The 72089-nt window shown below is 42.0% G+C and overlaps 1 protein-coding gene across 1 annotated transcript; it reads left to right on the top strand.

Annotated features, from left to right (window-relative positions):
• The first annotated feature begins 2575 nt into the window (after nt 1-2575).
• Nucleotides 2576-60101, top strand: LOC126214436 (ATPase inhibitor mai-1, mitochondrial-like). Its single transcript, XM_049941467.1, has 3 exons — nt 2576-2631; nt 24273-24420; nt 59955-60101. The coding sequence occupies exons 1-3, from the start codon at nt 2576-2578 to the stop codon at nt 60099-60101; spliced, it is 351 nt and encodes a 116-aa protein (XP_049797424.1).
• The last annotated feature ends 11988 nt before the right edge of the window (nt 60102-72089 follow it).

The raw sequence follows: 72089 nt of genomic DNA on the forward strand, positions 1-72089 counted from the left end.
ACTCAAATACCTACAACAGTATCGCTCGGAAAAACACTTTGTAATAAATAAATAAAGAATAAGTGAAATGTGCACTACCGTCACATACCATAGTCTTTTGAATATTCACATCGTTATGATGCGTCCATTACACTTGGAAAGATACACGACATTCTTCCCCAACCATTCCTCCTCTTCTGGATCTGTCATTAATACCATTTACAGTGCTCTTCTTCTTGCCACACTCCTCGAAGTTATTTATTTACTTATTTAGTTTTCTTTCTCTGTAACTTCTTTTAAGTTTCCCCTCATTACCTTTTCTTCCTTGCTGTTGAAGCCATAGCCAAAAGACATGAAGATCATATAGAAAAACCTATCAAACCTTGTTGTGGAGCTGAAGCGTCTAAACTGCCCTATACGAACTGTTTATGCAATTTCATCGTATTTCATACTGTTTGGGTTGCAACAACTTCGTTCAGAATTTAGCCGCTACTTTCAGTTACGCTAAATGAGACTACTTTCGGAACTGCTTGTTTTGACCCATAAATCGTGGTCGTCTTCACGATGCCCGACCATAGTTATTTTTCCTTTATCCGCTACAGAGACACTAAATCGGCAATGGCGATTTATAATTTTTTTCAACAAATAAAGCACTTATGTGTGAGAGACCCGCTGTCCCATGACCTTTCACATTGTACAGCAGAAAATCCGACGATACCGTCGACAGTACAGTTCTCACCTGTACTGGTTGCTGCAGGCCGCGGACCTTACGCTCCCCTTTGCTTTGGGGCAAGAGAAAGTGACCAGATTTTACTTATATACTGGACGAGTGACATATCTTAATTTTGATTGACAAAATTAATTTTGGAGTTGTAACTTAAAATGTATTACGCTATAGATGTTTCACTTCTCTCTGATTAGTAAGTGTGATTTGTTAAAATAAGATATCATGGATGAATGACTTTGTGAGGAAGGTTGACTGTGTGAGAAAATAGAGGGCGGGACGGGGGGGGGGGGGGGGGGGAGGGAGTCGTTTAAAATATTCGCCCGGGGCGGCAAAATCCCTGGAACCGGCCTTGCACCTGGTTTCATCCTCTCTTTTCTCTCAGTATCATAAAACACAAACATGGCATCAAACGTAAACATTACAGTCACGTAGACTCAACAGATACACTTAAAATACAGCTGTCACACATAGCGATGAAAGAGGACATTGGACACGGGAGAAATAAAACCCTTTCCGATTAGACAGCTGAACCTATCTCTTGTGGTCTCCGGGGTCGGGGATTTTCCCTGCCTCGAGATGAATGGGTGTTTGTGTTGTCCTCATCATTTCATCATCATTCATGAAAGTCGCGAGACTGGACTGAGCAAAGGTTGAGACTTTGTTCGGGCGCTAATAACCGTGCAGTTGAGCGCCCCACAAACCAAATGTCATCATCATCATCATCATCATCATCTTGTGGTCTCCACGTCAATAGTGCTTTTTTTGTAGTGCATCTGGTACACGTGTTCAGTTGTTTCATGAGATCCGCAAGATTTCATAAAAAAAGGACGTTTTCCGCACAGAAACAGGTCGTGAACTACTTGCCATTACAAGCAGTTTTCTCAAAGCAACGTACACTACAGATAAAAAAAATTCGTTAAATTCTAGTAAGAGACAGCATTTCTTATCATCAGTGCCGGCATTTACATTTTATTCGGATTCATCTTGCACTCGTCCACTTGAGGGACAACGTGCCAATTTCCACCTGCAAAATGGAACTTGCGAAAATGAAAGTTGTCCTGCAGGTCTCGTTTATTATAAAACTAATTAGTTTTCCGTCTCGTGAAACAGCAATCTATTGCGCTCCTCATCCGCCAGTGTTCTGTACTCTTGGCTGCGCTGAGATGCGATAATTTTAACTCCTATCTCTCTGACAATTGTACAAGATGAAGTGCCTTAATAACGGCGTCGCTTCTTAGACTAAATTTCATTTTATATAAAATTACTGGTATACTTCCTGACATTTGCTGATAAAGTGAGTTCACAGTTTATGTCTTCAGATCTTCGCTTACATCTTATTTGTTGCAACGTCGACTAGTACTAGGCGTATGTTATTTATTATCAGCGTAACAGACTAATTTTAATCAATTTGTGACAGTTTTCGGAATTTTAATTCTGAGAAGCTAAATAACAAAATTTTCCGGTACCGACGTATATAAAAAATAACTCTTATCAGCAAATGTTGAAAGTAATTTTGATCATGAACGTGTTACGATTGTCACAAGCGCACTACCTTGCGTGAAAAATGGAACCAGCGCTTTTTTTCTGTGCAGTAAGGGGGTTTCGCAGTTGTATAGAAATATTTCAGTTCCAGTATTTGTTCTAATGGCAGGCAACGCTGTACTTATCATCTTTAACCTAAGGTGGCTGCTAAATTAATCTCTGGTATCGATAGCTACTAATTTTTGGCGACTGCCAGTTTCCAGTACATATTAAAACAACTGACTGACACAAGACGCTATGGCGCGATCAAACGTCATAGCCCGCTGTAGGTAACCATTTCAAACAAATTTCTGGTCAAAATTTTAAGTTGATGTGAATATCAAGACTATGCGGTGTCTTCGGCTCTTCGGTGACGCCCGCCATGCGGGTGCTTCTCTTACAAAGTAAGTTGTGTGTAGAAGTATATTTATGATACTTAAAGTAGTCAACGGAATAACGGAATTTCCAGAGCCCGCTCTAAGCGCCATATGAAACTTTTACTCTATATGGGCCTCATTACAAAAACGAAGTGCTTTGTAATGCTGTAATATAGCGTGGCACAGCGAACTGCAACCAGCTGCTTCTTCAGTGCTTATCTGATTCATCTTAAGCAGTTCGATCTAGATTCCATTACAGTTGCATGTACCAATTGTAAAGTCACAGAGTGTTCAGAGGGGTCCGTCACACCATTGTATGGACTGGGAAAGACTTATAAAATTCTCCTCCTGCAACTTCCCTTGCGTTCAAAAATTGTAGTAGTGAAGCTATAAGTGTTACCTCAGATCGTTTGGTGATAACTGAGCTTCTTATATTACTAGAATAAAATTTCATTGTGTTCTTTCTTCTCGTCCATGTGTGCCCCCAAGTAGTCAGCTTTATGACTCACTGGTGCATGGCCGGCCGGGCTGGCCGAGCGGTTCTAGGCGCTTCAGTCTGGAACCGAGCGACCGCTACGGTCGCAGGTTCGAATCCTGCCTCGGGCATGGATGTGTGTGATGTCTTTAGGTTAGTTAGTTTTAAGTAGTTCTAAGTTCTAGGGGACTGATGACCTCCGAAGTTAAGTCCCATACTGCTCAGAGCTATTTTTTTTTTTTTTTCACTGGTGCATGAATTTTGCATTGTTACAGCCTTCTTCTATTTGCTCTGAGAACATGTATTGTTCATCCTGGGTGTTAATGATGCATTCTGTGGTTCCAAAATATGTTTCTATAATCTATTATACTGCGTGTATTCTTATTTTTCCCTCCCTTTTTAATACCAATTGTCCTTTTTCAATACAGGCAACTCGTTACAACCATTCTTTTATAGAATTTTCCAATTTTGTTCTGAGGTTCCCACTTGAAAAATTGAAATTTTCAGCTTGCAGTCAATATCCCGTAGCTTAAATTTTTTAATTGATGAACTTTTTCAACAGCATTTATTATTACAGTTTCCTTACATAGTATCTCAGAATCTTATGATTAACATGGCTTTGGTTTTTAGATAACCTATAGAAATTTAGAATTTATGTGTTAGAATAAAGTTATGCAACTCTTAACACCCTCGTTGTAAAATTACTTCCTTGTATGAGGTAGCAAACTGATCATCGATAAACATATAAACCCCCACCAAGTGAACAATAATTCAAGTTATTGTGTCAGGTCCATGAGACCGGAGACATACACTCAGGCATTCGGAAGATTGTCATACTATCCCTATGTTAGAAAGAGAATATAACTACGACCAGCTTGACAGGTCATGTATTCAAGTTACAGACCGGAATTATACAGGGTGGAGAAAAACAAGCTGATAGTAAGATTAGAGCAGTGTAGCCTGCATTGAACCGAGCAAATTTTTCCGCAGAACTATAAGTCGCAAATAGAACCTTATGGAACTGTCAGCTAAACAGCGATGAGCACATGGAAGTGTGTGCATTTAAACTAACTTCCCGCAAATAACATTTGCTATAGTAAAGAACACTTTTCAAATTAAAGTAACTAAAGACAAATGGTTCAGCTGAACAGTCTAAGCCAGGCAAACATTAAATCCTCTCCATAGCTGATTGTGTTGGATGCTAGTTCCCTGTGACGATTACTAGGTAAAGCTTTACTGTTACATCAGCTGTGGTACAATCACCATAATGCCATTAATTAATTAAGCTGCAGCCGTACTGCAGAAACACCTCTGTAACAAGGTAGTCGACACGTGGTACTGTAAGGTGCAAAATCTTGTATCTGTCTCTCTGTCTGTCTATATCTTATTCTGTCTGTACATAATACATTAAAGTGTCGTATTACACTTTCTTTCTTTATGTTCGGGCTAATTTCAGGAACTACTGTAGGGATTTCGATCCGGTTTTGACTGACAAATCGACTGATTCACATGGAAGGTTTGTGCGTACAGTTCATAAAGATTTCGTGCAAATTGGTTGAACTATGATGAATTAAGTCCTCCACTGCTGTGAAAACTGTGCCATTGTCACCTACCAGTACGCTGCTACAACTCCAGGGAGCAGAGAAGCTTGACCGGATCTTCATCTCGGGTCTGGAGGTCTATCGGTAAAGTGTGTGCCTGGAAGCCGACATGTCTTGGGATCGAAATCCAGGCTAGCCACGGATTTTTCAATAATCCTTTTACCTAGCATTCACCTCTCAGTGACGTGGATGTTTGCCAGAAACGAAACGTGGTTCAGATTCCACGTTAAACTGTACGTCTCCTTTGGCCACTTGGATAGCTGATTAGGGATACACAAGTCGCCGACGTGGCGTCCAATACAAATACTTGCTCCAAGTCATGGAGTCACACGAAATTATCATTATCACAATCTATACATATATTCTCCTTCCATACAAGTTATAATTTAATGTCTCCCGTCGCCTTTTCGTGCCTGTATGTTAAGGCTAATCTCAGGAGCTACTGTAGGTATTTTGATATCATGTTGGACTGGCAAGTTCTAAGGAGGCAAAATGTCAGCTGTTCCGTGCTTAATTGGCTTTGGAGCGACATATGGCGCCAGTGACGGAGCTGCGAGCTACCGCACGTCCTAGCGGTGACTGGCATCTAATGGCCGGCGCTCACAGCCTGTACACGAATGCCCCGAAAAAATGACTCTTATCACAAAGTGGGGAACCAGCTGCCTCACTCTTCATCCCGCCTTCTTCACCAAACATATTCGCGCTTATTTCACACAGATATTTTTAAATCCTTTTACCCCGTCTCTGTCTATAATTAAGCCTTCATACTCAGCACCGTCCTCTCACTGCCACTGTCTATTACGTCTCTCTCTCACTGTCTGCTTTTCTGCCATTGATTTACAGTACATGCCACGGGCACTGCCTCCTCTCTCATTTACACTGTCGTCTTTTGCCGTTCTTTCTTACTGCCACTGTCTCACCATGGCAGCTAAAAAATGCTGGGTAGTCCAAATTATTTTTTTCCCTATACCCACCTGTTTCAAATTTCCGTCCAAAATGTACTTTTCCCTATACCTACGTATTAAAGTTCGCCGGTCTGGGTCCAGACCCCCCCCCCCCCCAAGCTTATGTGTGGTCTCCATTCATCTCTCTTTTTCGTTTCCATTGTCTCCTCTCTCTTTTCTCCCACTGCTTCTATATCCATCCATTACTCTTTCTCTTTTACTGCCACTGTCTCTCACTGAGCATCAACATCTCCTCTCTTTGGCTCTCCATACCACTGTCTTTATCCATCTCTTTCTCTTACAATGTCACTTTCTCTCTCCCACCATCACTGTTTCCTCTCTCTTTCGCTTGCACTGGCGCCCTCTCTCTTCCACCAAAAAGCGCGAATACGTTCGCATGCCAAAAATTTTGGTGAGGAAGGCGGAATGAAGACTGAGACAGCTGGTTCCCCATCTATCTGTCAGAGTATTTAAGGTGGAACGACAGGGTCACGGACGAAAAAATTGCTCAAATTCAGGATTTTTTTCTCCGTACTGGTAAGTAGTGGACAAATGGGGTTTGCTGCAATGAATAAAGCATACAATGAAGTTTTTATTGGTATTTGATATTGAAAAATATTAATATCTTCACTGTGTAATTGGGATTTTCCCGAGGCAGCTCTGAAAGGAGGTAGACCGACGGTTGTGGTTATCTGAAACATGAAATTAACATATCACTCTGATCCTTACAGATGTAATTTTGTAATTTTAGTTCATCGCAGGGATTTGCAAAAAAAAAAAAAAAAAAAAAAAAAAGTGGCGAAATTATAAATATTTGAAAAACGGTCGTTTTTGGACCCCTCTTTCTGGCCGAAAAAGTACTAAGTATCAAATAAAAATATCGGCTACGATGAACTGAAGAGAATTCAGTTTGCTTTAAGGGAGACCAAACATCATTCAATGGGATGAAAATCGTAGCGTGGGCGACGACAACCATGCCGGAAAACATGTTTTTGAGAAAAACGCGTTTAATGTTTGACGAGTATTCATCGTATAAATTAAAGGGACATAGCTTGAAACTTACGGGATATCATGGATGCCTGGTCCATAATAACTATCTCCCCCGCTAGTGGATGGCAGCTTTCTCCTACTTTGATCTGATAAGCCCTCATTTTCGTCCTCAAAGCTCTTTTTGTCGCTGGGAGCATCGCCGCTGGCGTCTCTGTCTTCACGGAATCGGCGCATTTCATCGCCGATTTCGATTTCAAATGTATTTGCCACGTGCGTTAATACAGTGTGGCCTACACTGCATTAACGCACACACATACGGCCAAATTTGAAGCAATGTTGATAATTTAGTTTTGGCTGGTTGTTGTTTTTGGAGCGTATTTCCAAATGAGACTATTGAAATTTACGTTGACATTTTGAGTAAAACCGCCCAAACAGCGTCCAGCAAATCAGGTTTACTCAAATCGGTATAAATAGGAGTGATAGCATCGATAACGATTTGCGTTAATGGCGTTTTGTGTTTATGACTTTCCAATTCACCGTTTGCTTTAGCGCGCTTCTAAGTGCACCAGGGTTGCTCACCAGCAGGACAGAAGTGATGCTGAAGATTATCATCCGATGAACTTTTCTTAAATAATGTGGCCCAAACGTATTATACATATTCTCAGCAGAGTCGATGTTACCACGAATAGCTTAGTCATAATACACTGACTGAGCGTCTACCAGCGGTCCAATATGAGAAAAGTGAAAGTCTGGTGTGTGTTCGAGACATTGGTAAACATTTGCACCATTAGGACTAGCCCTAAACATCTCACGGACGCAATAAAGGGAGCGTGGGCGCGGAACAAATTCTCTAACGGCGAGGCGTGCTGTGCTCGCTCGGCTTCAATCTCTCACGGAATTGTTACTTTTTGGAGTTCGCGCGTAATATTTTGGGGAACAATTCTTCAATGTATATACATTCGAATTACGTAATAAAAAAAATTTCGCGTTTTTTCGACCGTCACCCTGTTATTCCCCCTTAAGGAGGACGTACAGTAGAGTGTGCTGCTTATATAAAACGAATTCTATAGGTCAGTAAAGTTTTGGCAGTTTATTTATATACTTCGACAGATTTATATACTTTGACTCACGTAAACAGCAAATAAGTACGCTTATTTCAAGGTTAACACAGAATCGTTTGCATTACATTTTTCTGGATACTTTTCTCATCGAACGCAATTCAACGAAAACGCCCGGATTGTGACTTTTATCTTAAAAGAGTAAAAATGTCATTAGAAGTGTTTTACTGCATTTGCAGTCTTCCCAGTTTTATGTACGTTTTGGCAGTAATTTTAAGTTCTTTTAAGCGTGTTAATACGTTTTGAGCCCATTTTTTTGTGACTGCAGTATCGTTTTGGACATATTTGTATAGACGTGAAGTGTCCATTATACAGAGAAAGTGCATCATAAAGTTTTATTGGTAAAAAAATGTTGACTAAAAACATCGTTTGGTGACTTCAAAATCCTTGCTACGACCGTAGATCTCTCGCCATGTGTTCACTACACCAGTTAAAACTACATACATCAGACCGGACATTACATGTATATTCTACGTGAACAAGTACGGTAACTTTGGACCTGTGGATCTCGGCAACGGATAATAGTATCGAATATAGTTTCGAAATTCTCCGAGAACATTATCTTAAGAACGTAAGGTAAAAATCTCGACGATCTGCCATGAGTAGAAATTATAGAAGTGGCCATCCCTACAACTCGTACTTCTCATAACCAAAAATCGAAGTTTTTCGGGATTTTATAAGGAACTGCCAATGAACAAATGGTGCTTTTATAAGCCGCCTAAGGTCCACACTTAATGCAAAAGAACTAATCGATTTGCTCAATTTACCTGGGCTGGAGAATGTGTGTATTGTTAAAATTTCGTCCCTGTACTGTAGGACGGCTACGGTAGGCTCGTTCTTCCGATGGGTATCCAAATGGTCACCAGTCCAAGCGTTATCAAAAACAATTGACCCAGTATCTCTATGATGAATAGAAGACGCGATATGACCCCGTGGAAAGTCACATTTTCGCGCGCGGCTTTTTGGAACATACTCGTAACCTGCAGTGTCGTGCAAAAGCTACAGATGGCAGTGTCTTTGATGCCCGGCTCGCACTTTTAGATGGATAAGTCGCATGAAAATGGTGATATTCAGTTATCTAAGGTTTCTTCTCTGAATTTTAGCCATAACTACACAGTGGGCCGTAAAAGAAATTACCGCTACGCCAGACGAATTGTCCGGCCATAGATAAGTATAAATCCGTGCGAAGCCAGAGCGGATGGCTAGTTATTAATAATGAAAGCTAAACGCCACATATTGTAGTTGTTGCTAACGTCCAGAGAGCATGAGTGAGAATTATTCTGCGAAGTCCAGTAGATCAGTAATTGTTAACGAAGATAATGGTAAAAAAAGAGAACAGAAATTAATTTTAAAGGGTATTTTCCATTAGAATTACATTTTGTTATAGCAAATGTTCGAAAGTCCTGCCTTCAACGTCACTACGAAGTTGGCAACATCTGAGAAATGAAAATTGAAAATTCCTGGCATTTTGTGGATGAGTGTCACGGTCAGCGATACTAATCCGAACTACGGTTATTTGGAACATTTTACTCAATTCTATCTCCTGTACCCCACTCTATCATTACTACGAGAGAAACAGATTTTATTTTGTTTATCGTATGATGAAAAAAAATACATTTGTACAACATTTGAGGGCAAATGTGTACAATCACAAGCTCGTAAAATGTTACATCTCCAGATCTAGTTCCCTGTGCATTTGATCACTTCATCCGACGCGTGGTGAACATTCATTATCTTTCCTGTGTACGCTGTAAGGAAGCACCACAGTTACAATTTGCAGAACTAGCCTATTCCCACATCTGCATTGTCCGGTTCGAATCCGGTTCATGATCCTCCAGTGACGTCTGCTGATATTCAACTCCGCATCGTTGACTACAGATGACTGCTCGCACTGGATCTTCTATGAATGATTGTCGCCGAAAGAGGATCCACCAAGATTGTTTGCTATGCGCCACGGCGGTTTTCGTGTTTCTGCTGGTGCAATATCTCGGTGAATAGGTTGCTGAAGATTCTTATGTATGTTTTTCCTGACCTGCAGGGGAGCTTCTGATTTTCTTAGAGCTGGAAGTGGGATATTGCTGACAACGGGAAGCCACTGGGGTTTTGTACTCCGAATTCCACGTCTGTCTTCTTAGTGCGACCGCTATTGGTCCAGGTCGACTAGCAGTATTCAGCAACAGAATATATTAGGGCTAAAGCTATGATTGTTCTTAAAACATGAGCATTAGCAGCCCATGAGTAACCAGAGAGAGAGAGAGAGAGCGAGAGATAGAGAGAAGGCCCTCAAATGAAGTTACAGCATGGCTAAACAAGAAAAAGTATTCTGTTCGTATATTCGTATATGCTCATTAGCCACTCGTGCAATGTATTTGATTATCCAGACTCAAGGAATGAATATTAATGTGAGCTGTATAGCAAATGTGGCCGAGCGGTCCTAGGCACGCTTCAGCCTGGAACCGCGCGACCACTACGACCGCAGGTTCGAATCCTGCCTCGGGCATGGATGTGTGTGATGTCCTTAGGTTAGTTAGGTTTAAGCAGTTTAAGTCTAGGGGACTGATGACCTCAGATGTTAAGTCCCATAGTGCTCAGAGCCATTTGAACCATTTGTATAGCAAATAACAATGTTCTTTGTAAAGCAACATGATAAGTGTTAGTCTCTTGTAAAAGAAGCCTCTGTTGTTAGAGATCGAGTAACTACTTTATTTGAAAACTACCACTGTATTCTTGTTAATATTTAGTTACTAGTAGGAAATAAACGCTATCATTTCATATAACTGACGGAGCAGCAGTTTTTTCCCGGTAATTTACTGAGTACATTTATCTGGCGTTAAGTACAGTAACAGTTTATTGCTAATACGGATTACAGCTTCGCTTTTGACTCGTTCTACTTCTGTAGAAGTTGTTCTTGATGCGATCCACTGAACATAATGAATGATTGAATGACGGGTAGGAAAATAAAATCACTGTTCTTTTCAAGGAGCCATCTGCAGTTAACGACATCATGACCATTAATCAGAAGTACATTCCTCAATCGGCTTAATTCGAAAGACTTCGGAATACGTCATGTAACCGTCGTCCTGCGTCACAAACAACCTGCCGTTGCAGTCGGCCATTGCAGTACATTAGGAACCACAGCGCCTTCCATAATCGTTACTATTATTGATTTCGGATTTTTGTGGAATCTGGTGACGCTGTATAATGAAGGTGGAATTGCACCGCTCATTCCCCGCTACAATGTGTATGCTGCATGGAGCTTCCTTTTTCTGCTTTCCACAGCCTCTGTAGAATCAACCAAGAAGACTTGGCCGAATTAAATGACGAAAGCGATATCGTAGTGACGTTACTGCAACTCAAATTACATCGTCAGTTCCCTTGGTTTCAAAAACGACTTGATAGATGTGTCTATTGTCAATGTGAAATAGAGTCGTTCTGAATCGGATTATCAGCAGTTGAAGACATATGATTACTATCGAATTTCCAGCACACACGAATCCAGATGGCCGACTAATCGTGCAACTCCTCAGCTCGATCATGCAGCAACTACAGTATCTCAGGAATAGATACAATAACGGAGTAAAACTTTAAAAGAGCAAGGTGTGTCGCTAATACTAAATACACGTGATCACACCTTCATTCTGCCACCGTTCTGGAACACTCTACGGAAAGAAAATCACCACAACCGTCTACTGCATCAATAGACAGAGAAATACAGCTTCTCGTGGGGCCCTCAATACGTACATGTCCTGGTCTCCACAAGAACTGCTCTTGGCCGTTTAAAGATTTCCTTTCTAGAGGTCGTCTGCAGCGTTTGGCCTTGACGTCCCGGCACGCGACAGACTTACGAACGTCGCGAATGGAAGGACAACTGCTTGCGTTCTCGGATGAACTGCGCTGCAATCACGGAGCGTGTGGTCACAGCAGTGATGGCGCCGTAAGGGAAACCACAAGAATCGCGACCGATGTGTGAACACCATACATCGCAGTAGCTACGCATTACAATCTGCTCCAGGGTCTCTTGTGATGAGCACTGTGGCTCCACTTCATGCCATTCCTGAGTGGAACTCTCAACGCAGTTACACGGCATAAAAATGTAGGTGTCCACATAGGTCGTCACAACAAAGAGTGGCTACCAGATGTGAATACTACACTGCCATTAAAAGTTCTCGAACTGGTCACCGACTGCATACATTTGGTACTTACTGAATAGACGTTTGCTCCTCTGTCGCACTTCGATCATTGCGCCGTGCTGCCTGTCTCTTATCTTGCCTGTGAAAGTAGAAAGGGACCGTTACACTTTTGGATTCTCACATCTTTAAATGCGAAAATTTTAGGTAAGGCTTTACCGCGACTGTTATTGGCATCGAATGAAACAACACGTTTACTGTGACGAGTCACTGTTTATTTATCTCCGCAACGCGTTTCGAAGATTTAAACCTGCATCATCAAATAAATTGACGTTTATTGCTATGACATATGTGTGCATTGTGCTACGATGTTTGGAGGAACTTGCATCATCAGGTAAATTGACGTTTATTGCTATGACATATGTGTGCATTGTGCTACGATGTTTGGAGGAACCTGCACTTCAAAAATGGTTCAAATGGCTCTGGGCACTATGGGACTTAACTTCTGAGGTCATCAGAACTGTTGTTGCTGTTGTGGTCTTCAGTCCTGAGACTGGTTTGACGCAGCTCTCCATGCTACTCTATCCTGTGCAAACTTCTTCATCTCCCAGTACCTACTACAGCCTACATCCTTCTGAATCTGCTTAGTGTATTCATCTCTTTCCTCTACGATTTTTACCCTCCACGCTGCCCTCCAATACTAAACTGGTGATCCCTTGATGCCTCAGAACATGTCCTACAAACCGATCCCTTCTTCTAGTCAAGTTGTGCCACAAGCTCCTCTTCTCCCCAATTCTATTCAATACCTCCTCATTAGTTATGTGATCTACCCATCTAATCTTCAGCGTTCTTCTGTAGCACCACATTTCGAAAGCTTCTATTCTCTTCTTGTCTAAACTATTTATCGTCCATGTTTCACTTCCATACATGGCTACACTCCATACAAAGACTTTCAGAAACGACTTCCTGACACTTAAATCTATACTCGATGTTAACAAATTTCTCTTCTTCAGAAACGCTTTCCTTGCCATTGCCAGTCTACATTTTATATCCTCTCTACTTCGACCATCATCAGTTATTTTGCTCCCCAAATAGCAAAACTCTTTTACTACTTTAAGTGTCTCATTTCCTAATCTAATTCCCTCAGCATCACCCGACTTAATTCGACTACATTCCATTATCCTCGTTTTGCTTTTGTTGATGTTCATCTTATACCCTCTTTTCAAGACACTTTCCATTACGTTCAACTGCTCTTCCAAGTCCTTTGCTGTCTCTGACAGAATTACAATGTCATCGGCGAACCTCAAAGTTTTTATTTCTTCTCCATGGATTTTAATTCCTACTCCGAACTTTTCTTTTGTTTCCTTTATTGCTTGCTCAATATACAGATTGAATAACATCGGGGATAGGCTACAACCCTGTGTCACTCCCTTCCCAACCACTGCTTCCCTTTCATACCCCCCGACCCTTATAACTGCTATCTGCTTTCTGTACAAATTGTAAATAGCCTTTCGCTTCCTGTATTTTACCCCTGCCACCTTCAGAATTTGAAAGAGAGAATTCCAATCAACATTGTCAAAATGGTTCAAATGGCTCTGAGCACTATGGGACTTAACATCTGCGGTCATCAGTCCCCTAGAACTTATAACTACTTAAACCTAACTAACCTAAGGACATCACACACATCCATGCCCGAGGCAGGATTCTAACCGACCGTAGCAGTCACGCGGTTCCGGACTGAGCGCCTAGAACCGCGAGACCACCGCGGCCGGCCAACATTGTCAAAAGCTTTCTCTAAGTCTACAAATGCTAGAAACGTAGGTTTGTCTTTCCTTAATCTTTCTTCTAAGATAAGTCGTAGGGTCAGTATTCCCCCAAGTGTTCCAACATTTCTACGGAATCCGAATTGATCTTCCCCGAGGTTGGCTTCTATCAGTTTTTCCGTTCGTCTGTAAAGAATTCGCGTTAGTATTTTGCAGCCGTGACTTATTAAACTGATAGTTCGGTAATTTTCGCATCTGTCAACACCTGCTTTCTTTGGGATTTGAATTATTATATTCTTCTTGGAGTCTGAGGGTATTTCGCCTGTCTCATACATCTTGCTCACCAGATGGTAGAGTTCTGTCAGGACTGGCTCTCCCAAGGCTGTCAGTAGTTCTAATGGAATGTTGTCTACTCTGGGGGCCTTGTTTCGACTCAGGTCTTTCAATGCTCTGTCAAACTCTTCACGCAGTATCATATCGCCCATTTCATCTTCATCTACATCCTCTTCCATTTCCATAATATTGTCCTCAAGTACATCGGCCTTGTATAGACACTCTATATACTCCTTCAACCTTTCTGCTTTCCCTTCTTTGCTTAGAACTGGGTTTCCATCAAAGCTCTTGATATTCATGCAAGTGGTTCTCCTTTCTCCAAAGGTTTCTTTAATTTTCCTGTAGGCAGTATCTATCTTACCCCTAGTGAGATAAGCCTCTACATCCTTACATTTGTCCTCTAGCCATGCCTGCTTAATTATTTTGCACTTCCCGTCGATATCATTTTTGAGACGTTTGTATTCCTTTTTGCCTTCTTCATTTACTGCATTTTTATATTTTCTCCTTTCATCAATTAAATTCAATATTTCTTCTGTTACCCAAGGGTTTCTACTAGCCCTCGTCTTTTTACCTATTTGATCCTCCGCTGCCTTCACTATTTCATCCCTCAAAGCTACCCATTCCTCTTCTACTGTATTTCTTTCCCCCATTCCTGTCAACTGTTCCCTTATGCTCTCCCTGAAACTCTGTACAACCTCTGGTTTAGTCAGTTTATCCAGGTCCCATCTCCTTAAATTCCCCCCTTTTCGTAGTTTCTTCAGTTTTAATCTATAGTTCATAACCAATAGATTGTGGTCAGAGTCCACATCTGCCCCTGGAAATGTCTTACAATTTAAAACCTGGTTCCTAAATCTCTGTCTTACCATTATATAATCTATCTGATACCTTTTAGTATCTCCAGGGTTCTTCCAAGTATACAACCTTCTTTCATGATTCTTGAACCAAGTGTTAGCTATGATTAAGTTATGCTCTGCACAAAATTCTACCAGGTGGCTTCCTCTTTCATTTCTCTCCCCCAATCCATATTCACCTACTATGTTTCCTTCTATCCCTTTTCCTACTCTCGAATTCCAGTCACCCATGACTATTAAATTTTCACCTCCCTTCACTACCTGAATAATTTCTTTTATCTCATCATACATTTCTTCAATTTCTTCGTCATCTACAGAACTAGTTGGCATATAAACTTGTACTACTGTAGTAGGCATGGGCTTCGTGTCTATCTTGGCCACTATAATACATTCACTATGCTGTTTGTAGTAGCTTACCCGCACTCCTATTTTTTTATTCATTATTAAACCTACTCCCGCATTACCCCTATTTGATTTTGTATTTATAACCCTGTATTCACCTGACCAAAAGTCTTGTTCCTCCTGCCACCTTGCCGGCCGCGGTGGCCGTGAGGTTCTAGGCGCTACAGTCTGGAACCGCGTGACCGCTACGGGCGCGGGTTCGAATCCTGCCTCGGGCATGGATGTGTGTGATGTCCTTAGGTTAGTTAGGTTTAAGTAGTTCTAAGTTCTAGGGGACTGATGACCTCAGAAGTTAAGTCCCATAGTGCTCAGAGCCATTTGAACCATTTTGAACCTCCTGCCACCGAACTTCACTAATTCCCACTATATCTAACTTTAACCTATCCATTTCCCTTTTTAAATTTTCTAACCTACCTGCCCGATTAAGGGATCTGACATTCCACGCTCCGATCCGTAGAACACCAGTTTTCTTTCTCCTGATAACGACATCCTCTTGAGTAGTCCCCGCCCGGAGATCCGAATGGGGGACTATTTTACCTCCGGAATATTTTACCCAAGAGGACGCCATCATCATTTAACCATACAGTAAAGCTGCATGCCCTCGGGAAAAATTACGGCTGTAGTTTCCCCTTGCTTTCAGCCGTTCGCAGTACCACAACAGCAAGGCCGTTTTGGTTAGTGTTACAAGGCCAGATCAGTCAATCATCCAGACTGTTGCCCCTGCAACTAGTGAAAAGGCTGCTGCCCCTCTACAGGAACCACACGTTTGTCTGGCCTCTCAACAGATACCCCTCCGTTGTGGTTGCATCTACGGTACGGCTATCTGTATCGTTGAGGCACGCAAGCCTCCCCACCAACAGCAAGGTCCATGGTTCATGGGGGGAGGAATGTAACAATAATAATAAAAAATTAGTAATGTGTTTACACCAGTGCGTAGCCCATCGCTATGGCATGACTTCAAAGACATCTTAGTTTTGTGAAATACACTCTAAGGCAGGAAAAAAACATGCTCAACGAAGGTATTATGTGAGTGCGACCGAAATATCATGTATAGACAAACAGATGATTACGCCTGGATAACAGACAGACAAATGATTACAACTGGGTGATTTATTCAAGAGAAAGAGCTTCAGAAATTGAGCAAGTCACTAACCCTTTGGTCCATCTCTGGCGCTTATGCAAGCAGATCTTGGGCGTGGCATTGATTGTCAGAGTTGTTACATGTCCTCCTGATGGATATTGTGCCAAATACTGTCGAATTGGCGTGTTAGATCATGAAAATCTCGAGCTGGTTTGAGGGCCCTGCCCATAATGCTCCAGTTCAAGAGAGACATGGCGACTTTGCTGGCCAAGGTAGAGTTCAGCAAGCACGGAGACCAGCAGTAGAAATTCTCGCCGTGTGAGGGTGGGCATTACCTTGCAGGATGGCTTACCATGAAGGGCAACAAAATGGAGCGTAGAGTATCGTACAGCTGTGTTGTAAGGGTGCCGCGAATAACAACCAAAGGGGTCGTGCTATGAAAAGAGGATAACAAGACCATCACTCCTAACTGTTGTGCTGTACGAAGGGGGTGGGGTCATGTCGGTATCCCACCACTGTGCGGGGCGTCTCCAGATACGACTTCGCTGGTCATCGGGACTGATTTCTAAGCTGTCCGCCCCGATAGCTGAATGGTCAGCGTCACGGACTGCCGTCCAAAGGAGCCCGGGTTCGATTCCCGGCTGGGTCGGGGATTTTCTCCGCTCAGGGACTGGGTGTTGTGTTGTCTTCATCATCATTTCATCCCCATCCGGGGCGCAGATCGCCCAATGTGGCGTCGAATGTAATAAGACCTGCGCCAAGGCTGCGGGACCTGCCCCGTAAAGGGCCTCCCGCCCAATGACGCCAAACGCTCATTTCCATTTCGAAGCTTGAATTCTACTTCAGTCAATAAGATTCCAAGCCTAGGACGTGTCTGGAGAGGCCATTGATAACGGTGGGATACCAACCTGAGCGTCGCCTACCATGCAGCCCATCGACCAGGAGTGATGCTCTGGATGCCATTTCTTTTCATAGCAGGACTCCTTTGGTTGTCAACCGCGGCACCCTTCCAGCACGGCTTTACGTCGACGATATTCTACGACCCATTTTGTTTCCCTCCGTGGCAAGCTATCCTGGGTGTACATTTCGGCAAGATATGCCTGCCCGCACATGATGAGAGTTTTCATGCCTGGCAAATTCTACCTTGGCCAGCCACGTCGCCGACTCTCTCCCCAGTTGAGAACGTTTGGATCATTATGGGCAGGGCCCTCCAACCATCTGGGGATTTTAACGATCGGATGCACCATTTGGACAGAATTTGGCACAATATTCCTCAGGAGGACATCCATCACGCTAGCAGTGAATGGCAAGCCGAATAACTGCTTAAATTAGTGCCAGAGGTGGACCAATGCGTTATTGACTTGTTAAATTTGTGAAACTCTTTCTCCTGACATCTTCTGATTTCCGTCCCATTGGTACAATTCATTCGTTGTGCGACGTTTTCTGTCTTGGAGTGCAAATCATTTGAAAAATATTTCTGGCATGCAGTGATTTAAGAACCTTAATAGCAACAAAATTTCACAACTTTGTTGATATAATAATTTACACAGTATGAGCACCTAGTGTGCACTGAACGGTGTTAGTATTTCTCTTACGATCATGAATTTGACAGTTACGCTGGCTACAGGTGTTTAAGCGTTTAATTTGGGGAATGCTCTTTGTTTCTGTCGTTTTGGCCTACCTATGTTGAATCTGTCTGATTTTTTCTCATTGAAATTTCTCTCCTTTTCTGTTTTGCTTTACTCGACTTGCTTGAACTAGTAACATGTCAGATTTGTCGCTGGCAGCAAGTATAATGTTAACTTGCTGCTCAAAGCTCATCTACAGGGGCTAGCTCCGATGCTAGTAAGCAAGAAGTACAATTACTTCCATTTTAAAGATCTTTAAGTTTCACGCTAAAGGGTCATTCCATGTCAAGTGGTCTAGGGCTCCCTGCTCGACCATCTTTAATTTTTCTGAAATTTAGTATGTAGAGTACCACATGTCTCAAATGAACTTTGGTTAAGTTTTAGATTCTCAAGTGGAGTGCTTGATGAGATACAGCCGTTTGTTGGACCACATACCTGACCACGTTCGGTACAGTATCCCACTTGCTGCTTTTTTTTTTTTTTTTTTTTTAACATGAAACTTAGCTAGCTTGCACTACTTTTTGCTCTCTGTTAAGTGATACTAATAATTATTATTTCTGTAAGCATCATAAGTAGATAAAAAATTCCTCAAAATTGGTAAGTTCTCCGCTATTGAGACATTAGTTTCTAGTGTTTCGCGGTCAGTGTGAATCCACGGTTTGAATTCAATTAATTCCTCTGCATCCCAGTCCTGGAATATTTCTCCTAATTAAATTTTAACTGTATCTGCTTTGACGGCGATGTCGTACAGAGTCTTTGGCACTGAGATCACACGCTGCCTTTCCTGTTAGCATTTTGTACTCATCCTTAACATTAGCACTTTGCAGCATGAGCGTAACATGCTGAAGTATTGTTCACACACAGACAGAATGCTTGCCTGAAGCACCAACAGTTACACACCACTTTGGCCTGAGATCGCAGGATTTGGAGAAACTAACTCCAGCACTATATTTATTGTGATATGCCAGTAAAGTTGTTTAAGATTAAACAGCAGGAACTGCTTATGTTTTTGTAGTTGAATATCACCAAGCCGAACCGGATCACAGCCTTTGTTGCCAGGATACATCCTGCTGGATTCATTTTCTTCTTAGAAATTGTTGAATCTGTCAGTGACTTCCTTTGACCATGGTTTGCCAATCTTTGCACAGGGTAATGCACCAAAATACCTTTTTCTGCCGTAACTTTCCAGGCTCTTTTGACCCTTCGTTCGGAAATGCCAAACTTTTGCCTTCATTGACTAACTTTTTGGGGCCATACTCGGTAATTGAACTTTCGTTGATCTGTTGCATATTTCAGTTTTTGCTTTCATTTCTTTCAAAATGTCAATGTAATCATTACTCAGACTGCATTTAGCAGAGTGATTAGATTGTACAGTGTCTTCTGTCATTCCAAAGACAAACTTTATTTCTTCTGCTGTTTTATTTTGCACGCATTCAGTGTTTTGTCTCAATTAGCCAGCTTTGTCTCTGCTGCTTATTCTTCGAATTTTTGATGGAGAAGTGCCAAAACCGTCAAGCTTTCATTCAAAGTGTCTGAGTCATTGGGATCAAAATCGTCATGAAGCTGATGTGGCCTCAGCCATTGAAATGTATTTTGCTTTGTACCTGATGCAAATGTTCTGACATGGCTTTAAATTGCTACTGGTCACTTTATTCATTTCCTCGGACATGACTAAAGTGACTTTTAACAAACCACATTTGACAATGTAATTCTGCTTTTCAAACGGATTGCAACAAGACTTTTGGCTCATTTCGTATTTGTGAAGGTACTTTCCTTGGTGACGCAAGCAGATCTGATCGTCAAATAATAAGAAATTTTTCATTTTCTGATAAGCTGCTAACGGAATTGAGCCCTATTTTGTTAGCGAATAATATATGCCGTGGTGACAATTTGACGACAATTTGCACCCAACAGTGCATTTGGCTATAGAATAATCATTATCAGTTGATTCATTGACGTACAGTTCGAATCAAGTTAATTAGCAAAACAATAGTAATGCGAATCTGAAGACATGTATACTAGGTTGCACTCGACTATGTTCCCAAAACGATGTAGAGCACCACCACAAAATGCAACAGATACAACAATAGACTTTATGAAACACTTGAGATGAAATTAACAGGTATCTGTACACAAACATGGCGGCACGGCGCCAAAAACTCTGATACTGCGCGTGCGCAACTATCTGCAAATTGTCCAACTGTAGCCCTCTTTTGTATTTTTTTTTTTTGCACTGTTGTCAGCGGTAGTCAGTCTAATCAAATGTTCTAGGATGTTCAAAACATGCTCTTTCTAATGAGAGTGGTTTTAAAACGTTTCTGAAAGTTACTTTTGAGCAAACTGCGATTAAAAATACCCTAGTTTTTAGCCTTTTTGGAAAAATCGTCAACTTTACACTAAATTTGTAAAGTAACAGAAAGAGCTAGTAACATAAAATTATAAATTTTAAAGGATAAATTTGTAGACATACTACGCATCAAATTTGACATCTGTTACTTAATTATTTATGGAGCTATGTAACTTTTAATTTTTTTAGAGCGCCAGTCTTTAAACCTACTTTGACACACCTTATCTGCAGAAATAATATTTATTATCATCATTAAATAGAGTGTATAAGTTGTACAAGCTAGCTAAGTTTCATGCTTTAAAAAGCAATACCAAGAGAGATATTAGATGTCAAAGTTGGTGAAATCTCAGTTCAGTACTGTACGTGGTCATGGTATATAGGGGGGCGAACAACCGGCTGTATCTAAAATGGCTGTATTCTCCACTGGAGAATCTAAAACTTAATCAAAGTTCGTTTGAGACATATGGTAATCTACATATAAAATTTAAAATTTCAGCAAAATCCAAGGTGGGCCAGGGGGAAGGGGGAGGGCGGGGCACTTTCAAAAAATTAGGCCACTTGACGTGGAATGTCCCTCAAGTATTCTCTTGAAGTCGACTAAAACGTCTGGGAATTGAGAAATGTAAAAATTTAAATGGTTTTGTTTATAATTGAAGTTGCTGCCACAGTTGTACAAAATTTTTGTTGTTGAAATCTTACACAACTCGGTTTCGGGGTCTCAGCCCCGTCTTCAGGTGCAACTAAAATCAGTATAAAGTGTGCTTGTCCTAGTTAAATTAAAAGGCAGCGCATCTGCTGTACATAGCTGCCATATATCTGCTGCCTTTTAACGTATTCATGACATGTACTCTTTGTACTGATTTTAGTTGCATCTGAAGATGGAGCTGAGACCCCGAAACGTCGGTAATAATATTGTGTAGCTGTAGTGGAAGTTTCAATTATGAGCAAAGGACGTAACAGCTGTGGATGTCCCACTGTCAGAAATCTACATCTACATCTATACTCCGCAAGCCACCTGACGGCGTGTGGCGGAGGGTACCTCGAGTACCTCTATCGGTTCTCCCTTCTATTCCACTCTCGTATTGTTCGTGGAAAGAAGGATTATCGGTATGCCTCTGTGTGGGCTCTAATCTCTCTGATTTTATCCTCATGGTCTCTTCGCGAGATATACGTAGGAGGGAGCAATATACTGCTTGAGTCCTCGGTGAAGGTATGTTCTCGAAACTTCAACAAAGGCCCGTACCGAGCTACTGAGCGTCTCTCCTGCAGAGTCTTCCACCGGAGTCTGTCTATCATCTCCGTAACGCTTTCGCGATTACTGAATGATCCTGTAACGAAGCGCGCTGCTCTCCGTTGGATCTTCTCTATCTCTTCTATCAACTCTATCTGGTACGGATCCCACACTGCTGAGCAGTATTCAAGCAGTGGGCGAACAAGCGTACTGTAACCTACTTCCTTTGTTTTCGGATTCCATTTCCTTACGATTCTTCCAATGAATCTCAGTCTGGCATCTGCTTTACCAACGATCAACTTTATATGATTGTTCCATTTTAAATCACACCTAATGCGTACTCCCAGACAATTTATGGAATTAACTGCTTCCAGTTGCTGAACTGCTATTTTGTAGCTAAATGATAAGGGATCTATCTTTCTATGTATTCGGAGCACATTACACTTGTCCACATTGAGATTCAATTGCCATTCCCTGCACCATGAGTCAATTCGTTGCAGATCCTCCTGCATTTCAGTACAGTTTTCCATTGTTACAACCTCTCGATATACCACAACATCATCCGCAAAAAGCCTCAGTGAACTTCCGATGTCATCCACAAGGTCATTTATGTATATTGTGAATAGCAACGGTCCTACGACACTCCCCTGCGGCACACCTGAAATCACTCTTACTTCGGAAGACTTCTCTCCATTGAGGACAGGCTGCGTTCTGTTATCTAGGAACTCTTCAATCCAATCCCACAATTGGTCTGATAGTCCATATACTCTTACTCATTTCATTAAACGACTGTGGGGAACTGTATCGAACGCCTTGCGGAAGTCAAGAAACACGGCATCTACCTGGGAACCCGTGTCTATGGCCTTCTGAGTCTCGTGGACGAATATCGCGAGCTGGGTTTCACACGATCGTCTTTTTCGAAACCCATGCTGATTCCTACAGAGTAGATTTCTAGTTTCCAGAAAACACATTATACTCGAACATAATACATGTTCCAAAATTCTACAACTGATCGACGTTAGAGATATAGGTCTATAGTTGTGCACATCTGTTCGATGTACCTTCTTGAAATCGGGGATGACCTGTGCCCTTTACCAATCCTTTGGAACGCTACGCTCGTCTAGAGACCTACGGTACACCGCTGCAAGAATGAATGGTTTTGGTAAATTATCTGAGGAGGGGATCATGACCGCCATGAGCCTCTCCCTTGGATCCGCGCCTGCCTACGAGCCATAATTTTCAGGTAGCAGTCATTAGGTGGTATCGCTGACAGTGGGCGAAAGCTAAAAGGTAGACGTCCATTGTCGCTGTGGTGTGCTCCAATTCGACGGCTAATTTTCCGTGTTGCCAGCCCTACTTGCCACAAAGTGACAATATGCGGACAATCTAAACTTGAAGTGATACTTCATGGCTTGCTGGCAGACTGAACAGTGTACACAAGCCTCACGTACCGCTCGCGACTGGAGACACAGGGCAGTTACTCACTTGTCATTTGCACTGAGAACGCAGGTTTACTTTAACCTCCATTACACAGCTGAGCGTAGCCGGCCGCTGTGGACGAGCGGTTCTAGGCGCTTCAGTCTGGAACCAAGCTGCTGCTACGGTCGCAGGTGCGAGTACTGCCTCGGGCATGGATGTGTGTGATGTCCTTAGGTTAGTTAGGTTTACGTAGTTCTAAGTCTAGGGGACTGATGACCTCAGATGTTAAGACCCATAGTGCTTAGAGCAATTTTTGAACAGCTGTGCTTAATCGCTTTCTACGGTCAGAAGAGTACTGAGAGAGACTTTTCCAATAAACACACACACACACAGTCACGCATACAATCTGTGTCAGTCATGATTGTGGTGAAAAACTTTTTCTTGGGCAGTTTCTGTTCATCTACATCTACATCTACATGATTACTCTGCAATTCACATTTAAGTGCTTGGCAGAGGGTTCATCGAACCACAATCATACAATCCACTCCCGAACAGCGCGCGGGAAAAACAAACACCTAAACCTTTCTGTTCGAGCTCTGATTTCTCTTATTTTATTTTGATGATCATTCTTACCTATGTAGGTTGTGCTCAACAAAATATTTTCGCATTTGGAAGAGAAAGTTGGTGACTGAAACTTCGTAAAAAGACCTCGCCGCGACGAAAAACGTCTTTGCTTTAATGACTTCCATCCCAACTTGAGTATCATATCTGCCACACTCTCTCCCCTATTACGTGATAATACAAAACGAGCTGCCCTTTTTTGCTCCCTTTCGATGTCCTCCGTCAATCCCACCTGGTAAGGATCCCACACCGCGCAGCAATATTCTAACAGAGGACGAACGAGTGTAGTGTAAGCTGTCTAGTGGACTTCTAAGTGTCCTGCCAATGAAACGCAACCTTTGGCTCGCCTTCCTCACAATATTATCTATGTGGTCTTTCCAAGTGAAGTTGTTCGTAATTTTAACACCCAGGTACTTAGTTGAATTGACAGCCTTGAGAATTGTACTATTTATCGAGTAATCGAATTCCAACGGATTTCTTTTGGAACTCATGTGGATCACCTCACACTTTTCGTTATTTAGCGTCAACTGCCACCTGCCACACCATACAGCAATCTTTTCTAAATCGCTTTGCAACTGATACTGGTCTTCGGATGACCTTACTACATAATTTTTAGTGTTATCATTATTTGCATGATTAACGGGTATCAGTGTGGGTTGTCAGCGAGTGTAAACGTGACTAGTTATAAGGAAAGCGAGGAGTATGAGGTGCGAAGAATGACGGGAGCGGTGGGGCAGCCGGCAGCAGCGGCGCCTCGCGTCCGAGGCGAGTGAGGAGGACGACGAAGGGAGCAATCGCGGCAGGAGCGCCGGCTCCATCCGGGATGCGGGCGGCCGCATCGGCGAGGTTGGCGCCGCCCGCGAGAACGTCTACTTCCGCAAGATGGTCAGTATCCGCACACGCCTACGTTACGAGACGGACGGTAACCTGCATCACATTTTCTTATTTAAGATTTTATATCACAGTTATAAGCTCACCGGAATAAATATTAGTCACTCCCTGGAAACGGCACACTGGCCGAATTGGAATGCTGTAGATGGTGTAGGCCTCGTACCAGGTGGTCACATTACCCTGCACTGCGGACGGAAGTCCTGGCAGTGAAGTCGTTCGTACCGGGCGGTTATAAGTGCAGCAACTTACGGAGGTCCAGAGTGCGCTGCAATTATCACGTGGCAGCAAAACTTGGTAGGTACGCTAACGCGTTAATGCGGAACAGGTTTAAGCTGAAAAAAAAGCTACTTCCAGTTTTGGCCTCCAGTTGCAAATCTGGCGATATACAGCATCTCGTTGACGTCTCTGACACTCATACTGAACCAATTGTGTAAGCGGAGATTAATAATAAAATCAACATTATCCCTTTCCCGCTTGTTTGATCTTTTCTGCTCATGTCTCGTAACTGTCAATTACGTGTGGAATCATTTCAACACGTCTTTCTTGCATTCACCGGCCTCGGTGGCCGAGCGGTTCTAGTCGCTTCAGTCCGGAACCACGCGACTGCTACGGTCGCAGGTTCGAATCCTGCCTCGGGCATGGATGTGTGTGATGCCCTTAGGTTTGTTAGGTTTAAGTTGTTCTAAGTTCTAATGGAGTGCCGGCCGAAGTGGCCGTGCGGTTAAAGGCGCTGCAGTCTGGAACCGCAAGACCGCTACGGTCGCAGGTTCGAATCCTGCCTCGGGCATGGATGTTTGTGATGTCCTTAGGTTAGTTAGGTTTAACTAGTTCTAAGTTCTAGGGGACTAATGACCTCAGCAGTTGAGTCCCATAGTGCTCAGAGCCATTTGAACCATTTTTTTCTAATGGAGTGATGACCTCAGATGTTAAGTCCCATAGTGCTCAGAGCCATTTGAAACAGTTTTTCTTGCACTCACAACGCCAAATTTGCAAAAAAAAAAAAAAAAAAAAAAGGCTCAAATGGCTCTGAGCACTATGGGACATAACTTCTCAGGTCATCAGTCCCCTAGAACTTAGAACTACTTAAACCTAATTAACCTAAGGACATCATACACATTCATGCCCGAAGCAGGAATCGAACCTGCGACTGCAGCGGTCGCGCGGTTCCAGACTGAAACGCCTAGAACCGCTCGGCCACTCCGGCCGGCGCCAAATTTGCACCTGGTGGCCAAAACTGGAACTATTTTTCTTTCGGCATAATTCGGTTCAACATTAAGACGTTCGAATATTTACCAAATTTCGATGCCTGACTATAATTACAGCCCACACTGGACCTCTGTGATAGCTGCACTTCAATTATAAACATCCAATATGTGCCATTCTGTTTTACAGAATCAGCACAATAAGATGGGTGAATGTGGAGTCGCAAAATAATGGCTAAAAGGAGTTATCATGTTTGGACATACCCACAACCACACCATGAATGAAGTTGCCCATTTATTTGTATTTCAACGCTGTCTATCCTATCTACAAATAATAGTGCACCACTCGTTGCATTTAACATGGCGCCAGAACAGTGGTTGTAAAAAGGTCCTAACTGATACGGACTGCATAGGTCACACCTCGAAAAACAAAATCCAGACACAAAGGAATTAAAGACATTAGCTGCTAGTGGGCATTGATTTAAATCATTGGAGGAAGTTGACAGTTTGTGCGGGACTGCGGTTCAAACCCGGGTCTTCTGCTACCTAGGTAGATATGCTGACCACTGTGCCATCTGGACAAAGTGGTCATCGCAGCTCCACGGACTATCCTAACACGCCTCCCGTCAGACCCAAATACTCAACTTATCCACACACCACTGATGTAGTATCCCTTGCACATCATGCGCATTACTCGTGGCTTTTTGCCGATTCCTTTAGTCATCTGCACTGAAGAAATCATTGGCCGTCGTTGCCTTAGTTACGTACGTGGTGTCTGTTCTTTTGGACATGTCTGAAAGGACTTACATCAGTTTTGGTCCTGCAGCCACTATGAATCAAGACATAAAGAGATTAAAGCATTAGTTGCAAGTGGGCTTTGATTAATATCAATGGGGAAGGTTGGAAATTTGTGCTGGACTGAGATTTGAACCCAGGCCTCTTGCTGACTAGGTAAATATGCTAACCAATACACCATCTGGACAGGGAGGTTATCACAACTGCAAGTGCTACTACCCCAGGCAAATTAGTAAGAAAATCAGCAAATGGGGGAAAAATGTACAAGGTTTTGAAACTTCGGGAAAATACTCATATGGAATGTAGTAATAAGAAACCGAATAGTTCCCCTTCGTATGGTAGGCGCGTCCCCACTTTATCTCCCCCGAAAGTCATTTTTCGAACACAGCTCTTATTAGTTAATATATTCCTCGCAAAATTGTACACGAAAAAGATCTTGTGCATCTTTTCATTTATACGAGTAGTACTCGTATTTGAGGTATAAGAATTGGAATAGGATTTTGTTAACGTAATAGTTTGCAGTCTTTATTACTTAGCAAAGTATTTAAATGAAAAACATAATTAGGTGTATGGAAATATTGAGTAGCCTCTATATTCTACTTGATGGTATTTCTTTTGCGATCAGTATTGTTGAAAACAGGAGTAACAATGAAAACGTCAAGCTCCCCTTCTCATTCCCTCAGCGCTCCCCTAACTCTATTGTCGCTGCCGTTTCTTCCTATCCGGAGTCCAGTTCAGCTGAGTTAACGTTGTGAACTGTCAAAGTAGCACCAGAGGGTTCTGTTTTTGTGATAGTAGTCATCACTTTGTGGTGTTATTAAGTGCTTCTTAGTCTCATTTTTTTGCCCGGACAGAGAAAACAATGATGCTGGATGCTACTACCTGTTTTACCTGTGATAAATCTGTTTCGTAAGGAGAGAGATCAATAGGGCTTGGAAACTCTGATATGCGTCAACAAGGAACAGAAGGATGGGGCTCATAATCTTTTACAGAACGCTGGACTGGTTTAAGTATGTCTATGTGAAATAACGTAATAAAAGGAAACTAACTAATCAGAATGTTGCACAAGTAGATGATAAAAGTTTGAGATCCACTCCCTCTTATCCATTCAATTTCATATGTGCAAAAGATTTGACATAACGGTGGAAACAAAAACACCATGCCACAAACCCCGTGGAATGTTTGGAAGTTCGCTCTTTAATTTAACTGTGAAGCATACGCTGCTTGAGAAAGCAGAGAAAGCTTAATTAGTGTCGAGCTCCTTTGTTCGAAAACGAGGCCGCCCTCAAAATATCAATTTTGATGCCGCTCTTCAAGAATTATGCAAATTTATAGATAGTTCAGAGGAATGTCTATTTTCATTGCTCGATTTTCTGCAGAAAATTAATGAATGTCTCCCAGGAAAAGAGACAATGACTATAAAAACTCTAATAACAAACTGACTACACTTCGGAGACGGGGTCTTGTTCGCCACAATGCCAAAAAATCCCCCAGTGTATGTTTATAAGGAGTAGCTGTATTCATTAGGATCGGCATTAGTAGCTTCTCAGGAAGTATAGACTGCTGCAAAGCTTTGTCTGTTGGTGAAGGAGCTTTCGAACAATACTTACTCTCTCGCCAAAATTTGGTTCTCTGAAGCTTAAGCGATCCATCATGGTTCGGACAATGTGCATGTCACCTGTTAGGCTTGAAAAAAATATAACTGAAGTAGATACAACGCATTTATTTCAGTGAATACTGTGCACGTTTCATTGACCTGGTGATTTAAAGGACTGCTTCATGTACAAATTATCGAGTGTACCAATATCTCGGTTTTACAGTAGTGGATTGATGAGGAAGACAAAAAAGTCGTCGCTGTAGCATCTTTTCAATCAAATACCTTAAATGAATATTGACAATAATGAATCGAAGTTCTTTGTTATAGAGGGAGTGTTTCTTATCCACCACGTCGTGTGGCGTGAGAATGGAACTTTCATTTATAAAACCTTAATAGCCTATATTCAGACACATTATAAAGATGACGTTTCTGTTGTATTTGACGAATATTCAGAAAGTTCTCTGAACCTCACGAGAAATTTTCTTTAATGAAGAGACGTTATGTGTTGAATCACGTTCCGCCTTTCTCAGTAACCTCAGCAATAAGGAAATGTTTATTTCGCTACTTGGTATTGAAACCAGGATTGCGAATGACGATGCACATGAAATTGTTGCAAAAGCTGTTAATGCCTCAAGATTTTACGAGCAAGTGATTATAGTGGGTCAAAATGTAGATCTTGTGCTACTTATCGCTCTTGCTCCAGACGACACAGACATAATCCTGACGAAGGAAGGTACGGTAGCAATATGAATACAAGAATTCAATACTGTTTCTTCATGCAGTAAGTGGTTGCGACAACACTTCAGCCTTGTTTGTGAAAGGAAACCTGCAAGCTTTCCAAATATTCAACCAGTATCCCCAACTTCATAATATTCCACGGATATTCAACGATCCTGCTTCCTCTCCTGATATTACTGCAAAAGTAGGAGAGGAATTTATATTCTCTCTACACAAAAACATTAGAGAGTCCTGATGACGACAACTGAAATCCCATTCGATTTAAACGCTTTAATGTACTTGTGGGTCAGGATAACAATGCTCTCATACTTTCTTGTTTGCCTCGCACTACTGATGCAGGACGCCTCCACTCTTACCGAGTTTACGTAGAAGTCCAGCTATGGCTGGGGAACAACTTGGATCCCAGAAACTGGGGCTGGAGGGGATCAAACTCATCCCTCAGCCCGATTCACATGAAACGCCTGTTCCAGAGAAAATGATGCTACTGATTTCATGCGGCTGCACTCACGGCTGCGGAAGAAAGCGTGGATGTGTGAAGGCTGATCTACATTGCACAACAATGTGCAAAAACTGCCGTGGCCAAAGCTGCACTTATATGCCTCGCAGTGATCTGACAGACGATATGACTCATAATTTTATGTAAAAAAATATTTACAAGAATATATTTGTTTGACAGATATTGTAATATTTTCAATGTCTACAAAAAAAATGGCTCTGAGCACTATGGGACTTAACATCTCAGGTCATCAGTCCCCAAGACTTAGAACTACTTAAACCTAACTAACCTAAGGACATCACACACATCCATGCCCGAGGCAGGATTCGAACCTGCGACCGTAGCGTACGCGCGGTTCCACACTGAAGCGCCTAGAACCGCTCGGCCACACCATCCGGCCATTGTCTACATGCTGTACATATATTGTAAATATATTACAACAAAAGTAATTGTCTATTAGTTTTACAGTAATTCTTAATTTTCATGAAATTTGATTTTCATTCCAATAATTTAAGGTGCATAAATCTAAAGTAAAAGACTAAAAAGCAAAATTGTCCCATATAAATAAGTCTTTTTTAAAAGAAATTTCACTTTTTTTACCTTCAAACTAATTACCTTGCTTAAACATGCATTTGACCTTGTCTGAGTAGAATTATACCAGAAATATTTTCTGTCAGCAGATAACTTCGTTTAATGAAAAGTTTTTCGTAAAGTTTGAAAAAAAGGAAAATTAATTACATTAAGGGATGGGGGAGGGAGAAGCTCTCCCGATAGAGAGGGGAACTTTTCTCTTTTTTACTCCTACATCGCCTAAGAGTGAGAATTTCCCAAAAATTTAAAAACTTTATAAATTTTTCCCCCATTTTTCCTAATTTGCCTGGACTTTACCTTAGCATGTCTCCCATCGGACCAAAATTCTCAATTTGTCCACACACTACTGGTGTAGAGCCCTTTCGCCATTATCTTCATTATTGGTGGCACTTCGCCGATTCCCGTAAGAGTTCGAACTTGGTGTGCAGCTGCAATGAAGGGATCATTGGCCGTCCTCGTCTTAATTATACATGTGGTGTCTGTTCTTTTGGACATGTCTGACCTGCATGCTAGGTTCGGCGTCTCTGTGCGAGCCGGGGGAACGATTGGGACGAGGAAGTGTATCTCCGTTTACCTGAAGGGGAGATTCATATCGCACCAAGGATTTCCGGCCAGAAGTCAACATATGTGGCCGGCCCGTGCATTAGGAGGAGACGACGTCAACAGTGGCGTGCCTCGTTGGTACAGGAATTTGTGCCATTGGATAAGAGGTTCTTTCAAGCAAAAGGAACGAGGACAATGATTGCGTTTCGGCTGGGTCAAATAATGTTTTCAGAGGACATTGTTGGGCTAGATAATGTTTCTCGAGGACGCCCTCCAGTTGCAGAGAACACAAAAGCAGCTTCCATCAGAAGTATACAGTCTTGGTGCACTAGGTGGAAAACGATTTTATGCAGATAACATATTTCTATATACAGGAAATGTATTCGCACTTGCGAATATGGACAAACATCGGATGTGTAATGTAATGAGAACGAAAATTTGTGTTGAACTGGGACTCGAATCCGGATTTCCCGCTTATCGCGATCAGTCGCCTTATCATTAGGCTATACGAGTAAGACTCACGCCGAGACCCAAACTTCCATAAATCGTCGACGACTTGCCTAGAGCCTGTACTCGTACATACATTAGTACACTACTGGCCATTAAAATTGCTACACCAAGAAGAAATGCAGATGATAAACGGGTATTCATTGGACAAATATACTAGAACTGACACCAGATTACATTTTGAAACGTCCCCTTAGAAAAATTAATTAAGACTGTGCTTAAACTGACACACAATATTTTTTAGCGCAACGCAATCTGACTTTCAATAATCCCTACAAAAGAATGGCCCTGACTAACATTAAACTATACCTTTCACAAATCACTTACCTCACAAAAATCTTCGTTATTCAAGCTACTGCAATACAGCGAGCGCCACTACTGCCAGCTAAATAAAAGATTCAAACTACTGAAGGCACTAACTACTGATGGGCATAGTTAGCAAATGAAAGATTTTAATAGAGAACAAACAATGTATTTACCTTAATAGTCATAATATATACAGCAGTTCATGACATCAAGTCTTACAAATTTCAAAACTCCGCCATTTCTCTCCCCACATCCACCACTGCTGGCGGCTCACCTGCAACTGCGCAACGCTACGCACTGTTAACATCCAGCTGCCGCTGCCCAACACTACAAAGGCAGACAACAATGCAAACTAGCCACAGACCGCACACAGCACAGCCAGTGATTTTCATACAGAGCGCTATGTAACGTTGCCAATAAGAAAACATAAACAGCCTACTTACAATTTTCACGCAATTTGGGTGCATAGATCCTGAGAATAACCACCTCTGGCCGTAATAACAGCCTTGATACGCCTGGAAATTGAGTCAAACAGAGCTTGGATGGCATGTACAGGTACAGCTGCTCATGCAGCTTAAACACGATACCACCGTTCATCAAGAGTAGTGACTGGCGTATTGTGACGAGCCAGTTGCTCGGCCACCATTGACCAGACGTTTTCAATTGGTCAGAGATCTGCAGAATGTGCTGGCCAGGGCAGCAGTCGAACATTTTCTGTATTCAGAAAGGCCCGTATAGGAGCTGCAACATGCGGTCGTGCATTATCCTGCTGAAATGTAGGGTTTCGCAGGGATCGAATGAACACATCCGCAATGTAGCGTCCTCTGTTCAAAGTGCCGTCAATGCGAACAAGAGGTGACCCAGACGTGTAACCAATGATACCCCATAACATCACGCCTGGTGATAACGCCAGTATGGCGATGACGAATACACACTTCCAATGTGCGTTCACCGCGATGTCGCCGAACACGGATGCGACCATCATGATGCTGTAAACAGAACCTGGATTCTTCTGAAAAAATGACGTTTTGCCATTCGTGCACCCAGGTTCGTCGTTGAGTACACCATCGCAGGCACTCCTGTCTGTGATGCAGCGTCAAGGCTAACCGCAATCATGGTCTCCGAGCTAATAGTCCATGCTGCTGCAAACGTCGTCCAATTGTTCGTGCAGTTGGTTGTTGTCCTGCAAACGTCCCCATCTGTTGACTCAGGGATCGAGACGTGGCTGCACGATCCGTTACAGCCATGCGGATAAGGTGCCTGTCATCTCGACTGCTAGGGATACGAGGCCGTTGGGATCCAGCACGGCGTTCCGTATTACCCTCTTGAACCCACCGATTCAATATTCTGCTAACAGTCATTGTATCTCGACCAACGCGAGCAGCAATGTCGCGATACGATAAACCGCAATCGCGATAGACTACAATCCGACCTTTATCAAAGTCGGAAACGTGATACTAGGCATTTCTTCTCCTTACCCGAGGCATCAAAACAACGTTTCACCAGGCAATGCCGGTCAACTGCTGTTTGTGTATGAGAAATCGGTTGGAAACTTTCTTCATATCAACACGTTGTAGGTGTCGCCACCGGCGCCAACCTTGTGTGAATGCTCTGAAAAGCTAATCATTTGCATATCACAACATCTTCTTTCTGTCGGTTAAATTTCGCGTCTGTAGCACGTCATCTTCGTGGTGTAGCAATTTTAATGGCCAGTAGTGTATATCGCCATACAAGGGAGACATTTTAATTGAAAGTCGCTTGCCCGGTGTCGGTGGATAAATGCACACAACAAAAAAGTTGTCTGGGATAGATTGAAAAGGGCTGTTTATGGACGACGTGACGCACCAACCACACTTAGGGATCTACGCCAAATCGCCTTTGAGGAACGGGATAATCTGGACCAACGGTGCCTCGATGAACTTGTGGAAAGTATGCCACGACGAATACAGGCATTCATCAGTGCAAGAGGACGTGCTACTCGGTATTAGAGGTACCAGTGTGTACAGCGATCCGGACCACCACCTCTGAAGGTCTCGCTGTATGGTGGTACAACATGCAATGTGTGGTTTTCATGAGCAATAAAAAGGGCGGAAATGATGTTTATGTTGATCTCTATTCCAATTTTCTGTACAGTTTCTGGAACTCTCGGAAACGAGGTGATGCAAAACTTTTTTCGAAATGTGTAGAGGTATACAGGCAGGCGAGACTCGAAATAGTGTGCACACACTTTTAAGAAATTTCTTCTGTTCCCTAAACTGAAAATGTACTTAATCATCAGTTTGGACTTCCTCAGTGACCACAATAGACTACTAGACTTGGGGTGCGGCGAAGTCATTTGGCAAAAAAAAAAAAAAAAAAAAAAAAAATTATGGTAAGCTTCGTTTTGAGGTACGAGCCATTCGTGTACATATACTGGCGAGCTGTTTGAAACTGTGTATGAACAGAGGAGACTGGAAAAAGAAGGAATACAGACTGGGCAGGCTAAGATGAAGAGGATTCAGTATACGAAGAAGAATCGATAAAAAGGGAAACTGATTACACTATCAACGAATGGCTAGAATCGATTAGGGACATGAGCAGAGAAGGTTGAGAAGAGTTGAGGGAAATACTAGCCAATAATCAAGAGGAATTTCTACCAAAGACTGGGACAATCAACAGTTTTCAGTACACTTTCGACGTGAAGGACCGCAACAAGTTCTTTGTACCTCCCTACGCATTCCCACTTGCAAACAGAACGAAATTGAGCCAAGAAATAGGACATACGTTGCAAGATGGTGTCATCGAACATTCAGTATCAATTTATAACAGCCCTCTGCGAGTCGCTGAGAAGAAGGAGGGTCTATTAGATTCAAGGCAGATTGGTACTATCATCACGTGGGAGACAGATAGACAAGTGAAATTAGAAGAACTATAAAGATTTCACCGGGTGAAAGCCTTCTCATAGATCATGTGAGATTAAGTTTTTGTCAGATAGCACTGCACCCTTCTTATTGCTGATACGCTGTGTTTATAGTTTTCGGTTTATGCTATCAGTTTTAACGACTACGTTTCGGTCTAAATATATCTTAGGCTCGATTTATTCGCAGGCTAAACGAATTTCTTGACGAACCAGTGAAGCAAGACATTACATGTTATATCGACGACTTTTTGAATACCATAGAAACAGGGAGTGAACACAACAGAGCCCTAAAGGTGTTGTTCACTTCCGGAAGGAACCGTTGAGTAACCGTCTGTTTAGAGAAATCCAGTTTAGCACACAGAGGCAAAGTTTTTATGACATATTGTGTCAGCGGAAGGAGTAACACCGAACCCGGAAAAGGTAGAGCTATCGTATGGTTTCCGACGCCTTACACCGGAAAGGATTCAAGAAGATATCTCAAGGTCATAATTTAAAAAAAAAATTGTCGGAATGGAGACGCTAGCAGCTCCAAGGCTCTGTGGATTAACGGGGTAGAAGACAGTGTGTGTGGGATGCAAATGCAGAGAGCGAATTTTAGGCATTGTAAAATGCACTGGTACTCTCACTTCCCAAATTATCTGCTGATTTCTGCATGGCGACTGACAACTCGAAGACAGGGATTGCAGTCATTATATTCCAGGAGCTGAGGAAGATGGAGAGACCATGAGGAAGACAATAGCATTTGGTAGTCATGTGCTTTCAGAACGCATAATTTATTGAGAGACTGAACTCGAGGCTTTAGCTATTGTTTGGGGTTTTAAGAAGTTCTGCGACTTCCTCTTCGGACACAAAACGAGAGTGTATGGCAACCACCGAGCGCTAGCGTTTCTGCTGCCAACCAAGTTAACCCACAATAGACTGATATCATGGGTTCTTTATCTGCAAGAATTCGACTTCACAATCACATACGTGCCTGGCAACATAATAGCCAGTGCACTGTCTCGTTCACCAGTGGGTCTGAAGCTGAAGAAAGAGATAGCCAAGGATATTCAATGTCTTCAGCTCATTGTCTTCAATTTGAAGGCTGTCACTTCAGTTTATCTGAGAAATGTGGCCTTCGAGAATTACATTATCATGTCATTAAAGGAGATTATAAAGATCAGGACAAGGGTCCAGCACTTAAATGGCTAAAGGAGAAGTCATAATCAAACTATTTTATTTCGTTGGAAAAGGGGACCTGTTCCACCTTAGGGTGTTCTTGGCTCACTGTGGGCCCTTTGCATTCCGGAAGAACCAATAAACAAAGTGATATTGTAAACCTACCTCAGCTACGAGCATTTTCGGATGAAGAAATGTTTTCAGAAATGGAAAACCTTTTGCAATTTCAGTAACATGAAGCAGAGGATAAATAAATTCCTTTCAGTTTGCAAGGCATGCCAAAAGGCGAAACCAAGTACTCAGACGAAGCAGAGACTAGCTATCTAACTGTGCCCAATAAACTGCGCCACGTAGCAGAAGCAGACTTCATGGGACCACTGTCCGCAATACAGCATGGCTTTTGGTGCATATTAGTTGTCGTGGAGCTCACGTCCAAATTTGTGACTCTCACTCCATTACATAGAGTTACTTACTTACTGTATCGAATGCACTCTGCAAGAACTTTTTAGTGCAAGTAGAACGAGTTGATAGAATTATCTCAGAAAATGGAGCACATGAAATGAATTTTATCCATAGTGGATGCTGTCGAACTCCGTGACTGTTCCTTTATGGGGTTGTAGAAAAATATCCGCTACCAGTCACAATAAAAGGTTGTTTATTCGTCACACGACCGGTTTCGGGCTTGCGCCCATCTTCAGGTGTTTATACATTCGTTTACATGTTTGTACTGTTGGAGATCAAAAAAGATGAAGCATCATTGATCTCCAACAGTACAAACATGTAAACGAATGTATAAACACCTGAAGATGGGCGCAAGCCCGAAACCGGTCGTGTGACGAATAAACAACCTTTTATTGTGACTGGTAGCGGATATTTTTCTACAACCCCAAATGGAGCACAGTTTAAATCAGAATGATACACAGACATCCTATGAAGACACAGGATGCAGAGTTCTAACGTCACAGCATATCACCCGATTTCGAACCTTAGGTGGAACAGAAGGTCCTTGTCAGCTCATTTCGACTGCGAAATAATACAGAAGCGATTGTGTCAGAAGTTTTTCTTGTATACAGAAGCCCACTAAGGATTAGACGTGTTGCACATGCAAAAATGTACAAGTTATAAATCACAAAGTCAAAGCAATCAGTTGGTGTGCACTACATCTGCCACATAAAGCCTTTCACAGACAGACAAAAATGATAAAAATACAAGAATCAGCAAGACAGGAAAGGCAAGGAAAGATGCCATAAAAGGATTACTGTCATACTGTGTATGGCCGTACAGATAACCAAGTCAATGCATGTTGTACAAACATGACAGGAGCACGTACAGAAGAACACCATTCAACGAGAAAGAGAGAGAACTGATATAAATCTTTATCGTACCCCGATGTGCTAGTACTTAAAAAAGATTGTGATATGGTCTATTCGAAAGAAATTTGTAAGTGGTGAGGTGCACAGTCAATTCACTGAGTTCATGCGGACAGACGGTATATGTTTTACAGAGGAGGGGTGTGTAGCTGGAAGAGATACGTTACATATCAAGTGTTTGCCTCATGTCGGGTGGCTGTTGCGAGGAATGAGATATCGGTACCTGTCGTCAATTGTCGTTTTGTATTTTTTAGTTGTTATAGCTGTCTAGTCATCAGTTGATTGTTTGGGGTTATGCGCTCTTTTATTTTGTCGGCGCCGACCAGTGTTATGGACGATGATTTTAAGTGTATTGATGTCTTCGCCAGTGATGCGAATGTGTTGAGTTCTATGAATTTGTTGTCGTTTGACGTCAGAGAACGTCCATAACAGTTATGTGTTCTTTGTAAAAAAAATTTGTGGTTATTATAGCAGCATGAGTGTTACGTGTTTGGCTGCAACAAGATTGATTGTTGTGTGAAGGATGACATGGGCGAGTGATGACTGTGGGAATAAGAGTTGCCGCGCGGGATTAGCCGAGCGGTCTCAGGCGCTGCAGTCATGGACTGTGCGACTGATCCCGGCGGAGGTTCGAGTCCTCCCTCGGGCATGGGTGTGTGTGTTTGTCCTTAGGATAATTTAGGTTAAGTAGTGTGTAAGCTTAGGGACTGATGACCTTATCAGTTAAGTCCCATAAGATTTCACACACACATTTGAACATTTTTTTGAATAAAGAGTTTTGCTGCAGAATTCTGAGATGCTCACCAGTCTTCAACAATCCAGTATCCAATAACAGTATGTAATGAGATACGGGACATAATGGTTACTGAATGCTTTTTGTTTGTGTGTGCAGGAGAGATAAAACACGATGAATAAGGGAAGGTCGAAGGTACTGAGATCGCTGAAGGTATTATAACAATGAAGGAATTGTAAGGGATATCAAACCTACATAGGTGTGTAATTAATGTGAAACTGAAAATAACATCATGAGAATCTCAGCTCGGCGTTGCACACAGTAATTTAATGAGAGATAAAAATTAGATATATAAACAATTGCTGTAGGATCTAGTTAGTGTTGTGAGATTTTGTCCTGAGGAGTACAGAGCAGATAATAAAACAACGAAATAAATGATTGGAATGGAAGGTAATCAAAAACGAAATATGTTAGGGTGGTGTCATCCGACAGTAGGGACCACAATCTATATCCAGAATATTGGTAATTTATTCAAAATGGTTCAAATGGCTCTAAGCACTATGAGACTTAACATCTGAGGTCATCAGTCCCCTAGACTTAGAACTACTTAAACCTAACTAACCTAAGGACATCACACACATCCATGCCCGAGGCAGGATTCGAACCTGCGACTGTAGCAGCAGCGCGGTTCCGGACTGAAGCGCCTAGAACTGCTCGGCCACATCGACCGGCTGGTAGTTTATTAATCATGATGTATTATAGTTAACTAGGTTTACTATGCATGCAAATTAACTCATCATATTATACTTCAGTTATGACATGATGGAAATGGGAACATACTAACACATTCAATACTTGGGCTGTTAACCCATTCTTCTCTCATGATAGCATCATAAGACGAAAGACATAGGTCATCTGCTATAACTAGCCAGTCACAATAAATTAGAATAAATATATAAAACAATGATTAAACTGTATAGTACACCAGCCATAATTAAATGTCATCAGATTTGTTTGCATTTACATTCACACTTGAGGACACTTGACATTTATAGTCATTATATTTTTGTGTACCATTAGTGTCACTCCATATTTATGAGAGTATGTATTTTAGATTGTAGAAAGTCGTGTACTGAGTCTGGTCTTTAAGTACAGCGCAGAACCACACAAGTACGAGGAGTAGTGTCACAAGAGCAACCTGTGTGTGCTGCCAGCCTGACATAACGGGAGCACCGAGGGCCAGGGGCACTGTCATAGCGGGTGAATGCTAGCCACTGAGAAGATATTTTCACAGCCAGCTTGACTGTCACCCCCAATATAGACTGTTCCAAAGAAGACACAGAGGAAGTCCACCTGCTGTCCACTGCATTGATTACATCTGGCAGATGCGACACGCATGCTATGAGTGACGACCAGATAGCTGCACCAAACTAATCTGTGTGCCAGCCATCTGTTCATTGTGCCTCAGTGAACCTCCACTACACTGATGCGACAGAAGTGAATCCCAGTGCCTGTGTGACGTTCCAGACGAGAGTAAAACTCAAAGATGAGGTTCATTTCATGTAAATCTTTATATTGATGTCAGTTTCTTGTTGAGTATTTATTATCACACATTTTTGTTATGTTATGCTATTTGATCTAGCACATATTGTCAGTGCATTTTATGATTAAGAATTAGCAATCACACAGAATGTTTATTTCTGTGTCTGTCATTGCCACACTAATCTAAAACTCACACCACGTTTCCACAGATGTAATAATTTAGTATATTCTGCATTTCATTCAACATTCAGTTAGCTTCTTAAGTGATCTGAAAGCATGGCTTTATGATGAACCAGTTTTCCATTGTGTCGATCACATCTTAGAATGATGATATTTATAACACATAATCAGTATTCTCATGTTCTGCTTGATAGTCTGAAAGTACTCTTAAATATTATAAACACTGTTAGGTATAGCGTGTGAGTGGATCTTGAGTCGCAATTATATTCAGCGTGTAATAAGATGAGTGGCCAAGCAGCCATACTAAAATCAGGCACAATAAAAGATTCAAAGTGTATAACATCATATTGACCCTCACCTGAGAGGAAAGTTTGTTCTTTATATTGTTCAGCTGGTATTCTAGTCCTCATTTGCCATTCTATATTCCATAGTTTCTAAGAATCTGTATTCAGCATCGAGTCCTGTAATAAAGTAAGCTTAGGTTGGTTCCTTGGGGGTGTTTGAAATTGTGTGTGTGTGTGTGTGTGTGTGTGCTTGGCACAATATTGATGATTAGTTGGTTTGGTGGAAGAGACCATTAGGGAAGGAAGTCGGCCGTGCCCTTTCAAAGGAACCATCCCGGCATTTACCTGAAGCGATTTAGGGAAATCACGGAAAACCTAAATCAGGATGGCCGGACGCGGGTTTGAACCGTCGTCCTCCTGAATGTTAGTCTAGTGACAATATTGATGGTCAATAATAAGGCTTGTCATTTGAGCATTTATCTAGTTTCAGATAGTAAGTGGATTGCAAAATTTTTATTGTTGCTATCCCTCAGCATAACTTAAGAGGGTCACTTACTGTACAAAATTTTCATAGACAGAAGGATGTTATGAAATGTGGCAAGCAATTTGGCATTCCTTTTCCATTCAGTTCGAGGTTGATTGGGTAATTAACGGGAGATAATGGTGCAGATGCCATGAACAATGTATTTGTTTAAAGTGTAGTGAATGACAATGACTGGACATGTTGTAATCTTTCTGTATTCATTTCCATTCATTTAACATGGTGCTGGGATGACTCGTTTTCTGCATGATTTTTGTGTGTGGGGAAAATCACAGCCTCTTGGGTTTGAGACACGTTACAAAGAAACTGCTTCGAAAAAGCCGATCCTTTGCCATCAGGGGAATGTGGAGCCGCGTCTGTCTGCAGCGAAGTCAAGACACCAGGAACGAGCCAGTAGTTTCCTGGCTATTATTTATTTACAACCTAGACCACGCCCAGTGGTGGAATTGTGTTGGTAAATCAGTCAGTGACACCATGGAGATGGAGCTGTGGAGGCCGTTTTTTTAGAAGTGAGAAGGCGTTTTGTTGTGTTATTTGCATTGTACCATGACGCATTGCCTTGGGGGGATTTTGTATGCTGGAAGGATCCATGCTATTGGGGCGTAATGTATACATTTCTCGCTATTGGTGGGCACGCAGCGTTGATGGGAAGTGATAGCAGGGCATGGAATTAGTGAAAATTATTGGAGTAAGTGATTACATGCACAGGAGACATGCACAGGAGAACAGACTGGAAGAGACATGGAGCTGTGCACATCTTGTGCATATTAGCTGTGTACATTGGAGATGGAGACCAATGCGCATCCTGGGAGATGAGCAGGATCCGGAGTTGCGACAGCCGCGCGGGGTTAGCCGAGCGGTCTCAGGCGCTGCAGTCATGGACTGTGCGGCTGGTCCCGGCGGAGGTTCGAGTCCTCCCTCGGGCATGGGTGTGTGAGTTCGTCCTTAGGATAATTTAGGTTAAGTAGTGTGTAAGCTTAGGAACTGATGACTTTAGCAGTTAAGTCCCATTAGATTTCACACATATTTGAACATTTTTTTGAGTTGCGGCAGCAGCAACGCGCCCTCTGCTGCTCTACGGCAGAGTCATACGTACAGCGGTTGGATTAACCATGGTCGTCGGTGATTAATAATGGTGAGCATAAGTAGCAGCATCAGTATGATAGGGCATCTCTTGGTCCGAACTTACAGACTTCTGTACAATCGCTTGTCTCAGATCCACCCTTACAGTACTGAGTGTTCGAGTTTCTTGATTAACCAGCAGGTTTACAGTCACCGTTTTCGTTTGGGATGAAGGAACTTTGAAATACATTTTCAGATAGAAACGTCCATTACGAGAGCTTACCCTTATCGTTCAGTCAAGTAACTTCGGAACCGATAGAAATCCACTAATTAGAATGTACATGTGGTACAGTTTTAAGCCATTTCACGATATTTCATAATCTGTTTGTTATGAATATGTTTATTGAATAAACGAATGTGTTAATTGAAAAATTGTTTCTGTTAGTCAGCTTCCTTTCATATTCAGATGGTCTGGGGCCTTAAAAATCGAGTTACCGATTTGTGCATATTAAAATGTATAGCTTAGACCTTAAAGACGTGAACAGCTCACAATTAGTTTTCTGGCTGTGGGTAATTTCTCGCACGCAAGTAGTTTCACAGTGTATGCTTACCGTACTGATTTGCTTACGACAAATAGTCGCCCAGCAGAACGACACGGTATTACACCATGAGCTAGTCCATGATACGACTACCAGTATCATAGTTTGTATAATCGGTTTCCAAGTTACACATACATCACATAGTAGAGTATCGAGGTATGGTATTGTGCCCTCTCCCCCCCCCCCCCCCCAATTACCGAATAATTCATTAAAAGTACGGTCTTCCACAACATGTGCACTACCAACAAAAAAAATGTAAGAGTTATGAATCGGAATTTTAGGAACGAGCACCAGAAATGATATGCTCAACAACATCAAGGCTAGCATTGCACCCCAGTAGACAAAACTGCAGAATGCTCTCGGGACTACAATTATACGAAAACTTTATTATGTAATAGTCTAAGCCTGCTCGACACACATTACCTGCTTTATATTGCATATATCTGGCAGCAAAACAGCCAGACCCTCTAGCAATACATAGTTATTCTTTGCATTCTCATATTTACAGTCACTTAAATTTTGTCATATTCTTGCCAAGGCTAAAGAGGAATTATATCCCCTACTAGTTTGCTTACAATGAACAGACAGTCATCCAGCGCAGAGATAGTGTACAGCAGAACTGTCAGCGTCACTGCTTGGTAACTCATTTAATGTATTTCCAGCTTAAACAATTAAAACTATAGACTTGTAGAACATAAATTCATAGCCACTTATCAGGCCTGATTACCTGGAGTGTATGCGCAGCCACATAACCCAACACTATTTACTTAAATACTCAGGAAGATGCCGGTTAAGACTCCACGTCAGTCTACCTTATCATTTCTTAAAAGAGTTGACAAACATTGGATTGTGTCTTAGCATGGAAATATGACGAACCAATGATTACTATCCACTAATTTCCAGGATTCTGGAAGGCATGACGTCACCATCTGCATGGTTTACCAAATTATGCAATAAACTGCAGAAAACCGTTCGAGTAGCAATTTTAATTTTGTTTATTATTTGATGACTGGTTTCGAGCCTAAGCTCATTATCATTCCACTTAAACACAGCTTGCAAATTAGTGCTAGGCTGAACCTCATTCACCTACCTGTGTGTCCTGCCACCCCCCTGGAGATAAGCGAGTACGATAATTAGGCTGCTCTGTGGCCGGAATCTTGAGGATCGGCGACCTGGTGCCAGTAGAACATACGGCGGCGCCTCTGGTTTGCTCCAAAATCGTGATTCAGACACTGAGACTGCCTCGGTTTGCCTAGCGTAGGGCACGAAGAGACCGGTCAACCGGCAATAACACAATTTAAGTCTGATACTAACTTCGTAAACGAAATTGTGGTGTACGCCAAACGAGCAGCCTTTTACCCGATTTCTTGAAAACATTGTGGCATTTCTCGGCCGTCACATTAGCAGTTGTATAGATTCAGCCCCTCCACCTTTGATTTCGTGAGAGTTTGGGTCCTCAGCAGGCGGAAGGGGCTTAGCCGGGGAGTCGGGAATGGAGGATCGAGTGGCGCGGACGCTGACCAAGAGAGACGGAAGCTGCTGGCCGTATGTGGCTGCACTCTGCTGGCTTGGAGCGCAGGCGAGTTTTCGAAATACACGGTAACGCTATCCATAATCTGAGTATTCGCTTATCACATGTTTGAATGTGCAGTCTAAGCTGGTGACTTAACTCCAACTGGAATTTATTTTCGTTAATCTTGCATCAGCGAGTTGTGCAGATAAGGACATACTGGCGCTTTTACTTCTACACAGTCTTCCTCCCATTAGGGTCCTCCCACAGTGTTCATACTGCGCAGTTTGTTAAACTAATTCGAAGGTTAATTGATTTATTTCTTTCATTGTTAAAGTTTGTTTAGTATTTACTGAATTTAAGATAGGTTCAAATTACTCTAAGCACTGTGGGACTTAAAATCTGAGGTCATGAGTCCCCTAGACTTAGAACTACGTAAACCTAACTAACCTAAGGACATCACACACATCCATGCCCGAGGCAGGATTCGAACCTGCGACCGTAACGGTCGCGCGGTTCCGGGCTGAAGCGCCTAGAACCTCTCGGCCACACCGGCCGGTCCCTTTGCTTTCTTCCACGTGACATTCCATTAGACACTTTTCAGTTCGCTATTTCCTATCATACTCGGTGGCTTTTTTCATTCTTAACTGTTCATATGCTTTAGTACAGGGTCGTCATACTGCAGTCCGCATGCAGCACCAATCAAGTATTCATGCGGCCTGCGGTTCTCAGCATATTTTATAGTAATATGCATTTAGCAACCAAGAGCTGGATACTTGCAGAGACAGTAACATTTTAAGAGGTGTTTAATTTCAATTGACGTTGGTGAAGTCGGCCGTGAGGTTACTTCAGGTTGGCCGCTGACCCCGTGGCAGAGGAATAACGCGATCACCGCGGGGTTAGAGGACGTGAGAACGGGGGATGTTTCATTGTTTGTCTTCAAGTACTGACAACTCACGAGCATGCACAACTCGTACGGATCAGCTGCCACGGTATAAATTTTAACACGGAAATAACAGGTTTCGTGAATTTACAGAAACGGTTATCTTTATACGCGGTACTTGTTTGTAGCAAGGAATATGAAATTAAATTAAGGCTGTTGTAATAGAATGTAATGAGTAGAACCAAACTGACACTCAAAACATTTGATGAACATTTGTGATCGTGGTTCATATTCAAGGACGTGGCCGAAGGGGGGCGGGGGAGGGGGTCCAAGGGATCCGGACTCTCCCTATCACTTAAATGAAATTACACAGGACCCAGGGACCCAGTTGTCGTGTAACGAAACTGAAAGATACATGGGGCGATCAGGAAGTTACCCTGTTAAGGCGTTGCTGCACCGTATATGCAAAGTAACGCGACTCCGATGCGGTGGTATAAGCACCGACATGTAGGCAAGGGATTAGTCTGGTATTCGTGTCTTGCCGACGTGCGTGCGGTATATGCGGGAACGTGAACTATAGCGACGTTACTGCCAAATGCGTCTAACCAGGACCAGCGAGCTGTTGTTCTTTTCTTGGCAGCTGAAGAACAGAGGCCTGTAGACAACCATCGGAGAATGAAAAATATGTGTAGGGCACCATGTCTGTCAAAAAACACCGTTGTGGAATGGTGCGATAAGGGGTGCTACTGCTTCGTAACAACGCAAGTTTCCATATTGCAAATATAACAGAAAAGTTACGCGAACTCAAGTGGGGGATACTTGAGCACCCGTCCGTAAGTCCTCATCTCTCCCCATGCGATTATCACACCTTCGGTCCCTTAAAAAAGCCTTGAAGGGTCGATGATTCCTGTCGGACGAGGATTTCCTGCAGGCAGTCGTAGACTTCTTCACGTAGCAGCACACGGTATTTTACCAAATGTGTATCTCCAGCCTGGTGCGTCGGTACAATGATTACCTCAATGCCCACGGCGATTATACTTGAGTGGCATACCGATTCTGGACTGTACGTCCATAGAACGGAAACTTCTTGTTCACGCCTTATATTCTGATTTTCAATCCTACGACAAAAAAGGGATACGCACTATCGATAGTCAACGTAACTATCGATAGTTTTAAACTATTGATATGTCGATAGCACTATCGGCTTTCGCCTATCCCTACTTTAGTCAAGACCAACTATTTTACGTTGTTGCCCTTACTTAAGTTAAGCTTTTGTTTTGTTAAGCGGTTCAGTTCTCACTTGCAGTTTAGTGTGATGTCAGTGTTGCAGTTTATCATTTTTGTGCGGTGTCTTGTTCTCACAGTTTCTAATAACGGGTAAGTTTGTAACAAGAAAGAAGAAAACTGATTTTGATTCGTCCACTAGCGTTATGAAAGTTAAAAATAAAGAGCGTACCGAAAATCCCGTTAGAAACTTCTAGGACTTGGTTCAAATGGTTCAAATGGCTCTGAACACTATGGGACTTAACTTCTAAGGTCATCAATCCCCTAGAACTTAGAACTACTTAAACCTAACTAACCTAAGGTTCAAATGGCTCTGAGCACTATGCGACTTAACTTCTGAGGTCATCAGTCGCCTAGACCTTAGAACTAATTAAATCTAACTGACCTAAGGACATCACACACAGCCATGCCCGAGGCAGGATTCGAACCTGCGACCGGAGCGGTCGCTCGGTTCCAGACTGTAGCGCCTAGAACCGCATGGCCACTCCGGCTGGCCTAACTAACCTAAGGACATCACACACATCCATGCCCGAGGCAGGATTCGAACCTGCGATCGTAGCGGTCGCGCGGTTCCTGATTGTAGCGCCCAGAACCGCTCGGCCACCTCGGCCGGCTCTAGGACTTGTAGAGAAGATTGAATAAATAATTTTTGAATAGGAAACCAAGTCCGTTCTGCGACGGTTTCATTTCAGATGTGAAACGCGTCCGCGTCTGCTACACTAGAAATTGAAGACACCAGGTGTGATTTACCAGAACAAGCCACGCTTCGTAGCTACAATGTGTGTAACAACGTTGGTGGTTGCCACATCGAGCCGCTGTTGTTGTGCGCCAGTACTACTCTGTACGTACAGTTTGATGGATTCTTTTTTGCTCTGGACTAATGTAAACAAGTAATACTAAGCTGTTAATAGAAACGCAATGTGCTGAAGTGATAAATGGATGTTTCGTTATGTTTCCTCCCGAACTGTTACCTAATAATTGTACTGCGTCACACCTAATTCATTTCCTCAAGCAGAAGTGTACGAGTGAAACATTTGAACTGAAACAGTCGAAGAACGGAAAAGTACGTTCCCAGGCACGACCTTCTCTCAGATATTATGTACTCACTCCCCCCTACAAGTCCTAGAAGTTGGTAACGGGAATTTCCGAAAACTCTGCATGTACACACTGCTAAAATACCATAATTACCCATCTTTAGCAGTTCAACGTTAGCACTGTAGTCGTTATTTGGAGACTGGCAAAACTTGGGGGTTGAAATATTTCACATGGCTGCGAAGTGTAAACATCATTGCAAATAACATTAAAGTAAAATGAGTGCATAAAAATACGCTTGGATTTGACTGTGAAGTCCACAAATCGCGCAGATCATCAAAAATATCGCCGAAACGGTGCTGGTTGCATTTCTTTAACAAATTTGCTAAAATTCTATCATTATTAGCCCAAATCTGGTCATCCGGTTTTTTCTCATTTATGAAAACCGGTTCCCATACGCAACGATGGGGAGAAATTATGGAGAGCAGAAGGAGTATGTGATGACAGCACATTTTTTAGTTCGCCCGTTTCTGAAACAGTTCTTCAACAGGCTACTTGAATTCGTCCGAGCCGAATGCGTCCTACAACTCCCCTCCCACCCTTTCAAATGGTTCAAATGGCTCTGAGCACTATGGGACTCAACTGCTGAGGTCATTAGTCCCCTAGAACTTAGAACTAGTTAAACCTAACGAACCTAAGGACATCACAAACATCCATGCCCGAGGCAGGATTCGAACCTGCGACCGTAGCAGTCTTGCGGTTCCAGACTGCAGCGCCTTTTAACCGCACGGCCACTTCGGCCGGCCCCCACCCTTTCGTCCAAAAACTATTTACGCTATTGCCATACTATAATAACTAAACCCACAAATTCCCTGGACAATTAAATCTTAAAACGCGTGCATTAATTCACTATCAAGTGACGAAACATGCACGATCAAAGGAAAAACGTGCAATATCAGAGTTCCATCTTTTGTTGTGATGCATTTTGTTTTATTCGAAAACAGTGAACAACATCCCTGTTTTTCACATTCTCCACCGAACGGGGTAGCCGTGCGGCTTGAGGTGCTGAGCTATCAATCTCTGGATTTGGGAGGCGATGTTGTTCGAATCCATCCGCCGGCAACTGTGGATATGATTTTCCGTGGTTTCCTATTTTCAGTTTAGTCAGAGGCCGGAGTTGGTCCCTTACTATATGTCACAGCCAATCCCTTCCGAATTGCTTTCTTTCCTGATAGATCCCAGTTGCCTTAAAGACGCAGCCTCTCTGCTTAAATTAAGAGTGTTGCATCGAAGACGAGCCGAACATCTCTTCGGAGATTCATGGCCATATTTACATTGGAAGGCGGCTAGCGATAGTCATTTGGTACAACATATATTTGCATACAGATGGCTCACTTGTGGAACGGCGATATATCTTGCTTTCAAGTTTTACTACAAGAATATGTTCTGTTGTGAAATGCATAGATATAAAAAAAGAATGGAGATGTCATTACATCATAAACTTGAAGCCGACGTCCGCCATGTTAAGAAGCCCAAAGGATTAGGTTCGCCGCAATGACATTTCTTCGTGACGTCACTCTGACGCGCCCGTGCCCCGTGTAGGGTGCTTTGATTTTGTGGAAAGTAGTCTTTTCGTCAAGAATTCCAGCTTGCGTTGTTTTCGGGTCTGCTAATCGATCCGATCGTAATCTAAAGTTTAAAGGAATGAGATTCATTCGTTTAAACGGCAGTGTTTTCTTTCGTATAGATAGATTGTGAGTGCGCTGTTCACTTTTTTATTGTAGACGTTTTATTTTTGTCATTTGACTTTAACTTGCCTTTATATTCGTTCTCTTCTTCCCTGCGTTTCTCATTGCCTTTCAAATCGCAAACACTTCGACATCCGAGCTACGCTGTATCAACGGTCTCGTCCCCGCACAACACACGGCTACTTTACGCGCTGATTGTTGGGGCAGCGTCTCATGCCCTAAATTCCTCCCGCAGATAATCATCATTGTTCACATTTCCTCCCCCTGTAAAAAAGATTCTGACTACAACATCCGGAGACAGTGGTCATGTGTATGTGTGTGTGTTTAGTGTGCGTAATTTTATGAATGTGTACGTGTGCTTTGCTTCCTTTCTGAAGAAGGCTTTGGCTGAAAACTTACGTGAACGCTCTTTTCATCGTGGTGTTTGCTGTTCTGCGGGTGGTGGCAATCTATCCGTTTCATAGTGTAGTTATTCCCTCGTGAAGTTTGTTTTAAATAAACTGCATTTCATCAGGAACAATTATGTACATAATTACAGTACCAGAAGAAAAAAAAAATGACATTCATTACGCTACATTAAGGTTGTCTGTGGCACAAACAGGGTTCACAATGCTGCAACCAAATGTTTTGATCATTACCCATTGATACAGAATCCTCGATAGAAAGCAAAGTAAAACTTGAAACTAAACTGAAAAAGTCTCTCTTTGACAATTCCTCCTATTCCACAGAAGATTATCTATTATTGTAATGTGTAAATGGTGATGGGTAGGAATTACTGACTAACATGTGTCTGTCTTAAACTAAAAAACGAAAAAACTAATAAATGATCAGCATGGAGGCATCTTTAGAAAAAATGGGAACGATATATAATGACTCGTTCCACATAATTACGATCTATCGTGCAAATGAGACATGGAGCATGAAACAAACTAACTGACAATTGGTATATCACAAAGCCTTAATCACATTTATAGCATTCTACAATGCTGGAAGATGTTTAAAAAATTGTATCGTTGTTTTACCGTGAAAATTGGTCACACATATGTAAGACTGCAAAGTGAGAAGATGTGTAAACTACAGTGAGACTAATGCACGGACAATCTAATAAAGCAAGGACTCTATTCCGCATGGAAGTATGCCTCTGCGCAGTTCTGTTTCTTTGACATTTCAGTAATTATTCACTTACTTGGCACGCACGAGATACGATAGCCTGCATTGCTTCCTTCCTCACTGCGCACATTTATGGGATAACAAAGGACACGTAGGTAAGTTTTTTGCAAACTTGAACATTAAAGGCCGGTCGGAGTGGCCGAGCGGTTAAAGGCGCTCCAGTCTGGAACCGCACGACCGCTACGGTCGCAGGTTCGAATCCTGCCTCGGGCATGGATGTGTGTGATGTCCTTAGGTTAGTTAGGTTTAAGTAGTTCTAAGTTCTAGGGGACTTATGACCACAGCAGTTGAGTCCCATAGTGCTCAGAGCCATTTGAACCATTTTTTTTTTTAACAGGTTGGTTAGGTTAGTGTTATTTAACGTCCCGTCGACAACGAGGTCATTAGAGACGGAGCGCAAGTTCGGGTTAGGGAAAGATGGGGAAGGAAATCGGCCGTGCCCTTTCAAAGGAACCATCCCGGCATTCGCCCGAAACGATTTAGGGAAATCACTTTTTTTTTTAACATTAAACATGTTGTGCATACGAGTTGAAAGCTGAAAATATGACGAACAAGTATTTGCTATCGATCAAATATGTTAAAAGTGGAATAAAATGCATTACCAAAGCATCCTTTTCACATCAGATCTTTCTCTTCTTGGTTATTCGAAATACGCCAACAAAAACAAGTAACATTAACGAGGCCAAATGCGTTGCATTACAACAACAAATACGCATTCAAGAACAGAAAAACGTTTGAAAGTGGCTTCCTTACTCTATGTCATACATGTAAGCACTGTAATTTTTAGTATTAAAAACATCTGTTCCGTGCACACGACAGAATTAATGAACAAGAAGGAATTGCAAACAGTAGTTTGCTAATGTTTTGGGCTATTTAAGATAGCAGCAAGCCACGCCCGTTCTGGTTTCAAAACAACGTACAGCGTACATTCATAGCGCCAAATCCCTTCTCTTTTTACCTCCATGGTGAAATGTCTTATTCGTAATATCCTTGGAACAGTGAGCCCAACCGTCACACCTTTAACGTATTTGTAAATAAACGTCATGTGAGCGACAAGGTATGTTTTACATCGTAAAGACGTTTGCATTAGAAGTCGAGTTGAACTTGATGCGTGAATCAATGTTAAGATCCCAAAACTGTAGTTCATAGTACCTGTGAATTCCGTTTTGTTTTGTAACTAAATTTGGTTGTTACAGTTTCAGGTTGACTGTTGAAATAATAATCTCAAAAAAGTTTCTAATAACTTAAGAAAATTGAAGAATTTTAATGAAATGAAAGATGTTTTAGTAAAATTTGAGACTGGATTGAGGAACGTGGAATGCTTTGATATACTGAAGAAATTCTGACTTGGTTCCACATAAGTCGTAAATTTAAATACAAAACTGTAGAAGACAGATTGCTATTGCCAAAAAAAATATGAATCCATTTAAGTTTATCCGTTATTCTACCCAACATTAACATTCTTCTTCTCTGTGATACTGAATCTTATATTAGAAGACTGAGCAATGTTTTGTAGCAGAGGCAATACATTACATTCGAATTTCTATTCGTTTGGCAATAGAGTGGAGTTATCATATTGCCAAATAAATGTTTTACTTAATTTTATCCATAGTTGTCAGTGTTTGTTCCATGATTGTATTACTTTCGTAAAATAAGGAACAACCACCTTGAGTCACAATCGTGATTTTATTTCAATACACGATGCATTTCGAGCCCTGAGGACCTATCTTTACGTCCTTTAACAGACTTCATCAGTTTTCTTTTTCAGACGTAGGTTAATTCTGATCCTGATAAGATTACGACGGTGTATTAGAATATGGCACATTGCGAATATAAGTTTACAAAACTGAGACAAATCGAAAAACACCTCAGTGTTTCTGGTAGTGGATACATGGTTTCAAAGTACAATATCAGTAAATATGTTTATGTGCATATACACACATTGTACGTAAGTATATAAATGCACATAAATATCGTTACTCACACTGTGCTTCAAAACCATGTATCCACTACTTTCCATTTGTCTGAGTTTTGTAAACTTATATTCACAAAGTGCCACTTTGTAATGTACTATTGTAATCTTACCAGGACTAGAATTAACCTAAATCGGAGAAAAAAAACTCAGAATACGCTCAAGAATTCTGCATAACAGTCGCGGAATTGCGACATACGATTTGTAACAGTTACCGTAAAGTTAAACATGGAACTAGGAATACAGACACCTGGAGTCTATAGCATCAGCTGCGAGTGTAGCAAACAGTACATCGGGAGGATGCAGCGATGCATATCGCAGCACTGCTCAGAACACGTAAGTAGCGTTCACCAATGCCAGAAGGAGAAATCTGCAGTGGCTGAACAGAGTCTCAACGTAAACCATATGTTTGATTGTGCAGGGCGAACAGGTTCTGAGATTCGATCTTCTAACTGACAGTGAAGATACTAGTCCATGATAACCTTGTCAACCGCGATAACGGTTTCCAGCTTAGAACCGCATAGGATACAGCGATATCAAAAATACGACGACACTCCGATGCGAAACCACCGAAGGCAGCGGACGGAACTGACAGGCCCCACCAGGACGCGACGCCCGCACAGGCCAGCACGCAGGAGCGCCAACTACCGGCCGCGACTTCTTCCATCATGGTACACGACAACCCTTCCGGAGGCGCGCGATTGGCACTCCAACGCAGACGAGCCAGAGGAGCCTGCGGTACAGCGGCTGTTAACAACCAGACAGGACATGAACCTGGACACTTCGCCTAAAGATGACAAGTAGGAAACTTGTAGAAAAATTGCCGCAGAACGACGCCTTGACTCGAGTAACAACCCAAGACTTCAGCATGAATTTTTGTTTGTGATACGAATTTGTATCCATTGTTGACCAAACAAAGCTACGTGTCTGATGAGGACTCGATTAGGCAGAAAGAGACGTAAATTATCAGTTTCTGTCTCGGGTTCTTCGGCCGACGTTCATCTAATGATTTTTCTGACGTTTCGCCAGCACGAGTGGCTGGCATTGTCAAAGCTTCAACCTCCCTAGCCCTCCATTGCCGGCAATGGAGGGTGAAGCTTTGACAATGCTAGCCACTCGTGCTGGCGAAACGTCAGAAAAATCATTAGATGAACGTCGGCCGAAGAACCCGAGACAGAAGCCAATAGGCAGTTTGTCAACAAGTGGCCACGAAAGCCTTAACAATTTTTAAATTATCAGTGTTCACCAGAATAAATTTACAAGGCCGAATGTCCGAACTTGGAAATATATGACTGTTTAGCACTGTTCCGGAAGCCCCTGCTTATATTGCCCCTGAGAAGTAAACCACGAAACGAACGTAATAAAGTGCAATCAATGCACAAGTGTAAAACGCCATGAAGAAAAGTTACGGTGATGCACGAGGAGTAGAACCCAGTAGCTGTATGAATTGTTAACTACGCACAATCAGATGTCAGATATTAAACATGTCCACCAATAGCTTGATACTGGAACCTGAAAAGACGATACAAATTACTTTTGCCAGGGATTCGAACCTGGCAACTTTCGCTATTGTCTTGTAGCTACGAATAGACACGAAATATTTATTGTTTCTTCACCAGTAGCGAGATGTGCACTTGTTCAGTTAGGGGTAACTCAACGAATAGTTCCGTGCTGCGTGGGATTCCAACCCCGCACATATCGTCATTCTTGATCCCACACGAAGAGGTGTTAACTACCGGATTCTCTTTCACCAGTAGTTAGGGTCGCGCCGTTCGTAGAGAACTGGAGGGGTTTGCCATCGTGAGGAAAAAACAAAATGATGGGACAGTATCATCTCGAAAGGTTGAAATTCAGAGAAAAATTGGAATTGGAGCTCGAATCCCAGTCCAGTGCCAATATTTTCAAAGTCTCAAGTTCACTTAGAATAAGAAATGAAGGTCATGTGACCTTACATAACGATTGGTTCGTGAACTAAAATAACATTACTAGCGTATGAAAGCTCACTAGGGAAAGAGTTTCTGCAAGCAGCGACTTCCGCCTCTGACAGCCAAAACTAATCCAACTCTGTTCCACTCAGTAGCGAATGGACATGTTTAATGTTGATTTGGAACCACGGCACAGTCCTACATTCTTTACTTTGTGTTACTGGAGGTGAAGAGGGTATTTTTGTGGCTGTTAAAAACTGGTATCCCCAGCGGGAATCGGACACACACCTTACCCATTACAAGCTAGCCTCAGTCCAACCGGTCACCGAATTTCACATCTGTTAGCATCATGTTTTTATCATGATGGGGTACGCAGCATATGGCACGAGAAATTTCGACTTCCACTTCAGCTGTTGTTGTGAAAAACCTGTTCGTGGTCTAGTAGTCAATGTCATATCGTGTGAACGCAGGCTGTGATGTGAAACCCATCCTTTTCCTTTCTTTTTTAGGCCATATTCCATCTGTCTGCTAGGAGCATCCGGCTGACAAAAAGTCGGGAACAGTTTCTTTCATTTTATAACCAGCTAGTAAAAACAAGTCCTGCGGAAACATATTTTTGAAATGGTTCATGAGCATCTGTCATGGTAAGACCAATTTCAGCTACATCAGCGACCGCTTTGTACTGACTGGCGTTCGCTCAAGTGAACGTGACGCATCTGGCATAGAGCCTATAATCTCCAGAGGACTTTTCTGCACCCAAATTAGCAAGTATAACATTTGTAATGTTGTGTATGTTATAATACTATGTTTCAGCGTACTCTGTGGTGGTTTTGTATGACATGTTGCCATAAGCGTATTTACGGTAACTGTGGTCTTATTTGGTTCAAGTTTGTAGTATACATCGTGGCATGACAACTTGAATGTTTCTCGTTTTCGACGTTTGAGGGCGGTCGTTTATCCATTAGAAAACGGAGTCTAAAACGGAGTAAAGTCTAGCATTTGTGACATTGTGTTCTGTTTATGTTTAATAAAAGGGTGAAAGCAATGTATGCAATTCGAAACACCTGTGCCCTGTATGGAGTGAGTGCTATCGAAAAAGTCAAATTTTATCGTTTAAAATACGTTCGTTTTGAGATAAATTAATCACCGCATTCAGGAAGAGAAACAAACATTGAAGAAGGGCGTTTCTGCAATTTACTACTATGGTCAAAGGCAGTGGATCCCATAATTGGCAAGCGTGACAACCAATTAACCTTCGTGCGACACTTGCCCTCAGTAGTCATTTTGAGGTCAAAAGAAAGGAAGGGGTATTACGGTACAACACATTGTCGAAAAGGAGATTAGATGCGAAGCAAAATCTCGAACTGGAGAGAATGGGGAAGGAAGTAATCTGTGCCCTTTCAAAGGATTGATCCTGTCATTTGGCGTAATAGGTTTAAGTAGGTTACTAGAAACCTAAATCAGTGTAGCCTGATAGACGTTTGAAGTACTGTATGGTAACTTGATAAGGAGAAAATAGTGAGTAACCTATAACAAACATTATCTCAAACGATGGTCTGTATATGTCCCCAAAATGTATTGTTATCGACATGCATCTGGAGGGACAGAGAAGGTGTTTTGTCTTACGAACTGCTTCACAGGGACTTGTCCTTCGCAGTTGACGTTTGTTATCAACAAATGAGATGCCTTGCAGTCGCAGAGTAGCAAATGCGACCTAGAAGGCAGCACCAAGGAACTTGGTTGGCAAACGCCTACTGCACATCTTATAATCTGGCATCCGCTTAACTTTCTTGCCCCTTACGAATCAACCATAAACAACGTTGGTTTTTGTTTTCTTTTGTTTGTTTTGCTTTGGCGATTGATCTTTAGACGTGGTTTAACTCAGAATCCGCAAATCGCTACATGTGTGGAACCATAAACCTACTTCGCATCATCAGACGACTATAGACAACGAGGTGGAGTATGTTGTTGACAATTCCTCTGATATTTGTCTGTTTTGTTCAATAACTTAACGGGAAACGCTGTCAGTATGCACTACACTAATACAACTGGTGTCTCATCATGAAACCATATGACAAATGGCTGTCTTAATTAAGCGTGAAGTCTCTTGTCATACTAAAGTAGCTATACCGGACCACAAAGTAAATATGACAATATGACTGTCAGAGAACTTGCTAATGAAACGCATTTAACAGACTATTCAGAGATATGATTTTATTAAAGGATTTGTGTATTTTCAGTAGCAGTCCTAAAGTATTTTATGTTTCTTACCTCTGGATCTTTTTATGTTTTTTACCTCTGGATCTATTGAGCAAGCAGTAAAGGTAACAAAAGAAAAATTCGGAGTAGGAATTAAAATCCATGGAGAAGAAATAAAAACTTCGAGGTTTGCCGATGACATTGTAATTCTGTCAGAGCAGTTGAACGGAATGGACAGTGTCTTGAAAGGAGGATATAAGATGAACATCAACAAAACCCAAACGAGGATAATGGAATGTAGTAGAATTAAATCGGGTGATGCTGCGGGAATTAGATTAGGATATGAGAGGCTTAAAGCAGTAAATGAGTTTTGCTATTTGGGGAGCAAAGTAACTCATGATGGTCGAAGTAGAGAGGATATAAAATGTAGACTGGCAATGGCAAGGAAAGCGTTTCTGAAGAAGAGAAATTTGTTTACATCGAGTATAGATAAAGTGTCAGGAAGTCGTTTCTGAAAGTATTTGTATGGAGTGTAGCCATGTATGGAAGTGAAACGTGGACGATACATAGTTTAGACAAGAAGAGAATAGAACCTTTCGAAATGTGGTGCTACAGAATAATACTGAAGATAAGGTGGGTAGATCACGTAACTAATGAGGAGGTATTGAATAGGATTGGGGAGAAGAGAAGTTTGTGGCACAACTTGACTAGAAGAAGGGATCGGTTGGTAGGACATATTCTGAGGCATCAAGGGATCACCAAGTTAGTGTTGGAGGGCAGCGTGGAGGGCAAAAATCGTAGAGGGAGACCAAGAGGTGAATACAGTAAATAGATTCAGAAGGATGTAGGTTGCAGTAGGTCCTGGGAGATGAAGAAGCTTGCACAGGATAGAGTAGCATGGAGAGCTGCATCAAACCAGTCTCTGGACTGAAGACCACAACAACAACAACCACTGGATCTACTGATTTTTGAATATAGTGAGACATCTTATGATGACAAAATTTCTGATGACGTCCTTCTGAGTTCGATATAGCCGTTTGTAGCTCTGATACGGAGGTAAAATATTACTCTCGTGTCAGCTTGGAACTGGAAGCTACTGCTTCTTTCTTACTCTTTACAGTGCATCGACGTTTTCATGGAGCAACCGATCAACCGGAGCCTTCATCTCCTCATTGCCCTTGTGATGGTTGATACAGATAATTTGCAATGTATACCAGAGATTAGTTGCAGCTGCTGCGTGAAAGTAATCTTCCCTGTCTGTAAATATTGGTTTGATAAGTCGATGAGTCACCAAAGTGGAATTCATTCAGAATCTTTGATTGGTATGTCACAAATTATCAAGTGATTCTTGCAAGATAATTCTCTGTCATTCCTGGAAGTAACAAAACTATCACAGCGTCACCAGACATGTTCCAGTATATTGTCATGACTCTATCATGGTCGTAGCAGGACGAATATGTTTCTACAGGCAAAATCTTTCTTGAGTGAGCTGACAATTTAGGAGTGCATCTCGTGCATCAACAGTGCAGCGGCTTAATTACTTTTCCTATGACTTCATGAGGAGTATTCTGTTATTTATTATGAGGGAGAAGAATGGAAACTTGTACAGACCAAGTAAAGACTGCGATTTACTGGCAGAACACTTTAGAAAATGCAACATATCTACTAAAGAAACTGCTTACACTATGCCTGTCCGCTCTCTTTTGAAGTGTTGCTGTGCAGCGCGGGATCCACATCAGTTAGGATTGACGGAGGGCCGGCCGGAGTGACCGAGCGGTTCTAGGCGCTTCAGTCTGGAACCACGTGACCGCTACGGTCGCAGGTTCGAATCCTGCCTCGGGCATGGATGTGTGTGATGTCCTTAGGTTAGTTAGGTTTAAGTAGTCCTAAGTTCTAGGGGACTGATGACCTCAGATGTTAAGTCCCATAGTGCTCAGAGCCATTTGAACCATTGACGGAGGACGCCGAGAAAGACCAAAGAACGAAATAAGGCCAGTTCGTTTTGTATCATCGCGAAATAGGGAAGAGAGTGCCACGAATACGACATGCGAATTGGGGTGGCAATCATTAAAACAAGACGTTTCTCATTGCGACAGGATCTACTCATGAAAGCTCAATTATCAGCTTTCTCCTCAGATTGCGAACACATTTTGTTGGTGCCCATCTACAGAGAAAGAAAAGATAATTATAACAAAATAAAACAAACCAGAGCTTGCACTTTTGAATTGCGAAGCACTCATGTAGATGTAGATACATCGGTTGACAGTTCGTGCAGACCGCAGTAAAGTGGCTTTTTGTATTTCGATTTTCAGGTCCTCGCGTCTGGTAACTTTTCCCAGTTTTTTGTCGTCGATTGTGCTATCACCTGAGATGCCAATGTCAGTGATCCACCCTGTCTCTTTCTCCACAGTTGTCTTGTCTAGTGCATTGTGTTCCAGCATTCGATCTGTCTGACGTCGAAGTCCCGCAGATATTTGGCACCTTTGTTTTCGACCATTTTTATAGCTTTTGGTCCCACCAATTCTTTGCCAGCTGCAGATGATAATGCAGAGTGTGAACTTTGGGTCTTCTGCTGATTTCTAGATTCTAGCCTTGATGACGTTAGTTCCTAGGGATTGTCCCTCTGCAGAAAAAATGAGTGCTTCAGTTTCCATCTTTAGACTTCCGCTGGTCAGGTTTTCTTTCCTCGTCTATTTTGTTTGACATATTCTCCAAAACCTGCCCATGTATTGCTGTATTACTCAAGCTGTCAGTCTACTACTGGAGCGCACTTTTTCGGTGTTGTTTCTTGGTTTACTGTACTTTGAGAAGCATTTTATTGTTGACTTCAGTAATAGACGATTCTTTGCTATTTTTCACATAGTCGACCAATGCATGTAACTCTTTGAACAGTTCTCGGGTATCCGACCGGGTTGTGTCGTAATTTCTCCCGGTCGGATACCCGAGAACTGTTCAAATTGGAAATACGCCGGGAAAACTTCAGATCGCATGTAACTCTTGTTCCGTTGTCCGCCTAACTTGCTAGAGTCCTCCACCGCCAGTTTTTCTGGGCAAGCACAGCCTGTTGACATAACTTCGAGGGTGAAGTGCATGCCGGACTGTGATGAGCTTTCTTGTCCACATTATCCATCTCTACTTGGGTCCAGCTATTATTATTATTATTATTATTTTCGGTCACAAGCCTCTCAAATACCAACTTGAAGCTATGCTCATTAAAATTACATAGATTCAGACAACAATGACAATACAAATGTAGTAGTATGCTTTGCTTGAAAATTTATCTTCTGTACAGGAAATTGAGCATGGCGTTCAACTGGACCTTGTGCCCCCATAGCTTTTTCCTGCTTGCTTCTTGTTCTGCAACTACCTACTCCCGATCTGAGCCTTTCTCACAGCAAGGTATTAGGCATTGGGCAACTATAATGCGCAGAACGATGTTGACAAGATTTGCATCTAATTACCACAGTCTTGCATTTTCAGCTGTTACAATTGTTACTGTGTTTCCCTGTATTACAGACATGGTCACTTGCATAAGTAATTCTTAACGTAACTTCGTTTGCTATAGGTGGCATCCAAGCGGATAGGAAATAACGTGGGCCCGTCAAATGAGGAGCAATTAATAGAAATGTTCTGGGAAGTCCGTCTGCTGCACTTATTCACATTTCGTTGCGAAATTTAGCTTTATTTTGAAGTCAATTTTCTTCTCGTTATTTGTCACGGAACACATATACTATTTTTAACAGCTGATCGCTTCGTAAGGGAGCGACGTTCTTCGCACATCGATATACAAGGACACTGACTAGGTTCCCATTCTCTCTGTTTAAAGTTTTCTTATGACGCGTCGTTTAGTTGTCTGAAAATAGTTTTGCATCTGAAAATAACTTTGTAAGTCTCTAGTGTACCTTTTGATGACCTCAGATGCTACAAACACGTGTTTCGATGCTATACTGGTAGTGGCACTCAGTACTAAGATTGACGCTACTGGGAAAAAAGTCATATTACGTGTATATTGTTGATATTTTTATGAAACAACAGTGGCGCTTTTCGCAAGCGATTGTAAGCTGTTTAGTTCACTGTAGTTATTTAGTTATGTTTTCCTGTATACAGCAGACAGGTGTGTAGTCAGACAGCACAGGTACTGTTCGTGCCACAAACGATAGTGTAAACGCCGAACGGTGTATAAAACTGCCTAAAACATTACGTATCGGAGCCAAGATGAGTCGATATGGAACCGTTATCCATGAAACGAAGAATATCTTCAATTTATTTCAGAGCTGATTAGTAGCCAAATACCGTGAAAATTAATATTGCACATCGTGAATACTTCACTAATAAATACCTTCGTAATAGTCACACGGTGCTATTATAGTTTCATACACTTTTGGCTCGAATTGGAATGTGTACTATTTGGTCCGTTGGTTAACTGTGTTTCGAATACCTTAGCAACATACCTCACAGCTTTTTAGTTTTATACTGTTTAAATTTTTATTCCTAAAAGTTTGTTCTTTCTGTGAAACGATTTGAAAATATTATTCTTTATCTATCATGCCAGTGCCATAAATTGGATCCTTTTGTCGTGCGAAATGTCATGGTCTGGCCTAACAGTATGCCTTGGCATTAAATTCTGTATGCACGCTTTATGTTTATTTTGCTATGTTGCAGGATAGCGAACTTATCAACAAATTGAAAGAGAGGAGGCTCAAAGAAATTCAGGAACGTAAAGATGAAATCAAACAACATGAGAAGGCTATAGCTGACGCAAAACGTGAACTTGAAGAACTCGAGAAGAATTTAGAAGCTGACGAGTAATGTTGCACATACTTTAAAATACGTTTGTACCAAGAAAATATTTGGAAAATTCAATGTTGCAGGAAATTAGTTAAAATACACGCTACTTACAAGTGTTCTTTCAGTTTTAAGCTTCAGTGGAACGGTAAATTATTTTTTCAGCTACGCCTCACTAATACGCAGTCCGGAGTGGGTTTAAAATTCCCTCCTCTTGCGCGAGCGTCCGTAAGTTGAAGTGTCTGCCACCAGATCGCGCTAGTGACGCCGGTGTTGGAGACTGCAATACTTGAAACAAATTGTCTGTATCACACAAACCCCCAAGTAGGTTCACAGACCTTTGTGTAAGCAGTGTATAAAACATCGTGAATCGTTCAGTTTGACGATACGAATAATAAGTGAACATCTTTTCGTATTGTTTTGTCGGCGGCACGTTTGGCGCATGAATACACTTTGGAAGTAGATCCACAGTGAATTCATTGATCAGTATAGTGTGGTGTGAGTGGGGTCGGTGTGGTAAAAATTGGTAAATTTGTGTATCGGAACATCGTAAAGTCGAAGCGATTCGACTTTCAGTCGTGTGGTTATGCATCTAAGGATATATTTTTGGTTATTCGCCGCGATCCTGCTTGGATACACCAGCGCAGAAGACGTAAGTAAACAACTGTGGCTGTCGTAGAGAAGATAATACCTAGTCTCTGTGTGTTGTTCGTTTTGTCATACCTTAGAAATATAAATACTACAGAGTTTTATGACCCCCATGGCTCAGTTTAATGCGTGTAGGAGCAGTGCACGTAATAATTTTATTGACGGTGCAGCACATTTGTGCTACTTTTATATTTGAAAACACAGGTGTTTACTGTGCGTGCCGCACCGGAAGCGGACCATGTGATTATCAGGTGGCCGAGTACTGTCATTTGCTTGTATTACTCTCCTAGTAAAAGTGAAACAAGACTTTGTAGCGGTTATATGTGAAATATGGTACTTAGAGCCTTAAGTAATTTTAATTTTTGATACTTAAAAACTGTAGTATATAACTGGCGAACTTATGTTCATGAAATCGAAAATACTGTTTGTAGAACAGGTGGCAGCGGCTCGAAAATACGGACATAAATTGCAGTTTCTTACATTATGCAAGGATGGCGATATGGTGTTAAAAATATATCAAATGCCTGACACATGAAGAAGTCTTCCCATATCATGTAGCGACACTCGTGCTTCAGACGTCTGTGGAATTAATGAATTGTTTACTCGGCATAAACATTCGCAACTTTTTAAGTTTTGGTGCAGGTTACTCTGTTTGTGTCCCTACATCCTACTGTTTTAAAGCGATTGAACGGATACGTTCGACTTAGGCTAATGGTTGTGATGAAATAATACATTCCTGTTTTTTCAGGTGCATGTACATCTAATCGTTTAAATATTTTGATAACAGTCAATAACTGTTAAAGGAAGTTTGATTCCTACATTTTTATAGCTAATGGATTGCGAATGCATTATTTGTTGTTCGGAAATAATCAGAAGCTAGTGTCAGTAGAACTGCTAGTTGGGGTAAGGGCAGGATAACACCACAACCAAGATTGTTTTTCCCTATCTATGAATGTCATTTCTGAGCTCCAGAAGTCTTTAAGTTGCTTTCAGCAGAGGAAACATGCCGAGAAATGGTCTACCTTAGTATCAGATATTTTCAGTTTATTGTAAGAACACAAAATAGAATTTAAGTAAGTCATACAAAGCAGTTAAATAAAATATTACTTCGGTCACATAAATTGACACACTTTGAACCTTGTACGTTATAAACAGCTTACGTGCTTTACTCACGAAACCCTCGTAACAATTTTATTTTTTTTCGTTACATTATCATACATTATACAGGGCGCCCAGAAGTGTACAGTATTCAGGGATATGACAGAAGCGACAGTTGGAAGCAAAGTAGTCGAGTAAATATGGGCACTAAAATACGTACCTTAAGATCTACTGAGCACCCTTATGATGTGCATTTTAGATCCTATGTTTAGTAGAAAACTTTTTCATGTTTGGTCCATACTACCATCTTCCAAAATATGGAAAGTAAAAGAGCATGCAGCAGAAGAGATTTGAGAGTATCGAAGAAAAAACAGTAGCGCTCATAGTTCTGAAGGTATGCATTTTAGAGCTCGTGTTCCTAGACCTTTTTGCTTTGGATGATATTTCCTGTCGAGTCCCTGAATGCTGGCCATTCCGTCGGGGACACCAAGTAATTGTGTGTATTCAAATTCAGGGAGTTCAGATTTCATTTAGTTGCTTTCTAATTATCGTGCCCTTTTCACTAATTCTTTATTTGTGCGTTGTTATTGAGCGTTTGATAGGCATCAAAAAGAAAGGAAAAATAAGCATTCCACCCTATAATAAATTTAAAGAAGTTAAAAGTTGGGTCAGTTGCCCCAAAATGAAAATATTCCCGATATTGTATTTCTTGTATAATTCTGTGTTCAGTTCCATGCTTCAAATGAAACTTGTAGTTTCAAGTATTACCTGACGCTCAATGGAAGTTAGAAATCATGAAGAGAAAATATTTTACTCCCTGGAGAAGGGAGTTTGATTAGGTTACAACAATAACTATAATTTCGACCGCTTTTCTTCAAATGCCAGAGCTGAAGCAATGTTAAATCACTTAGTGCAACAGCAAACCATTCATCACAAAGAGTAGCTAAGAAAAGACTGTCTCATGGAATTATCGAGTGAAATATAGCATTATAAATAAGCCATAATTTACGGAGTGATACACGCGGTCCCCTCCCCCCCCCCCCTCGCTCTTAATCTATTTTCTATTTTTCTTTCATTCCTTCTAAAAGCAACCAACTAAGCGTAATATATTCTTACTTTAAAAGAAGCTTCTACATCCGAAGACTGGTGAACCTGAAATTTAAAAAAATGAGTTCTCAAGTACTGCTAAGTTATCCCAAATACTACTCCCTATCTGAAATTTATGTAAGTGACAGGAATGTGATACAATTTAGGTAGGCAGATGTGCTATTCCAAAACTGAAATACGAATTGTAAAGATTTTGTAACTTTTTGTATAGTACCGCAGTACATCAGTTAAGTCGTTTGTGTGAGAAACATTTTCAGATATAAAATACAAGGAAACAACGATAGCGTTCTGGAGCAAATGTATTTTGCTAATCAAACGCGCTTTTAATAAATAGTATCAGAAGCCCTTTCACGCGCTCTGTATTTATCGGCTCGTGTAGCAATAAAAAATAGCAAGTATGTCGTATTTTCTGTGATTAAATAAGAACCGTAGCGAACACTAGATGCACGGTTTTGTTAGTCAAGTAATAAGAGGATTGTCTGGCAGATGTAGTTGAATGTCAGCGTAGGAGCAGATTAAGTAACAGCTTGATAACATAACGCCCTTCTTGAACAAAAGTCTTTACGGATTAACGACATTTTTATTAGTTAAGATACGTCTTAAGAGCATAGTTCCCAGTTTGGAACAGATCTATTTAGTTCTGAATTAATATGCTGTTAACGGGTAAACAATGAATACTAAAAACAGAGTCGAATCTATTACGTTCCAGAATGCAGTTACTTTTCCATATGAAATATTGCTGTCGATCTTACCTACACATTAGTGTGAGATACCGAATGCTAACACTCAGTCTTGCAATGAACGGCCATTACAAAGAACAAAGTATATCATTTAATATAGAGTGAACCCGAATTCAACAGACAAGTTTTTCGGAGATTGCTCAGGGACATTTTGGGAGTATTTCGGTGTAAAAGACGCGTGGTCTCCTTTGCATCGTTAGAGTAATAGTTATTGTCGTAGTACCTGTACTGCACTGAAAATATCAGTAAAACACCGCAAATGTCGTCGGTATGCTCCGTTTTCCCTGTTTGGAAACAAACTTGTCACTCACTGTACTTGATGCTATGACAATAACACCAACACTGATATTCGCCCACACAAGCTTACATACAGTATTGTTTGATTTTGGGTGGTATTTTTTTGTCTCGAAAGTGTTGGTTGTGCGTTAGCAGTGATACACATCAGTACGACAAGGTTTGCTGATGATGCGGCAGATATCCACCTCGCGTATTGGTTCACTGCATGTAGCGGGACCGAGCGAAGAGGCGCAGTGATCAGCGCACTGGACACGGATTCGGGAGGACAACGGTTTAAACCCGCGTCCGGCCATCCATTTTAGGTTTTCCGTGATCCCTTAAATCACTCAAGGCAAATGCCGGGATGGTTCCTTTGTAAGGGTACGGCCGATTTCCTTCCCCATTCTTGACTCAATCCGAGCTTGTGCTTCTTCGCTAATGACCTCGATGTCCATGGGATGTTAAACCCAACCTTTCTTCCTTCCTCTCTGCTTTGAATGTAGTAGATCAGCACGACTACGCGTTGTAGAGCTGTTCCCGCAACAACGGCAACCACATCACAGTACTCGTACATTTGCGTATAAGGATTGTTACATTACACGTGAGGTAGGCAGAAGCTCAGTGGGAAGCGCCGTGTGCCATACACCTCACATTATGACTGTATTTGCAGAATAATAAGTTTTACGTTGTTTGTTTTGATGATAGCTTATTACAGGCTCACCGGTGAAGGTACTTCACTGAAACAGATATAATTGGCTTACCAGCATAATTCATAATTACATTATTACTTTGTAGTGATGCACCGAAGACCACGGGTCCCTGTATCTAAATACAGTAGTCAGAGAATGTCCTTGAACATCAGTCTTAATTTTATCTTACTGTTACTTCTGAAGTAATTCGGTAGCTTATAAACATAGTGCGGTTGTTAGCTTGTGTACATAATAGAAACGGAATAAAATATTGTAGAACTGGTCATAGGCTTCTACTGTACCTTGATAGTGCATATAAAAATAAGGCATGGTGTGGGCAGCACACGAAAAGATTTCCTGATATTTCGTAAAATATTTTTTAGCGATCGGGTAGTAGTTTCTTTAATATCTAGTCATTACTGGACAGGCTGGCTGCATATGAAGATCAAGACGTTAACATGGCGTACGCTGATTATTTATCCAGCCCCCTCACCTCTCTCCTTGTGCTCTTCATTGCCCTTGTACAATTCTCCTGGGCCTGTACGCAAAAATTGCATTGAACTAGTATTTTGTGATGTTACCGCTGCTGGTTTTACTCATTAACGGACTAATAAGTGACACGGTCTTTGAGAATTGCTACTTAGCAAGGTCTCCATCTACGTCCTGAACGACCCACTTGAATGCTTGATGTTAATCGATCTGACACCAACATAGTGATAAGTTGTAATGCGCCCATAATAGCTTGTGAGAGGAATCCTCTTAGGAGTTCGTGATGGATGTGGTTAGGAATAGCAGATGATGTGCGTCGAGCACCCCTCCAAGAAGCTTCACAACGTGGGAGAGGGACCTTCGAGATAGGCTGATGGAAAATGAAGTCCACCGAAAACACGCAAGACGAAGGAACTTGCAAGCACTTCTGCAGCGGCCAAGTTGGCACGCGCAGGGTACCATTGATATAAAGACACAGTTCAGTACTGAGGTAATGGGTGCCGGGAAAACAGTACGGCTACCCTTTGTTGGTTTCATGGACAATAACCTGCTATAAACCAAATAACTGTGATTTTACTCCACGGCCTCAACGTGGCCAAAACAAAACAAAAAACAGAACTCAGGAACCTGAAATTACAGTGGAAATTTAAACTAGTTTGTGGTGTGAACTCGTAGCATTGAATGCAAAGAGATTCTTTTTTTCCCATCCGGAACACATTATTAGGGATCTACCGATCGCTTCGTCGCAATAATGGGGAATTTCATCCATAAAATATTAAATGACAGTGTGACAGATGTTCAATTTTTAATTTGCTGACGGTAGATGATACATCTATTTACAATGACTATTTTCTTAGTGAATTTCAGAACCAGTTTTTAGCGAGGAACATAGAAATATCACGAGTCTCGTAAGAAACGTTCATGCAGAAACATGAAAATACCGCATACTAGGAAACTGGTTTGTTCTTAGAATTCGTACACTTGTCAAGTGTATTCAGCTACTTGTCAGCACCTTTAAAGCAGGTCCCACTTCAGTCAACATGCACCTACGTTCACTCCATGGCTAATTAACAAAACTTGCATTTAATTTGCCATGAGGCTGCACAAGACGAGCAGCTACTTTTGGCCACCCGACGGAAAGTAAGAACAAACTGCTCGCCTGCTACCATTGTGTTGATTGAATTTGTGCAAAATTCTACAGCTTAAAGACAGTTAAAGATAAAAATATAATCGCACTCTGTTAAGTTACACCAAATAGTTCCTTAGTAATGTAACCAATCTTTTTTTTTTTTTTTTTTTAAGATGAAAGAAAGCACCCTCTGCTGAGCATCTTACTGTGATTGTTACATTTGAGAGTCAACTGATACTTTTAGAATCGGAGAGCAAGCGGATCCATTGACTAGTATAGCACGAATACCATTTTTTTTAGTGTTATGTAAGGGTGGAAGTTCAGTTTTGTTCATATAATGAGTGTACACCTGTCCAGAAAGCAATGCCACTTACTGAAAGCAGTAAGAGACTTAACCTTGTCGCAGAAACTTAAACGAAGCATAGTCCACGCTTTCATTTTCGATACGCCTGACTAGATCCGTTCACGCTTTACCTGTGTTGTTTTCCCAACTAGTTAGTTTAATTGTTAAAGCGCCTGGACTTTAATTCGTATTATGACGGTGTGGATAATATGTTGACGTCTAATGCTTGTCTCCTTCCTCCACCTGTGCCATTTACATGGAAGTTTACGTACTGGCTTGCATTTCAGAGTAGCTGCTTTCACACTTGATTTAGTCTTTAGTGCATGAATCAGGTCAGCTGATTACACGAGCAAGTCATCTATTCAGAACTTCACGTTGGTATTTCAGTACCTTCAGTTGCTTGTTGGTTTAGTTTTCTGTAACAGGAAGTGAAAAAGTACAGTCGTACGAGCGTTACAACTTAGGAGTGCTCATCCGCAGAAAAAGAAAAATTACAGACTGATGAGGCCATGTAAGCCAAGAAATTGGCTCCGAAATGAACTAATTCTGCAGAACGTCAACAATTTGTGTTTTTCGTAGATAAATATGAAAATATTCTATTAAACAACGTTGGAACAATCCATTACCATTAGGAAAAGTGCGTTTGTTTTCCGTAAGCGTAAGCTTGCCGTTAGTGCTTCAATATACAAATATGTATTTAAATGCACGTTTCCTACTGCATGATAACTTTCGCCGCCCCCCCTCCCTCCCCCCCCCCCCATCATTACCTGCATTGTCTCCATTCCGTACGGTGACAAGTAAGTTGGAGTATTCTTTTTGCGACAAGCTCTGTGCTTAAAATGTTTCTATAAGTATTAAACGGAATTTCGATACTCAACGTCCTGCCTAATATCGTGTAGGGGCCCCGCGAGCACTCTACACGACGTGGCGTGGACTGTAGTAATGTCTGAAGTAGTTCAGGTGGTCATTAACACAATGTATCCTTCAGGGCTGTAAATAAATCCGTAAAAATACGAGGGATGGAGATGTCTTCTGAACAGCACGTTGCAAGGCATCCCAGATCTGCTCAATAATGATCATAACTGGGGAGTTTGGTGGCCAGCGGAAGTGTTTAAACTCAGATGAATGTTCCTGGAGCCACTCTGTAGCAATTCTGGACGTGTGGATGTCACATTGTCCTGCTGGAATTGTCAAAGTCCGTCGGAATGCACATGAATGGATGCAGGTGGTCATACACGATGCTTACGTACGTGTCACGTGGCAGTTGTGTCTAAACGTACCAGGGGTCCCATATCCCTCCTAATGCACACGCCCCACACTATTTGGGGCTCCACCAGGTTGAACAGTCCACTGCTGACATACAGGGTCCATATATTCATGAGGTTGCCTCCATACTCGTACACGTCCATCCGCTCGATAGAATTTGAAATGAGACTAGTCCGACCAGGCAACATGTTTCCAGTCGTGAACAGTCCAGTGTCGGCGTTGACGGGCCCACGCGAGGCGTAAAGCTTTGTGTTCTGCAGTTATCAAGAGTATCAAAGAGTGGGCCTTCGGCTCAGAAAGCCCATATCGATTATGTTTCGTTGAATTGTTCGCACGGTGGGTGATGGTCCAGCATTGAAATCTGCAGCAATTTGCGGGAGGGTTGCACTTCTGTAATGGAGAACGATTCTCTTCAATCGTCGTTGGTTCCGTTCTTGCAGGCTCTTTTCCTGGCCGCAGCGAAGCTGGTGATTTGATGTTTTAGCGCATTCCTCATATTCACGGCACACTCGTGAAATTGCCGTACGGGAAAATCCCCACTTCATCGCTACCTCGGAGATACTGTGTCCCATCACTCGTGCGCTGACTATAACACCAGGTTCAAACTCACTCTGCCATTGAGCAGCAGTAACCGATCTAACAACTACAACAGACCCTTGTCTTACAAAGGCGTTGCCGACCACAGCGCCGTATTATGCCTGTTAACATATCTCTGTGTATGAATACACATGCCTATACCAATTCCTTTGGCGCTTCAGTGTCATAATTTAAACGTTACAGCAACTATTTCCGTACTGATAGTTTTTCGTTCCGTTTTAATGAACTTCAGGCTAAACCGCGTGTGTGTATCCGGAAGAGACTGAAGGCGCTATTTCCTGGCTGCAACGCAGAGTCGAGAGAGGTCTTCCAGCACTCTCCGATATTAGTGGTGGGTCGTCATACCGCCATTAATAACTTTTTTGTTCACTTCACTCGTCATATTCTACGACATTCGCTGTTTTGTGTAGCAACTTTACAGTGTATTTGTTGTGAGTCCAAACACTGTTACTCATATTAGATTGTTTACAATATACATAAATGACTTAGTTGACAACATCGGTAGCTCCGTGAGGCTATTTGCAGATGACACGGTTGTCTACAAGAAAGTAGCAACATCAGAAGACTCGTACGTACTCCAGGAAGACCTGCAGAGGATTAATGAATGGTGCGACAGCTGGCAGCTTTCCCTAAACGTAGATAAATGTAATATAATGCGCATACATAGGGGCAGAAATCCATTCCAGTACGATTATGCCATAGGTGGTAAATCATTGGAAGCGGTAACGACCGTAAAATACTTAGGAGTTACTATCCGGAGCGATCTGAAGTGGAATGATCACATAAAACAAATAGTGGGAAAAGCAGGCGCCAGGTTGAGATTCATAGGAAGAATTCTAAGAAAATGTGACTCATCGACGAAAGAAGTAGCTTACAAAACGCTTGTTCGTCCGATTCTTGAGTATTGCTCATCAGTATGGGACCCTTACCAGGTTGGATTAATAGAAGAGATAGACATGATCCAGCGAAAAGCAGCGCGATTCGTCATGGGGACATTTAGTCAGCGCGAGAGCGTTACGGAGATGCTGAACAAGCTCCAGTGGCGGACACTTCAAGAAAGGCGTTACGCAATACGGAGAGGTTTATTATCGAAATTACGAGAGAGCACATTCCGGGAAGAGATGGGCAACATATTACTACCGCCCACATATATCTCGCGTAATGATCACAACGAAAAGATCCGAGAAATTAGAGCAAATACGGAGACTTACAAGCAGTCGTTCTTCCCACGCACAATTCGTGAATGGAACAGGGAAGGGGGGATCAGATAGTGGTACAATAAGTACCCTCCGCCACACACCGTAAGGTGGCTCGCGGAGTATAGATGTAGATGTAGATGTAGATCTGCATGAAACCATTGACTCCCTGTTCTTTGTTTTCAGTGCCTGTTTTTGTAAGTAAACATCATATAACGAATTTTCAGCCTTTCCTGTTTAAAATTACTGACACTGTAATTTATCCATAACAAGGGATACATTTTGTAAGCTACTAGATTGATTATATTATTATTGACACAAATTTTTTCCCATATAAACATTAAAAAAATAAGTGTGATAGCTACAACGCGATTGGCGATCACCCGGATGTTTCTAACTAATGGTGACAGGTACAGAAGTTAAGGTGCACAGTCATCAATAAGGCTTTAGGTGCGAGAAGTTTTCAGTGCTTCGGTTGGACTGAAGGATTTAAAGTAAGTCTGAAATAAAAATAAAATTTTTAATTTTTCGTTCTCCAGCACACATCACTGTTTGCACTACCAATTCGTGCTTTAGGCACGCCTCGAGACTTTATTAAACTCGTGGCATCAGATGTAGATCCTGTGGATGAAGAGCCCCTTAAGCTTTTGTTGTTCCTATGCAACTTTTTTGCCTCGTATTTGGCATGAATTTTTAGATGTCTGAATGTTTTGCTTTTCATCAATTGCGGTCCTGAGATCTTCATCGGCAGCTAGCCAGGTTTCCTTTCCAGACTGCAATCTTTGTGTATATAATTTTCGACGTGCCACAGCTCTGTCCGTAGGTGCATAGCATTTATGGAAGTCATTCTTCTCCCGTTTCACCACTTCTCAATTGCTGTACACAAATATCATAATGGCTGGCTGCATATGCGAGCGCAAATTTTCAAACAAAATAGGAACAATATTGTTTTCGCTTGGACACGCGACTGCTGTGTTGTCGTTGAGATAAGTTTATAGACGCGGACAGAGGTAGACACGGCCCTGCAGTAACGAAATATTGTCCACCCGTGGTGGACAACGTCAGCCGCTCGGCACTACCGGTAGTACTGGCCAGCTGTACCACAAAATTGCCGTGTATTGCAGCCCCCCCCCTCTCTCTCTCTCTCTCTCTCTCTCTCTCTCTCTCTCTCTCTCTCTCTCTCTCTGATTGGGATTTTACGTGCTCATTCAAAAGAAGCCTCCCATACTAGTCTAGTGCTATACTCCTATGTCGATATGTATTAACAGGGACGGTAAAACACGAAAAATAAACAGCAATCCAGCTCAGTAGCGTTAAATGCTTGGCGGTAGCAATCGGCGCGGGCCATGGCGGTGCTGTCGATGCTGGAGTATGATTGTTCTTAGTTTTTTACTGTACCTGTTAGTACATATCGGTTAAACGAATTTCGCACTAGACTGATCTGAGACATCTGTCAAATGGACACGCAGAATTCCGCTTTTAAAGTCATTTTGTTTCCGCTGGGATCAAACTGACACTTCCCGTCGATACTAAGCATTGTTCGAAAAACTTGATGAGCACTGTTTCTGTGGACTGGCTGCAACTACACAACGAAAGAAAGAAACTACAAACATCTGCCGAAACACCAGCGAACTTGCGCTTAACGGCTCTCAAGAGAGACGCCATATATGAATTGGACGTGAGAGACGACCTCTACTTGCTCGTGCAGATGACTCGCAACTGGCACTTCTAACTCGGTCCTCTCCCAGCCAGCTGAGACTCCCTTCTCTCGCTGGCATTGGTAGGCGGGCGCTGGCGTCCGTCTGGCTGGGGTCCGACTCAGAGCGGCACTTTGTTTGACGCCGCCTGACAAAAAACACAGCATCCGGCTCTGCGTCGGTGGGGTGGGGAGGAAGAAGCCCCGCGGATAATCCTGCCTCACCCTCCCGTCGCCCGTCTCCATCCCTCCTCCCCCGGCATCTTCCCCTGCGCAGCTCCCCCGGGATTCTGGCTGGCCAGCGCCGCTACTGGGCGTCTTGTATCGACGAACCGCCAGCCGCGAAATACTCGGCGGGATTTGACGGCGTGCAGTTTATTGCCCGGAAGAGAAGCTACGTGCGTCCGAAATGATATAAGGAAGAGTGAAGTCGGAGGCGCCAGTGGCGGAAAGATTGCGGAAAAGATCTGAGAAAAGCTGGAGTCGAAAACCGTGAAATGAATTGAAAAAGGCTTGCTAGGCACGAAGGAAGCAGTTGAGATCAGCAGAAAGTTGGCAAATAGCGGTGTACAAAATGAACAGTAAATGTATCCATACTGTTGTGTATCACTGTTCTTCTTTTGTTAAGTGGAAAGCCTAGTTTGATGCAGTTTTCCACATTCCTGTCACTTACATAAATTTCAGATAGGGAGTAGTATTTGGGATAACTTAGCAGTACTTGAGAACTCATTTTTTTAA

Source organism: Schistocerca nitens, chromosome 1 (genome assembly GCF_023898315.1).
Source record: "Schistocerca nitens isolate TAMUIC-IGC-003100 chromosome 1, iqSchNite1.1, whole genome shotgun sequence".
NCBI classification, from domain to species: domain Eukaryota; kingdom Metazoa; phylum Arthropoda; class Insecta; order Orthoptera; family Acrididae; genus Schistocerca; species Schistocerca nitens.

What these genes read in the sequence shown, in the direction of transcription:
- LOC126214436 (XM_049941467.1), top strand. Translation starts at nt 2,576, where the DNA reads ATGCGGTGTCTTCGGCTCTTCGGTGACGCCCGCCATGCGGGTGCTTCT. An exon ending in GCGGGTGCTTCTCTTACAAA is followed by an intron (nt 2,632 to 24,272) that starts GTAAGTTGTGTG and finishes GCGGTGGGGCAG; the next exon opens with CCGGCAGCAGCGGCGCCTCG. An exon ending in ACGTCTACTTCCGCAAGATG is followed by an intron (nt 24,421 to 59,954) that starts GTCAGTATCCGC and finishes GCTATGTTGCAG; the next exon opens with GATAGCGAACTTATCAACAA.